The 72,089-nt window shown below is 41.1% G+C and overlaps 5 protein-coding genes across 6 annotated transcripts; 2 read left to right on the top strand and 3 right to left on the bottom strand.

The window, feature by feature from the left end:
- Positions 1-17,423: 17,423 nt before the first annotated feature.
- Positions 17,424-18,383, top strand: TAS2R39 (taste 2 receptor member 39). The gene has a single exon (XM_008153964.2). The coding sequence runs from the start codon at positions 17,424-17,426 to the stop codon at positions 18,381-18,383; it is 960 nt and encodes a 319-aa protein (XP_008152186.2).
- Positions 18,384-33,598: 15,215 nt separating this feature from the next.
- TAS2R40 (taste 2 receptor member 40) lies at positions 33,599-34,555 on the top strand. The gene has a single exon (XM_008153963.2). It carries the CDS (start codon positions 33,599-33,601, stop codon positions 34,553-34,555), a length of 957 nt encoding a protein of 318 aa, XP_008152185.2.
- Positions 34,556-43,685: 9,130 nt separating this feature from the next.
- Positions 43,686-44,615, bottom strand: LOC103297271 (olfactory receptor 2A2). Its single transcript, XM_008153962.2, has one exon. It carries the CDS (start codon positions 44,613-44,615, stop codon positions 43,686-43,688), a length of 930 nt encoding a protein of 309 aa, XP_008152184.1.
- Positions 44,616-56,358: 11,743 nt separating this feature from the next.
- Positions 56,359-58,011, bottom strand: LOC103297270 (olfactory receptor 2A12). 2 transcript variants are annotated; one of them, XM_054726283.1, is made up of 2 exons: positions 57,997-58,011; positions 56,359-57,291 (listed from the first exon to the last, which is right to left on the bottom strand). In XM_054726283.1, exons 1-2 carry the CDS (start codon positions 58,009-58,011, stop codon positions 56,359-56,361), a joined length of 948 nt encoding a protein of 315 aa, XP_054582258.1. The 2 variants fall into 2 exon arrangements, with proteins under 2 accessions (XP_054582258.1, XP_008152183.2); XM_008153961.3 differs by lacking the exon at positions 57,997-58,011 and having other exon boundaries at positions 56,359-57,461.
- Positions 58,012-68,003: 9,992 nt separating this feature from the next.
- Positions 68,004-68,936, bottom strand: LOC103297269 (olfactory receptor 13). Its single transcript, XM_008153959.2, has one exon. The coding sequence runs from the start codon at positions 68,934-68,936 to the stop codon at positions 68,004-68,006; it is 933 nt and encodes a 310-aa protein (XP_008152181.2).
- Between the last annotated feature and the right edge of the window lie 3,153 nt (positions 68,937-72,089).

The raw sequence follows: 72,089 nt of genomic DNA, 5'->3' as shown, positions 1-72,089 counted from the left end.
CCTCACTCTACCCCTAATTAAAATTCCAGCTGAATGTTGACTTTTCTCACAGAAAAACAAACAGGGTAGCAATGAGGAGTATCCCAAGGTATGATGATTTTGGCTTAGTGGACCTGTTCGTCTTGCTACACTAATGAAGACTGATCCTGGCCCCTGGATGCACAGTCTTCCTGGTGTCAAGATCTTCCAGCATGTGTGCTCTTCAGCTTCTATTCAAAGCTGGCCCTGCTATCCTACTTCTGGTTCTCTGCCTGAGACTGGGGACCAGCACAACTCAAAAAGCGATGTAAGTCACCTCTCTCCTCCCTACAGAAAATGTTCCAGGAAGGATACTTCTCCTAATCCAAAAATTCACATTCTGTGTTTCCTGCCCCAAAATAACCCACCCTGGGAGTCCTCACTATATGTGTCTCTTGGTCTCTTTCCCTATTTAGAACCCGTATGTGGAAATTATTGAATCCATGACCTACTGTTTCTTTGGGTTTTTACTCAGTTTCTATCCTGAGTTTATCACTTTCATCTTTTTCTCCTATAAAGAGAAGCATAGGCAGGGTTGTGGGTTTGGTCAATAACTGTGGGATAAGCTTTGAATTAGATATATGTGCTGCACAGGAGGGACCATAGCCCTGGTCACTACCCAGTACAAGGGGTTGTGATGATCTACCAACTCAGATGATCCCTGTGCCTTCATTGGCAGTAATGCTCTTCTTTTCATTAAGATCTGACCCATATTCTGGAGTTCAGAGTCTACAAGACCTGAGCATGTTTCTTCAAGCAAGGAAAGGTAGAACATGATCCTGAAACCTGACTTTTCATGGACCTATTCCTATATTCAATATCTATGATGTGAAAAGGCTGGTCTCCAGTTCTATAATTATCTGGCAAAAGTGGGGAAAAGAAATATCAGATTCCAATTCCTTATTGGGGGGAGAGGCATTGAAATGGGACTATGTCTTTATGAGAGGAAGCACTGAGTTAAAAAAAAAAAGTCATAGGAGATAATAACTATGAAGCCAACAAAATGTGGAAAAAAGAGTATCTAGCAGATGGGAATAGAGATGTGGAGATTCTGATGAAGAAGGGATACCTGGGGATTTCTCTAAGGAGAAGAGAGACTAAGAGGACGTGGGTGATGTATGGAGGGAGTCGGGAGTTAGTCTCATTAGGTTGACTTAGTAGAACTTGTATGTTCCCCTCTCATTAGGCTAGAGGAACAGTGAGTTAATGAACAAAGTTGAGCTAAGTTGATCATCATATTAAACCTTACTTCCTTGACATGATAAATATATCAGACCCTTAGAATTTCATGTCTTCCAAGAAGCTCTACTATCACAGAAAAATAAGCTTTCATGGGTCCCGAGATGACTACACATAAGAAATGGGATGGAAGGAAGAGCATCTCAGGCTAAAGTAGACCATGCAACCAAATCACTTCCTGCCCCAAACAGCATCATGGACATTCAGCAGGGAGTATGTGATGAAGGCAAAGCAGCTCTCTCAGCCAGTTCCCTGTCCTCATTAGTTGAAGAAGAATAGGATCTCTTTCACTCTGGCCTCTATTTATCTCTTCCTATCAAATGACACACAGAGCCCTCAGTGTGAGTCATGCAAAGGGGATTCTTATAATCACCTCTGTGCCTCCCCTACTCCTCGTATCCCATGGCTCTCTGCCCCTCCTGCTTTCATCCTACCTGCCAGGCCATCCCAGTATTGAACTTTTCTCTGACTTTGGGTTTCTGCCTTTTTCACCATATCTAGAGAGAATGTAATTTCAGCAAACCTGTGAATTCATCAGTTTGGAGACTTAGATTATTTGGTATAACAAGGTTAAATCTAATGTGCATCAACACATGGTGGTAAGTAAAGATTGGGTCTTAATTCATTGGGGAATGAAAGAGAAATAAAAATAATGTTGGTAGTCATCACTGACTTTATGTGAAATAAGACCTTAGGAATATTTTGCTTACCAATGCTTTTGTATTCATTAGCCATAAACTTCAGAGCAACCCTTTTAGGATTGTGGGTATTATTATTTTTATCTTAAAGATAAAAAATAAATGGTAATATGGAGAGGATAAAGGAGTGGAAGCTTTTAAGCATGGGTTCAGGACTCTTTACTTCATTAGGGGAGGAGAGGAGGGGGGAGGGGAGGGGATGGGAGGGAAAGGGAAGGAGGAGAGGAAGGGAGGAGAGGGAGGAGGAAGGGAAGGGAAGGAGATGGAAAGGGAGGAGAGGAGAGGAGAGGAGAGGAGAGGAGAGGAGAGGAGAGGAGAGGAGAGGAGAGGAGAGGAGAGGAGAGGAGAGGAGAGGAGAGGAGAGGAGAGGGCAATAACAATGGGCCTAAAAACAAATATGGATAAAAATTACTAACAATGATCAAGGAGCTCTGCTAAAATTGTGCCATCCTCCCCATCCCTGCCACCAGCCTACACAATAAGGCTGAGTCAGGGAGATACCACATAACAGGCATAGCAGATGTAAGAGAAGCTGCAATAATGTGGTCATTATGATCCCCCTCATAGATGGGAGATTTCCCATCAGATGGGAATTGGCTTTCCCAGTCACCTTTGCCTGCTTTCCTGATTGAGCCTTCAGAATCCATATACCCTCCTACTATCTTTGATATCAATCTCCCAATCCTTTGATGACTCCTTAGGATTTTTAGAAAACAGAAGAAAAGACGCAGATACCAAAACCCTGAGGAGGAATACAAATGCTGTAGTACCCAATATTTATTCAACTATATATGATGCTTAAAATGCTTTTGAGAAGTCCCCTTTCCACCGATCTTCACTGATGCTGTTTCAGGAAGCTCCTGATACTTTCCCTTCTCAGGTCTAGTCTCAGCAGATTTCATCTCCCATCTGAGAACCTCACAGTCACTACTTATATCTTCTCTCTGATTAAAAGATTGATAATTATATTGGCTGAGGAAAACAGGCATGATATACTAAGTTGGCTAAGTGCTTTCAGATTCTAAGTGTTTAGGAAGGGGCCGAGCCTTCCATTGGAGGGGCAGGGGTCCCCTTCCCAAGCCTAAAGCCTGGGGTGGAGGCTTTAGGTTTAGGAAGGGGCCAAGCCTGCGATCAGAGGGGTGGGGGTCCCCTTCCCAAGCCTAAACCTGGGGTGGAGGCTTTAGGTTTGGGGAGGTCCTGGGGGGAACCCCTTCCCAAGCCTAAACCTGGGCAGAGGCTTTGAGGTGCCAAGCCTGTGATTGGAGGTTCTGGGGGAGGGGACCCCTTCCCAAGCCTAAAGCCTGGGGTGGAGGCTTTAGGCTTTAGGCTTAGGAAGGGGCCAAGCCTACAATTGGAGGTGAGGGCGGGGGGGGAACCCCTTCCCAAGCCTAAAGCCTGGGTGGAGGCTTTAGGCTTGGGAAGCAGCCGAGCCTGCGATCAGAGGTGAGGTGGGAGTGGGGGCCCTTCCCAAGCCTAAACCTGGGGTGGAGGCTTTAACTTGGGAAGGGGCTGAGCTTGGGATCGGAGGGAAGGGGAAAATATCAATGGAAAGATATCCTCAGGTGAGGATAAAAATAAAAATAAAAAAAGAAATGTCATATCCTATGAAAGACACATCTTGAAAATGCTTAAAGAAAGTTGTCATTTTTTTCATGGTGAAGGGACTGGAGTTTGTGTTAATGAAATACCTTGGCAGCAGCAGGATGATGGGGCTGGCGCCTTCCCCTGATCAGTCCAGTTGCCTCAAGCAAAGGGTGGCCAGACTGCGGCTTAGGTCCGCTCCCAATGGGGTGCGGGCTTAAGCCATCTGTAGGACATCCCCTGAGGGCTCCCAGTATGTGAGAGGTGGCAGGCTGGACTGAGGGATCCCTCCCCAGTGCACGAATTTCATGCACTGGGCCCCTAGTACTGATATAAACAGACACAATCAGAGACCTGGGGGTATTGTTTTTAAATTTTCACCATGGAACAGACATAATAATGTAAAACAAACAAACAAAAACAGAACAACAACAAAAAAACACTATTTTATAACAGTTGGGATAAGTTAAGTGTATTTGTTCAGAAAGCTAAGGCTTTTACTCGTTTTAGAGAAGACTTTTAAGGTTTGCATTTGTCTTTTTTTTTTTTTTTTTGCATATTACTATTTTATTAGGTAGGATTATAGCCAAAGTAAGAAAAACTCAAATGTCCAGCTACTGATGAATGGATAAACAAAATGCAGTATGTCCTTAATACAGTGAAATATTATTTGGTCATAAATTGGAATGAAGTACAGATTCATACTATAGCATGGATGAGCCTTGAAAACATTATGCAGAGTGAAAGAAGCCAGGCACAAAAGACCACATATTGTGTTAATTCCATTTGTATCAAATTTCCCATAGAGACAGAAAGTAGATTTGTGGTTGCCAAGGATTAGGGGGAGAGGGTTGGAGGTGTAATTGCTAAGGGTCTGGGGATTAATAAGGTGGGGGGGGGGGTGTTTCGGGTTAGATAGTGGTGATGGTTGCACAACTTTGTGAATATGCTTAAAAACCCACTGAATTGTACTCTTTAAAAGGGTGAATTTTATGGTATGTGAACTATAACTCATTTTTTAAAGGAGAAAAAAATTAAAATTCTTACGTTGTAAAAATTCTTACAGTGTAATAAGACAAACAACCCAGTAAAAATGAGCAAAAGATTTAAAATGACACTTTACAGAAGATTTATGGATGCTAATAAGCACATAAAAAGATGCTAAACATCATTAGTCATTAGGGAAATGCAAATTAAAGTTATAATGAGAAGACTGGTCATAACAAGTTTGGGCAAGAAGATGGAGCAACTGGAACTCTTATATACTACTAGTGGGAATATAAAATGTTACAACCACTTTGGAAAACAGTTGGGTGGTTACTCAAAAACGTTTAAACATACACCTACCACATGACTCATCCATTCCACTTAAAAAAAAAAAACTTCAAAAACATATTCACACAAAGACTTGTACATAAATGTTTAGAGTAGCTCTACTTGTAATAGCCAAATCTAGAAATAATCCAACATGTCCCTCAATAGTGAATGAATAAACAAACTGATGTCTCTATTCAATAGATAATACTTAGCCATATAAAGGAATTAACTATTGATAATGCAACATGAACAAATCTCAGAATCATGTGCTGAATGAAAAAAAAGCCATAGAAAACATTTGGTATAGCCCTGGCCCAGTAGCTCGTTTGGTTAGAGTGTCATCCTGATACACCAAGGTTGCAGGTTTGATCCTTGGTCAGGGCACATACAAGAATCAACCAATAGGGAACATTTAAGATATTTTTAAAATATATTTTTTAATTGATTTCAGAGAGGAAGGGAGAGAGAGAGAAACATCAACGATGATAGTCATTGATCACCCGCCTCCCGCATGCCCCTTCTGGGGATCGAGCCCACAACCCGGGCATGCGCCCTGACTGCCTGGTTTATAGGGCAATGCTGCCCTACCTGGCTTGGCTCAGTGGATAGTGTCGGCCTGTGGACTGAAGGGTCCCAGGTTTGATTCGGTCAAAGGCACATGCCCGGGTTGCGGGCTAGACCCCCAGGAGGGAGCGTGCAGGAAGCAGCCCATCAATGATTTTCTCTCATCATCGATGTCTCTATCTCTCTCCCCCTCACCTCCTCCCCAAAACCAATTTTTTAAAATTTCTTTATTGATTAAGGTGTCACATATTTGTCCTCATCCCCCCATTCCCATCCCACACCCCTCCCCATGGATGCCCCAACCCCCTGTTGACCTTAACCATTGGTTAGGCTCATATGCATGCACACAAGTCCTTTGGTTGATCTCTCCCCCCTCCCCCCACCCTCCCCCACCCTCCCTCTGAGGCCCAATAGTCCGATCGATGCCTCCTTGTTTCTGGTTCTGTTCTTGTTCATCAGTCTATGTTGTTCATCATTTCCCCTAGATGAGCGAGATCATGTGTCACTAGAGATATACTTATAAGAACTGAATGTGAGACGAGCAATAATAGTTATGCTGACAGGCAGATGAATCAGTCTGTAGTGAGTTTCTTTCTGGACCAACAGTTCTTTTGAGACCCAACATCAATGTCCACCAGTTCCTTATGTGTACATGTCGGCACTGACCCCTCAGCTCTGGATGGTGGACAAATGGTGGTAATGCACATCCGACTCCCTCTGGTTTGGTCGCAGCTGGACCCAGGGGCACGGCTTCACCCGGGCTCAGGGGCGCGTGGCCTCACCTGGACCCAGGTGCGCACGGCCTCACCCGGACCCGGGACCCAGCCTCACCCAGATCCAGGGGCACACGGCCTCACCTGGACCTGGAATCTAGCTTCACCCGTACCCAGGGGCGCATGGTCTCACCCGGACTCAGGGGCGCATGGCCTCTCCCAGACCCAGGATCCAGCTTCACCCGGACCCAGGGGCACGCGGCCTCACCCGGACCCAGGATCCAGCTTCACCCGGACCCAGGGGCGCGTAGCCTCACCCGAACCCAGGGGCGCGCGGCCTCACCTGGACCCAGGGGGGTGGCCTCACCTGGACCCGGGACCCAGCCTCACCCGGATCCAGGGGCACATGGCCTCACCCAGACCCGGGATCCGGCTTCACCCGGACCCAGGGGCACGTGGCCTTGCATTTGTCTTTAACAAACAATTTTTAAGGAGCCTGTGGGGGTGGGAGGTGGCTGCTAAAGCACGAAAACCTTTCAGCCACTTGTGCTTTTAAAAAAGGCTCCCCTTTCCCAATTTTTTTTTCTTGGTTTGTTTAATCTAGGGCAGTTGTAGGCTGTGTTTACATTTCTGATTATCCAAGACAGGGCTTCAAGTGTTGCTAAGGAGGCTTAAAAAAATTCTATCAGGCTTTTAATTCTGCCAAATTTTTTCTCATAAAGTTTTTAAACTATTTGAAATATCTTGTCAGGTTTCAAGTGGGACAAATAGTAAGAACCTTTAAAGCATCTGCTCAAATGGACAGTTTCTTTTAGGATAATTTTAGAGCATTTTTAAAAATCATTTTGTCCCTTAGGAGCTTCTAAATATCAACCAAAGAATGCATTCAATTCTCCTGAAACGGTTTTGTTACAGGCAGCTAGTTAGATATTAAGGAAAGAGAAGGGAGCCAGACATCTAATTAAGGTGGATTAACTAGGAAGAGGCAGCTTCATAGTCACGCTAGGCATCCGAGTGGACAGGAAAGACTGGCTTTCCTATATCCCCATGAAACAACCAGCTCCTTTGGGGGAGGGGTAAAACAGTGAGGGGGGAATTCCGCTGCTGAGGCATGCAAAATAGAAGCCAGATGAGCTAGCTGAACTTTGAGGCATGCACAGTAGGAGTCAAAATGGCAACCATAAAAGGGAAGGAGTCTAGCTTGGGAAAATCATTGGATAGGATAAGGGCACGGAAATCCTGGAAGATCCAGGAAAGGAATTGGATAGGGGGAGGGCTCAGCATAAACTGCGAAGAATTAGAAAGAAGATTGGCTAGTTTGAAAGAAAGTTTACCCCTTCCCAAACCCAAGAAGATACAATGAAAGTTTAACAAAGACCCCAGGCACATCCCATGTATTCTCTCCATAGCAGCCACATGGATCTGGATGTAGCAGCCACAGTGGCCAATACATGATGGTGGCCCCAGCACAAGCTGGCCTTGGTAGCGGACGTACAGATGGGGAAATCAGACAGAGAGAAGTTGTGCATCTCTACGTCCTGGAACTCCTGGGCCTGGTGGGCATGGGTGCAGGCCTGCGGCCCAGAGGCTGGACCTCTTCCGCAGCAAGAGCCACCTGGTCATGGATGAGGCAGTTCGGCAGCCTCTTCAGGGGCAACTATGTCCTGCCATGCCCTTCCATTAGATCTTGTCACTATTGCTCAAATCCTCCTACAACCGTGAGTCCCTGAAATGCTTTTCCTGCAACTTTGAAAGTCTCTGTTTTCAGACTGGTCTGGCAGACCTGCCCTGGTCCTGGTCCATGCCCAGCAACAGTTTGGCATCCTCTCTATAAAGGGAGATGGGACTTGGGGTGGACTTTAAATAAAGGTTTTCCTCAATGACAAAATGAACATTAGTTTTTTTAAATTATTGTTGCTAAGTTGGTCAATTTTATTAAAAAGACACAAGAGGAGGAACATATTTTATGTTTGTACATATAACTAGCTTGGGTTCCCAAGAAAGGAATTTGGGGAAACTTTTAGAGGGTAAAGGTCCCACATTAAAGACAAATTCCCGGAGAGCTGTGACAGCCAGACAAAATGACAAAAGAGATGTTACTCAAAAGCCCCAGGTAGTTTGACAGGCAAATGCATGCAGATAAGTGCAGTTTTGAATGGCAAGGATCAAAAAGCAAACTCAGGATGAAAGAAAAACCTTAACATTAACAGCTTTAGCTAAGCCTTGAGTCTCCTGGAGCCAGACTAATACCAAAGGGGATCCATGACCGTTTTATCCTATCATGGTACCTATCTCTTTTAAACATGGAAAGCATCTCATTGACTCTTAAATGCTTGACGTGGGCCCACCAACTTGCTGCTTTGGCTCCCAAGATTCTCTTAGCAATAGCTTTTACCTCATGTGCATGTAACCCACAGTAAAGTTTGTTTAAATGGATGCCAGTCTGGTGAGATCCATAAGCTCCTCAGCTTGCAGGGTCAGGCCTTGAAAACAGATTCATAGGATTTATACCTGTGTCCTCCTCTACAATATCTTTCTTATTACAATAATGCAAAAGTCAGGAACAAGGAAAGAAAAACAAAGAGCGCACAGCAAAATAAGTACTCACCCACCCAGAAAAAATTCCCGGCAAGGTGCTCACTCCCCAGGGAATTTTTTTACAACCATGAGAACTGTGAAAAGTCCTTTCTGAGAACAAAAAAAAAATGTTCTTTCTCATGTGGTACACCAAGCTTCCAGTTGCTCACCACCACAGCTGGAGGACAGCTCCTCCTGAAGGGAAAAACCATCAGAAAAAATGGCGGCAGAGTAAGTGGATGCTGCATGGACATGCTCCCAGGAACAAACTGGTATTACAACTAAAATACAGAAAAACAACCTGAATAATCAACAGAAAACTCACAGGAGAGAACCCTGATATCTGAAGACCGAAAGTGGAGACCACATAGACTGATGGTGCCAAGTGGGTACTGGAAATATTGATAACACTTTGTAAAACACATGATTGTCTAACCATATGCTGTATACCAGAAACTAATGCAAAATAATATTGAATGTAAACTGTAATTTAAAATTAAAAAAAACAAACAAACATCAAACTCCTGTGGCAGCAGGTGCACGTGAGCACTGGGACATACATCCCTAGGGCAAGCTCCCTCTGAGGGAAAATCCCTCTTGGTCTTAAACAAAGGCACCTCAACCAAACAAAGGGAGGTCCAAACCCAAGAAGGCTTCACAGTCTGAAAGGCAGTCGATGGAAGTGATGAGATCAAAAAAGGCTCTGTAGATACCATACCCAGTTCCAGGGAACACCAGTCCATAAAGGTGAGGCCACATTAGACCCTGATACTAACACAAGATAATCTAAAAATAAATGGCCAAAGAGAGAGGCAAAAAGCATTTGAGATCCAAAAAGTAGCTACTCAGGAGTACTGATTCGGGCAGAAATCTCCAGTTAAGAGATGCAGGAAAGGAGCATTTATGAGAAAGGGAAAGGAAATAATTACATGAATAGAAGGAATTTCTATGGGTGTTAATAAGCTAAAGAATGAATTTCTATAGATTCAGTTAATCTAACGCAGTGATGCTAATTCTAAAGGATGTTTTTAATTTTCCATCTGGTGGTCATAATGTCTGCTTTTCTATTCGTTTTACAAACAGTGGTTGACAATACAACTCTGTTTTATGACCAGTCCAAATGTTATTTTGCTCAGTTTTAACATTCCTAGGGTTTGAGGAATAAAACATGTAAGGCAGTTCCTCTGGGATGGCAGCTCCAACTCCATTTTGTATTATTTTTCACAAGACAGAATCAAGTGTGATATCTAATGACACCTTCAAACCCAAGTTTTAAACTGCAGTCATTCACCATGTCAAAGAAAACACCTTCTTAACAATGCAGACTAAAGTTGAACATGGCAGATAGAAAGAATTCCAAAAAGAAGTTGACTAAAAACTAGAATGGTATTTGAAGAGTTAAGGGATGATAGTTTGGGGGGAATCCTGGTGCCCCCTCCCTGAGTGTCCTAAAAAGGTGTTTATTTTGCTTACTGGTCTACATCAGCCAAATCTACAGTTTCTCTGACCCTTCCACATCTTCTCCTCAGGTGAAACCACAATTCAGACAAGCCAAAGTGTCACTTTCCATTTAGATAATTTTCTTTACATGGCCTGTGTGTGTGATACAAGAAGATTCTACTGGGAAGTACAAACTTCAGGTGAGTGATCACACTTCCTGCCTGAGCATTAATGTCAGATAAGGGTTGGGATGTTAAGAAAGGTCAAAATAAAAGGGGGAAAGCAAGAAATGGCAGAAAGCAAAAGGAGGAAAGCATTGGAATAAGAATAAAATACAACACAGAGAACGTGTGGAGTGGGGACAAAGTTCAACGTGAAGGAAGGATGTTTGGCCAGGAACATCTCGTAACAAAGACCCCAGGCATTCTCTCCATAGCAGCCACATGGAGAAATGAGAGCTGAGTACCAGAGACAGTAAAGGGGAAAATGAGATGGTCTGTGGGTGGGGCCTGAGTGAGAAGACCAGATGTGAAGGGGTGTGGAGTCCCGTGGCCTGACATAGCTTTCCTTTCTTTCTCCAGAAAATGCGATCATACCAGGGATGGCTCAGGTTGTGTTAGATCAAAGTAGATGCCCTCCTGATGTGGAATTGTACCCCAAAATTGGTTACAAAGTCTCTGTTGTGGACCATATTACCCAATGACGCTGATCTGGGAAGTCAGCTACCCCAAGTGTGTGGACATATAGGGACTGTAAAATAAACTTCCCTCTGCTTCTCAGTGTCTTATCTGTGTCCTTTCCCCAGCACTGGTCTTTCAAGAAACTTTCTGGGGTATAATGACCAGTCACTCACTAGCAAATGAGGAGTGAGGACAGGAATAATTCTCACCACTTAACATACAAAGAGAAATGCTCAGAGAAGGCTTAAGCAATTGTTGGTAGCGCTAAAATTAAGGGTAGAACTGAGTGAGCAAAGATTCCAAGTTCCCCTCCTATTTTAACCCAATTACACCTAACCACCCTCCTCACTATCTGAAAGGTCAACTAATCTGAAGTCCCAAAATGATTATGCCTTGCTCCTCTTCATCTAGTGGCAAGGAAAAGACTCACAGAAGCTCAGCTGAACTCACATGAACTCCTAATCATGATGTCCCTGAAAGTGATGGCTCCCTGGCTTCCTAGGCCAACATAGTCAAGTTACCAAAGACAAGCACCACTGAATAGTCATTGTTTCAAAACATGTACACATCCTAAAGGACATTGCCATCAGCCTAGTGCAGGGGTCCTCAAACTTTTTAAACAGGGGGCCAGTTCACTGTCCCTCAGACCATTGGAGGGCCGGACTATAGTTTTAAAAAAACTATGAACAAATTCCTATGCACACTGCACATATCTTATTTTGAAGTAAAAAAACAAAATGGCAAAAACACCCGCATGTGGCCCGCGGGCCGTAGTTTGAAGATGCCTGGCCTAGTGGATGTGATCCCTAAGCTATCTCCTTAGCTGCTCATTGATGAGATGTTTTTCAGCATGCTTTGTGTAATTTTCTAATGATGTAGTTAACGGGAAATCAGTAGATTCCTTGATCATGTGCCCATTGTGACAACACTTTCATTAAAAAATAATAATTCTTTCAATCTAAGAGATATTAGATGAGAACCCATGTCTACAACTCAAATACTCTGTGAGCCCTCAGATAGTGGTGGCAGCCAAGACAGTGTAGGCAGGAAAGACACATCCATACCTGGAATATGCATCAATCCCACTTAAGACAACTACTTCCCCCTCAAGAGTCCAAAGCATCCAGGATAATCAGTTATCATCATTCTACCAAATGGTCTCTGAGAGATGGTACTCTACAAAGATCTCAGCATCAGTCTGTGTTGTTGAAAGGTAAACAGCTACAACATCTGAATCACTTATGGTGAGAACCACATACATAGTGTCAATCTCTACCCCATTAGCCACCACATGAGCATGGGAGTAGCTGAGGACAGAAGCTGTCTGACATCATTGAATTAGTCATCCTGTCCTCCTAATTGTTCAATGTTTCCTTTCTTATGAGCTCTAACATGAGACACAAAGAACCACACACTTTTTCTTCACATCAGTTGATTTATCCAGATGGCTCTTCTCCAGATCTCTTCTGTCAAATATTCTAATCTTGTTCCTACTGGGCCCCTGACCAACCAGCCAAGAGACTTGCTATTGCTCAACTGTTCATGTATATTACCTCAAGTCATTTTTCCTGCCATACAAAATTGATGATCAGGCATACTGCTTATAGCTCTGCCACTGAGCATTCTTTCCCCAAGATAAGTTTTCCTAGAGCTCTCCTGGGTGAAATTTTAGTGTGGCAATGGTTCACATTTAGCTCATAACAACAAATTAAGCCAACTCATCTATAAACCATACCTGGGTTTTTTCCTCCAAAACCTAGCCAAGGGGAATTTGTCCACCCATGAGGCTATAGGTTCAATTTGAAGGAGGGGTGTTAGTGCAGCAAAAGTAGTTGACTTGGGGTATGAACTACCTTTCTCTTTAACTTAAGCCCTCTAGACAGGTTAGGTCTGATCTTCTCTGTGCTAGTTCCATAGTATTATGGATTGCTGTTGTACCCACCCAAACATATCATCTGCAGGTCTGACAGTACCTAAATCTTGATGAGAAACTCTGATCCCATAGTCACTTGGTGTTTATGGCCAGGTTGGTACCTTATAGTACCCATGTATTCTTTTCTAAAAGTAGTTCTCTGGTGCAGATGGTATTGCCTTGCTCAAGAATCCTATTGGTCTAGTTTGCAACTCTCCTCATGGGATGCACTCAGAGTCCTTACAGAGACTACACTCAGAGTCCTTAATCTACCATAAATCTCTGCAGCACCATAGGGTCTACAAAGCAATATGGCAAAAATAAAGTACTTCTGTCAGTTCACACTGCCAAACAAAATACCAAAGCCCAGGTGACTTAACAGAAATTTATATTCTCATGTGCCCATCTAGAAGCCTCAGATGAGGGTGCCAGCAGAGCCAGGTTCTAGTGAGGGCTCTCTTCCTGGCTTGCATACAGCCACCTTCTTGCTGTGTCCTCACATGGTGAAAAGAGAATTATGATGTCTTTCCTCTTCTTATAAGGGCACCAGTTATACGGGATCAGAGTTCTACCCTTGTGACCTAATTTCACATGGATCACCTCTTTAAAGGTCCCATGTCCAATATAGTCAGTCACATGGGGCAGCAGGGGCAGAGGGTATCAACATGTGAGTTTGGAAGGGACACAATTTAGTCATAGCAAGGCTGCCCATGCCAAAGTTTGAACCTGATGCAGTAGCCCTTTTTTGCTCTGGATACCACTCAAAATTGTCATCTTTTTGAGTCACCCAATAAAGTGACTGAATATATCATTCCCAAGTATAGTAAATGCCATCTCCAAAGCCAAGGTCTTTCAAGCACTCCCTCTTTTTTAGTGATAAGTTAAGATAATCCACTAGGCCCCTCCCTGGCCACTAAACCCACTGAATAAATCTATTTTGTTAGTCTAACAATAAAAATTTTTCAGCCAATAAATTCATATCCAATTAATTGTATAAATTATTATAGCATCCTTCTTTACTCCAAAAAAATGTCTTATTTGCATGAAAAACTATATCATTACCCTACATACAATCCTATATAATAAACTAGAGGCCCAGTGCATGAAATTTGTGCACAGGGGGGCGGGTGTCCCTCAGCTCAGCCTTCACCCTCTCCAATCTGAGACCCCACCAGGATCAGGCCTAAAGGGCAGTCAGACATCCTTCTTACAATCCAGGACTGCTGGCTCCCAACCACTCGCCTGCCTGCCTGCCTGATTGCCCCTAACCGCTTCTGCCTGCCAGCCTGATCACCCCCTAACCACTCCCCTGTCACCCTGATTGATGTCTAGCTGCTCCCCTGCCAGCCCAATTGCCCCTAACTGCCTTCCCCTGCTGGCCTGGTAACCCCTAACTGCCCTCCCTTGCCAGCCTGAAGGTCACCCCTAACATCTTGTGTGTTGGAGTGATGGTCAATTTGAATATTACTATTTTATTATATAGGCTAGGTAATATGCATATTGACCCTCACAAGATGGCTGTCTACAACCAGGTCTGCAGGGGGGTTAGTAAGGGATGACCAAATGACTGAACAAGCCAGCTACGTGGGCAACCAGGCTGGCAGGGGGTTAGTGAGGGACGGCCAAATAACTGAACAAGCAGGCTGCGTGGGGTGACCAGGCCGGCAGGGGGTGCTGTTGAGGGTGACCAGGCCAGCAGGGGCGGCAGTTAGGGGCAACCAGGCTGGCAGAGGGGGGCAGTTGGGGGCAACCAGGCCAGCGGGGGGGACAGTAAGAGGCAACCAGGCCAGTGATGTGGGGGGGGGGGGCAGTTAGGGGTGACCAGACTGGCAGGTGGGGTGCAGTTGGGGGTGATTAGGCTGGCGGGGGGGGTGGCAGTGAGGGACGACTAGGCCGGCAGTGGGAGAAGTTGGGGGCAACCAGACTGGTGTGGGTAGGGGGTAGTTAGGGGCAACCAGGCTGGCGGGAGGGGGGGGCAGTTAGGGGCGACCAGGCAGTCAGGCAGGTGAGCGATTGGGAGCCTGCTGTCCAGGATTGTGAGAGGGATGTCTGACTGCCCGTTTAGGCCTGATCCCTGGGATCGGGCCTAAACCGGCAGTCAGACATCCCCCAAGGGGTCCCTGATTGGAGAGGGTGCAGGCTGGTCTGAGGGGACCCCCCCTCCTGTGCACAAATTTTGTGCACAGGGCCTCTAGTGTAGAATAAGAAGACAAAAACATTAAAAACTTGAGATAACAATAAAGAGAAACTGAATCTAATAAGAATTCCAGGTGAAGAGAATGGAGGAAAAGTCTGAGAGTATTTAAAGATATCGTTGTTGACAGTTTCCAAGTCTTAAGAAATATATAAAATATCAACACCAAAATAAATTCCTTCCTTCTATTCATGTGATTATTTACCTTCCCTTATAAAATCCTTTTACCTTCATCCCATAATGGAAACACACTTTGGGTTCTGCCTAAGTGAGTGTTTTCCAAACAGCTACTCTTTGATCTCAAATAAACGCTTATTGCCTCTCATTTTGACTTTTTATTTTTAAGGTAATAACAACTTGTCTAAAACAGTTAATCAGGCCAGAAAGCCTTCAACAAGATTTTGCCTTGTTTTAAAGGGAAAACCAAATACTATGATCATTTTTAGAGACATGACACCCACCAACTATATCATTATTAGAATTAGTTCATTATCATTAATTATGTACATTCATAAATTTTAATTTACTCTGAATGAAGAACTCCATTTGTCATCATGTGTCCTATGCTATGCTTACATTGTTAAATCAGAAACACCTCCCCCAAAATAAAAGTGACCTGTTTTTTTATCTCTTGATTTTTAATATTCCAAAATAGATTGGGTGACCTTTGAGTGTTGTTTTACCCTAATTCTGATCAGCCTACATTGGAAAAAAATAAGGGAACTTTCCCTACAGCCCTTATTTCCCTAGTGTTGTTGTTGGTGTTTTTTTTTAATGAAAGGAAAATATGTGTGTGATCATTTATATTTAACTAAAGAAATTTATTCTCTCTCAAGACTTTATTTTGCAAAGAAGGTCTGCCTCTTGAAAATTAGTATCTGCTTACTTTATTAATGTAATATTGTGATTTATAATATATATATTTGGTCTTCATCCTTGTTTCTGATGTAAGGCTCCTAAAATCCTTGGAATTTTCTAAGTGATGAATGATAAAAACTAGTTTTTGTTATGTTAATGAGATGACTTTTGAACTACACCAAAGGATGGGTCCTGGTTGTTAGAAGAACTGACTGTCTGATAAAAGGTTAGAACTTTCACTCCCACCCCCTCAACCCTTGCACCTCTGGGAAGGGCAGAGGGGCTGGAAATTGAATTCAACCATCAATGGCCAATGATTTTATCAAACATGCCTATGAAAGAAGCCTCCATGAAAACACAAAAGGACTGTTCCGAGAGCTTCCAGGATAGTGAACATAAGTTGAGGTGCTAGGAGAGTGGCACTCCCTGGAGAGGGATGGAAGCTCCACACCCCTTTCCACATACCTAGCCTACGTACCTCTTCCATCTGGATGTTCATCTGTATCCTTTATCATATCCTTCTATAATAAACCAGTAAATGTAAGTAAACTGTTTTCTTGACTTCTGTGAGCCACTCTATCAAGTTAATCAAACCTGAGGAGGGAGTTATGGGAATCTCTGATTTACAGTTGATGGGTTAGAAGCACAGGTGGCAACCTGGACTTGCAGTTGGCATCTGACATGGGTTTGGGGCAGTCCTGTGGGATTGAGCCCTTAACCTATGGTAGACAGTGTCAGAATTGAATTAAATTGTATGACACCCAGAATTGCCTGGTGTGGAGGGGGAAAACTCCACATATTTGGTGACCAGAAATACCAGAAGAGAAGTGTCCTATGTGAGTTGTAAAGGAAGTCTCACAGGTGAAAAACTTTTTTTTTTCAATTCAAGTATTGTCCCCTTAAACAATGAGGAAATCATAAAAGACCATCAGGAAAAAATAGAAGTCAAGTCAGCCCTGCATTTAATTTTTGGAACACACAAAAGGATCCACAGGTCTAAGTAGTATGACTTAGTGGGTAAGAACATGGTCTCTGGGACCAGCTGGCTTGGGTTTTAATTCCAGTTCTATCACACTCTAGGTCTACGACTTTGGCCACGTTTTTTAGTCTCAGTTTCCTCATCTGCAAAGTAGAAATAATGAAACTATATTCTTCAGAGGATTGTTGTGAAGCTTAAATGTGATTATATACATGGTGTTTAAACAGTGCTTAGCACATCCCTGGAACTATATTTGTCTTTAGAGTTATTATTTTCAAACAGTTCTCTAAAGTCACAAGTGAAACTGGTACACAGGTGTTCAAATTAACTGGAGCTAGTAAAGAACACAACTCTCAATACCATGTTAGTGGCTTATGAAAGAGTATCTCTTCAAGTCCTTCCCTGGGCCCCATGATTAAACTAATACCATCATGCCCAAAAGGACATGGGAGAGGATTAGAAACCAAATCTCTCATGATTTGCATCTCCAGATTTGGAGCTAAGAATTCTGAGACAAACAAATGGAGTGAAATGGAAATGCTGCACCAACTGCTTCCTCCTGTGAGATTAATAGTGGGAGCTACCAACGATCTGCCCATCAAATGCTAGGGAGACCTTCTCTAACAGACAGCAAAGAGGAGTAACGACTCAGGATGACCAACACCTGCAGTCCACCAGAGGATAATTTGTCACCATTTAATATCATCTTAATTTTCACAATAATGGGCATGGAATGCATCATTGGCATCGTTGTAAATGGGTTCATTGTGGCTATAAATGCAGCTGAGTGGATTCAGAATAAGACAATCTCCACAAGTGGCAGGATCCTGTGTTTCCTGAGCATATCCAGAATAGCTCTCCAAAGCTTGATGATACTAGAAATTACTTTCCACTCAACATCCCCACAATTTTATTATAAAGATGGTGTATATGATACCTTTAAAGTGGGTTTCATGTTCTTACATTATTGTAGCCTCTGGTTTTCTTCCTGGCTCAGTTTCTTCTACTTCGTGAAGATTGCTGATTTCTCCTACCACCTTTTCCTCAAGCTGAAGTGGAGAATTACTGGATTGATGCCCTGGCTTCTGTGGCTATCAGTGTTTTTTGCCTTGGGCTACAGTATGCTCTTTTCCTATGGCATATATACTGTTTATTGTAACAATACTTTTCCTATCCCCTCCTCCAACTCTACTAAGAAAATATACTTCGCTGAGACCAACATGGTCAACCTGGTTCTTCTCTATAACCTGGGGATCTTCATTCCCCTCATCATGTTCATCCTGGCGGCCACCCTGCTGATCATCTCTCTCAAGAGGCACACCCTACACATGAAAAGCAATGCCACTGGCTCCAGGGACCCCAGCATGGAGGCCCACTTGGGGGCCATCAGAGCTATCAGCTACTTTCTCATTCTCTACATTTTCAATGCAGTTGCTCTAATACTCTATATGTCCAACATCTTCAATGCCAACAGTTCCTGGGATATTTTGTGCAAAATTATCATGGCCGCCTATCCTGCTGGCCACTCCATTCTACTGATTCAGGAAAACTCTGGGTTGAAAAGAGCCTGGAAGCAGCTTCAGTCTCAAGTTCATCTTTACCTAAAAAAGTAAACTCTGTGACCAACACCACAAGAGTACCACAGCATCTGGCCCAGCCAGCTCTGCCTTTCCCTCACCCACACCTCTCTCTTCCCTTTTCTTTTCTTCCCCAAACCTGATCTGATCCTTCACCTACTATGGCTTTTTGTAAAGGTGCCTGATCTTCATTTCTCTCTTTTGCTTCATGGCACAATCTTGGTGATGTTTAACATATCCTTTACCTGAGCCTGCTATATCTGCCTTCCTTGCTCTGTATAAAGCAGTGATTATACACACTGGCTCCAGATTAGAAACTCTAGGGGAGATTTTTTTGGAAATTCCAATGTCCAGGCCTGGCTCTAGATCAATTAAGTCAAAATTTCTGGTGTTGGAACTTAGACAGTTTTTTTAAGATCTTAAGGTGCTGTCAGAGTTGACATAGCCACCAAAACAGAGGCAGGCTCTACAACCTGAGCTCCTGGCGACCCCTCTCCTTCCCCATCCACATGACTTTTAAACATTCAGATGACCCAGGAAGCTTTCTTTGCAATAGTTGGAAGTGCATTTTATCTCCATTCTCCAAAGATACAACCTGAATGATATCAAAATATCTATTACATTAACAGCATATAAAATACCCTTTAACCTGAAAATTACTAAGAATTTTTCCTATAGATAAAGTATGGTCAAATATATGCACATATGTGAGAATATATACAAGAAAATCTTCATTGTAGCATTTATTCATTAATGAGGAGACTCGTATATCCAAAATGGAATACTGTGTAAACATTTTCAGGGACAGATGCATGTATACTGAAATGAAAATATTTTCAAAATACTGTTGAGTACAAAAAGTAAGGAGATATTTTATAATTCCATTTATGTTCTTTTATGAAATATACATATATTTCTTGTGTATATGTGTGTGTCTATAAAGTTTCTGGAAGAATGTACCAAAAATGATTAATAGAAGACTGAGTATTTGGAGATAAATGAAACATTTACACCACATTTTCTACCTTTCTGCATTGTTTGAACTATCCAGAACATGTATGCATTAATTTCCATTTTTAAAAAAGTGTAGTTGGTATGCAATCTTATATTGGTTATATTAGTTTCAGGTGTACAATATAGCGATTTGACATGTTTATACCTTACGATGTGGTTTGTATTGATGTTTTTTACAAGACAGAGAACTAGGTAAGTAGGAAAGGTTTGAGGGACAGGCTGTGTAGCATAATTAGTTGACTGACCCTCTCACTATGTTTGTTTTAATAAAAAATGCAAATCTCCCAACTCATGGGTTAAAATTCTATCTCCTATTTTCCATTTTATTCCTTTGCTCCAGGGCTGCCATGAAAAGGTCATGGGCTTTCGATCTATAGACATATCTATATTCTGTTACCCTCTTTGCTTCCTTTCATACCCAGGTTGTATTACGAGTTAAGTATTGTGCCCAGACCCTTGAAAATACTTTGGGTAATTACAGGTGGCGTGAGATTATGTCTGAGATTTACTTTAAGATAATTTGGCACAGGGCAAAGGAATGAAGAGGAGAGAGGTTTAGAATAGTCATATGTTGATTGATGATTTCTGTCAAACAAAGTCTCAGGTGCATGGGGGTTCTTTGTACTAGTCTCACTATTTCAGGGTATGTTTGAAATTTCCCTAACAAAATTATATACAAATGAGTTATAAAATACTCCAATTTCCTGGCCCTCTCTCTCTTCATGCCCATATCTAGATGAACTCAACTATTTTTACCACTCCACATTTACCTCTAAACAGCCTAGTGTTACTTGAGAATATTTTATAACCAGATGAACTTGTGTTCCTAGATTCATGCTCTTCATCCTTAAATGAGTAACATCATTGGACATTTTTAGCCCATATTTTCCTGAGAAATCATTCACTTAAATACCCAAAATGACTATCTCCTATCTTTTCCTCAGTCCTGAAACCCCCAACCCCTCTTCTCCCTGCTTCATTTTTCACCGATGAAGTTGCCCTTATATTCTTTGATAAAAGTCATTAGGACATTCCCTCATCTTCCCATTAGCAAATCTATTAAACCACCAATTTTCTCCTACATTCCTAAATTTCAATAATTATTTTCTATGAAGAAAATAATTAGAAATACTATGATGATTTTTCTCCTCCCTCTATTATTTCTCCTTCCGACAAGTTCCATTTTTGTATGTGTTTTCGTTTTCTTTCTTTCATGATTGAGTCTTTTCTCAAATATCTGGTGGTCCTTGGATGTGAGCACTAGAAGCCGATTGCAGAATTTTGAAATTAATTTTTAAAGATTTTTAGAATATACAAACTATATTGAAACCCATAGGGGAGAAGTATCTCAAAAGTATTACATTCAGCCCAGCTGGCGTTGTTCAGTGGTTGAGTGAGCATCAACCTATGAACCAGGAGGTCACAGTTCAATTCCCAGTCAGGGCACATGCCCAGGGTTTCAGGCTCAATCCCCAGAGGGGTGTGTGCAGGAGGCAGCTAATCAATGATTCTCTCTCATCATTTATGTTTCTATCTCTTTCTCCCTCACCTTTCCTCTCTGAAATCAATAAAAATATATTTAACAACATCAAAAACTATCACATTCAAAGCTGGATTCTTAGTTTTTCTCCCCAAACATACTTCTCCTTCAGTTTTCTCCAACTTACTAATATTAAATAGCACTGCAATATTTCCTATTGATGAAGCTAGAATTCTGGGAACCATCTATAGGTCTGTTTTTTCTGCCTTCCCCTCCTCCATTCAATTAATCAGACATTTATTTTCCTTATGTGATGTATATAATTAGAGGATTGTTTCTGTATTAATTTAACCATTATTGGCTGAACACCAACTATATGACAGGCACTAGTCTATGGGCTAGGTATCCTGTATGGAGGAAAATAAACTGGGCTGCTGTCATCACAGATCTTCTATTCTAGTGGGAAAACACAGAAAATAAACAGACATGGTGGTTGTTGTGTTAGATCAATCTAGCCAGGAAGGGGCTGTGTAAGTTAAAACTTAAAGAAAAATACTTTTAAAAAGCATAAGCCCAAACAAAGAAATTAGAAGAAGAATTATGAAATAAATCTAAGAAAATAAGAAAAACACAATTCATTAAATATATTGATGTCATAAATTAAAGATCAGAAAAGGGAGAATTAAAATGAATATAAGAATTGGCTCATTGAAATAAATGAAATTAGTACTGTTTGCTTATATTATTGAGAAATACAAAAGGCATAAAAATACACAAAATAAAGAAAAAATTACCACAAACTGGGGATATAACAGTACTCATAAGAACTTATTTTGTTCAAATCTATTTTGGTGTTTGAAAACCTAGATAAGACAGCTGTCTCTAGAAAACAGCTTAGTATTAAAATATATGTCAATGTAATTTACCATATTGACAATACAAAGGAGAAAAATGATAATAATTTTCAGAAATGCTTTTTTTAAAATGAGGAAAATTTAACATCTATTCCTAATTATTTAAAAATTCTTAATAAAATAAGCATGGATGAATAATTTCTTGATGTGATCAAATACATCTATCTCAACCTAATAGGAGGAAACACTATTGTTTATACTAAATTCAGGAAAAAGAAAAAGATGTTTATTTTCATCCTATTAATTAATGTGGTCCCTAGATATTATCTAATGCAATTATAAAAGAGAAATAAAAATATTTTTTAAAAATAGGAAAGAAAAAGTTGAAAGATCATTATATGCAGACAATATGATGGCATAAATAAAACAATTAAAAGAAACAACTGAAAAGTATTACAAATAATAAGAGCATGAAATATGGAAAGGGAGAAAATCCTCAGGAGTGTAAAAAGATAAAATACTAACAATAAAGTTAACACAAAATAAGCAAGACCTATAAGAAGACTACTTAAAAATGCCTCAGAGGTACAAAACAACGATCTGAACAAGTAGATCTGAACCAGAGTAAAGAGTCAATGTCATTAGATAAAACATTTCCATAAATAAATCAATATTTAGTGTGATTTTGACACAAATGCCAAAAATGTTCTAAGCAAACTGACTATAAACTCTATTTGCGAAAGTAAAGCAACAGAAACCAATAACATTCTGAAAACTAAGAATGAGAGAGGATTAACCACATGGGAAAACAAGCATGTTAGGAAGCTAACATATCCAAAATGGTGTAATATTGGGCAATCAATAGCCAACAAAACTAAATACAGCATCCAGAAATATTTTATTTTAGTATATAATAAAAGTGGTACTGCAAATCAGTAAGAAAATAATGGATTAATCAACAAATGGTATTAGAATAACTAGACAACCATCTAGAAAAAGATAAATTTGGATACATCTCCCACATCTTATACCAGAACAAATTCCAAATGGATCAGAAGAAAGGAAAGAAATGTGCATTTATTTGGTTTAAAACTTAAAGTAAAAAACCTATACATAATTTTTTAAAATTATACAAGGACCTCTAAGTCTGTTTCACTCAGGCTTAATTTGGGGTCATAAAAATTGCCCCAAACTGATTTTCTACAGGAAATGGCTAAGGAAATTTTTGAACTGGGGATATATCCAAATAAACCTGAAACACTGATTCTATAGAATATATATACCCCTATGTTCATTGCAGTGTTATTTACAATAGCCAAGATTTGGAAGCAGCCCAAATGTCCATCAGTAGATGAGAGGATAAAAAAGCTGTGGTACATTTACACAATGCAGTACTACTCAGCCATAAAAAAAAGAAGGAAATCTTATTCTTTACAACAGTGTGGATGGACCTGGAGAGCATTATGCTAAGTGATATAAGTTAGTTGGAGAAAGACAAATACTATATGATTTCACTCATATATTAAATCTAATGAAAAAATAAACAAGCAAAACAGAAACAGACTCATAGATACAGAGAATAGACTAATAGCTGTGGGAGGGATGAGGGTGAGTGAAATAGGTGGAGGGATTAAGCAAAAAAACAAAAACATAACAACAAAACTTCATAGACACAGACAACAGCATGGTGATTACCAGAGGGAAAGGGGAGTAGGGGCAGGTAGAAGAGGGTAAAGGGGGGATAAATGGTAATTAAAGGAGACTTGACTGTGGGTAGTGAACACATAATACAATATACAGATGATATATTATAGAATTGTACACCTGAAACCTATTTAATTAACCAATGTAACCTGAATAAAGTATATATGAAAGCCGAATTTAGGCCACCCTCGCCAACTCTAACTTGTCTGTTAAGTAGCTAAGAAGACATGGTGGTCGACTCCCTGGGAAGACGTGCACCTGTGCCACAGTAGGGACATTACTCTAACCACCAAGTAATGAATGAGATTCCGTACAACAAAGAGCTGAGCACAAAGATGGAGCAGCGAGCACCAGGGGAGTGAGCCAGAGCAGGGCAGTCCAAAGGAGAAGACAGTCCAAAGGAGAACCCAGTCCAAAGGAGAAGACAGGGAGCCACGTGAAGGTAGGTGTCAAAGCGAGAGGGAGTGGCATTGCAGGCAGTGATTCTGCAGATGGGAAAGATGTGGCTGGTGACTGGACACCTGGCCTGGAGACCAGCCCAAACCACCTTCCTTCCACCTTTAACTAGCAGCCAGGCTCAAAGCAGGAGAGAATATCTTGAGTGGGATGAGTGTAACATGAAATGAGTGAGTTTACCCAGAATTATGTTTTCACCTATCAGGTGAATTGAGGGGACCCTATGCTGGTATTAAAGTAATTACTTTTAAATTTTTTTAAATTAAAATTTGGGGGTAAAATTAATAAATTGCTTTTTAAATGTAAGTTGCTTTTTCACTAACTCAATGTGCAAATTTAAAAATTCATTCCACTTTATGTGGGAGTTCATCTGAGATTTCAAAATATCCTTACAGAGTGTGCATCTATCTGCACACAAATCAATTCTAAACCTGGCCTAGAACTTGGAATAAAATCCTCTGCAGGCAAAGCCCAGACCAGTGAGAGACAAGAGACCCAGAAGTGATGAGAATAGTTGAGAAGTCACCACTTATATCGGAAATAGGGACAATTTATAAAGAGACGGACTTTGAAAGAAAACTGCAGAATGCTTAAAATGCCCAAGATAAGTCTCCCCCACTGCATGCTCTTTCAGAACAAATTCCTCCATTGGAGTTACTCAAGTCCCCCAAAGAGCCAGCAGCTGCCAAACCTGTGTCTGCCCCACATCTCACTCTTGATCCCCAAACCCTCTCTATCCCCAGAGTCCCTTCTCCTTATCTCCTTTTTGGTTCTAGAATTTTGCTATCCTCTGCCTTTCAAATGGAAGCTCTTTCAGTTTTAAGAAGTATGATGGACTGGCATTTATAGCCAAGATTAAAAATAATCCTCACCAGACTGCCTGTGAGATGTGGTTTCCTGAGAGCCCTGAGGCCTTGGGAATGCAAATCAGAAACCGATCCAATTGCCACTGACACTTACCAGAGAAAACTGACATTTGCATCTACACTCCAGATCCCGGATGGCTGCAAATAAATCAGTGGCTCATTCAAACCAGTTCCTGGGCACAGACTGGAAGCTTCAGTGGAGGAAAGGGAGGGAAAGGACAAAGCTCTGGAAATTGGGACTGAGTCCATTTCATGAGCCCTAAGCTGACTTCAAATTTCCTTTAGTTGAAAGAGTGTCATTTTCAGCTGCTAGCCCTTCCATCCCGCCCAAAGACAGCTTTCTATCCTTTCACTAACTACATCCTCTTTAGTAATATCATCATTGCCAGTGGCATATTTCCAGGCCTGGAGCAAACAAAGGTGATTGGTGCAAACATTTCAATATATTATGGCTATAATAGCCAACTGTGGGCACAGAGTAGAAACAAAGTCCAGTTTGATCTTGCTCAGGAAACAGATTTTCCCAAAGTCACCTCTAGTCACACATCTGAATGCAGTAATTCCTTTCCCATCAACCTTTACCTGGCTCCCTAAATACCATATCATATCATATTATATCATATATCATATCATACCATATCACATATCATGTCATATCATATCATATCATATCATATCATATCATAAATATCAGTTACAAACCTGTTTCCTTGAAGGTTCTAAATGCTATGTAAATGTTTTTAAACTAAAATTATACTAGTTGAGGTACCAGATTAAATTTATTTTCCTTTAAAAAGGAAGTCTGAAAGTTTTAATGGCTTAAGAAGCACATTCTTATTTCTTGCTTATCCAAAGCCCTCTGCAGGCCCAAGTGCTCCACAGGACCTCTCAGGGACCCAGGCTGCTTAGAGCCAGTGCTCCACCAGTTCAAATGAGGCCCCAGGAGTCACCTTAGCAGGTGAAGGCAGCTTGTGGACCAGTCACATTTGCTCTTCTGTACATTGGTGAGGATGTCACAAATCTCCTACTCCCAGTCCATTGGCCAGAGCTAATGACACAGCCCCACCTACCTATCAGGGGGTGGGACATACAGGGGCTTCCCTGCCAATATTAGAGCAGCCTTCCTGTTTCTGCTCCAGTGTCTCCTGGAGTTCCCATTTTCTGCTGGACTCAAAACCCTTTCACAAGACATGTAGAGAAGGAGGAAAGGGGGAAGAAAGGTACATATCTCACTTTATTCCCACATTTTCTTGTAATCAGCTTCCCAATGCTCCAATTTAGACTCCCTAACTGACGCCCACTCAAACAAAGCAGGTGGCATTGCCTTCTCTAGGGACTGTCGGAGTGTGCCACCCCCTTCAGAAACATAGTAGCTTACACTTGTCAAGATAGGTAACAACCCTCTTGATTGTGGGTGTCATAGACTCGGGGTCTTCACGTGGACACAGCATTGAGAACATAAAAGCAACTAGTAAAGACTATGGATTTAAGCATTTTTAAATCCCACAAGCCCTCTCTACACCTAGATCCTTTACCTTTAATATTCACAGCACCCCTTGTTTACATCCACCCAAGTTCCAGTGGACCAACAGACACAGTTGAGAGTCACAGCACAACACACAAGGTATTTGTGAAGGGAGAGCAAAAGCAATCTCTTCAACCTCCCCACAGACACAAATAAATAAATAAATAAATAAACAAGTACAGAGCACAAGGCCAAAAGTGTCAAACATATGGACAGTGGGGAAAGAGCCTCCTGCGGGAGGATGAAGAAAGTGATCTTAAGGCAGGGCAGCAATGAAGAAAGCACCAGCTAGTTGAGTTTACCAGGCAGCTTTTCAGAGAGAATCAGCATTACAGGACCTGTGAGCTCACTGGTAACTCAGCCCGTCTTCACGGGAACATTACTTATCTCACTCACAGAATAAGGACAATTCTAGTCCTCCCTCCACAAACCTTGAAGATCTGGCACCAAAGCAGCCCCCGCATTCTACGTCACAACCCAAACCGTGGTGTTCTCTTCACAGAGCATGCTCCTCCTTAGGCTCCTGTGCCACTTGAAGCAAATCCATGTGACAGAGCACCCGGCACCAGTAAAGGACATTGCCATTTCTTTCCTCGCCTTTTCCTCCCCCCTTTCTCTCCCTTCTCCTTCCTCCAATCCTCCTTCCTCCTTCCTTCCTTCCCACTTTCCCTTCTCCTACCTTTCCTCCTTCCTGCCTTTTCCCTTCCTTCAACAAATTACTTATTGAGAGCCTAATTGTGGCCAGGTACAATCTCATTAATTTCAAAAATAAGACTTAATTACATGCAATTCAAAGTAAAAAGCACCTATCCCCACGTAGAAACAGAATCCAGCTTCAGTTGGATACTTCTGCCCACCCACCTCAGGAAAACAAAATTACCCAGATACCCAGATTCTTCTGCCAGACAATCCCAGGTAAGATTTGGGGCATGGAGATAGCATGCACCCACAGATAAACATCAACAATACCCCACTTCCACTTGGCTTGTCAAGTTCATTCCTATTTAGAACCTAGGGAAAGGTGAACTCTGCTTAATGGCCCTCCCTGCTCCCTGCCCCTCCCCATGTCACTCTGGAGCCGGGTTCCTTTCTCACGACCTGGGGCTCTGTTGAGGACTGGGCCCTCTTCTCCTGCTCTGTATTTTTCGGGGCCCTATATTGAAGAGGAAGGCACAAAACATCCATCTGTTTCCTTGCATTATGCTCAGTACCTGCTGCACCTTATCTTGACTCACCCACTCTGTTCAAACACACATACCAACGTCTCACTTTCTGCACAAAACACACATCCATTTTTGGTGCTCCAAATTCTCCCTCCAAAAGTTTTTCCTCGCCCCAAACCATTAGGTCTGTCTTTGGAGAAGAACTGTTAATAGAACATGTTTGTCATTATTGTTACATGGACATTATAATTACACATCGCATGTAATAAAAACTGTAGGTAGTAATTTTGGTTTTGGCCTGATGATTGCCACTCACCGTTTTCAGGCTTGCGCAGGTCCTGCTCTCGGTGTTCCTGTCCCAGGAGTGAAGGAAGCAGGCTCGCCCAGCCATCGGGGAGAAACTTGGGTTTAGACGTCAGGAAGCCCATGAAAGTTTCCTGGTTACAGTCTGAGGGTTTTGGCAGGCCAGACATTCACATGATGGGAAGCATAGGAAGTGTGATTCAGAGCTTCTGAGACCCACTGAGCCTCCCTCCTGCCACGCACCCCACTCTTCCTGCCAGCACAGATTTGAAATGTTGTTCACCTGTTGATCCCGATGGGCGTATCCATAGTTATCAGTCCAGGCCTTTCCACCTTTTCCCACTCTCTTCTCTCCTTTCTCTACTTTTCCCCAAAAAATCTCTAAATGAGAGAAGAATCATCCAGTGTTCATAGGAAAGACATGGGCATCCTAGGCCCCCCAGCTCTTGGCCTCCTGGTGCAGTGGGCTCAACACTCAGCCACCTCACCCCCTCTAAGAAAAGGGTATTTCCAGTTTGTGCAGTGAATAGAATTTACTTGTACCAGGTTCATTCAATGAGTTTGATCCTATGAGGGACCACGTGGGATGGTCCAAATTCTCCCCAACATTGCCTTCAGTCTCCCTATTGAGGAGTTCCTTTCTCCCCAACATTGCCTTCAGTCTCCCTATTGAGGAGTGCCTTTCTCCAGCCATAAGCAACCCTCCAGGTAGAGTGTGGCTTTCCAAACGTGTTAGGAGTTAACACAGCATACTTTTCAGTTACTAGTAAAAAGAAAAAGTTCAGTCCTATTGTGATCAAAATCATTACCTACCATCTAATTTCAAGGTCTGTCCTCTCTCCAGCTGGAACTGAGCCCCTCAGCTCCACACCACTTGCAGCGATGGGGAAGGTTGGGTGGGTGAGCTCTGTTTTTCTCAGCCTCCTTTCCCACTTGCTCAGCTGCTTCCAGGTACTGGGAGGAGGCAGGGGGAGAAGGAAGTAGAAAGCACAGGCTATGACTTGACCAGTGCTGGTGCATCTGGCTGCTCGGTGCCCCCGGCATGGCATGTGCCTAGATACTGATTGTGGTGAGCCGAAGAATGTCCGAGGAGATGTCCTCATCCTAATGTGGGAAACCTGTGAACACATCACTTTCCAAGGTAAAAGGGACTTTGCACATGTGATGCAGTTTAGTTTTTCAATGGGAAGATGAGCCTGGATTATCCAAGTGGATTCAATGCAATCACAAGGGTCTGAAGGAGGCAGGAGGGTTGGAGGCAGAGGAGATGTGGTGATGGAAGTAAAGAGAGCCTGCAGAGAACTTTAATAGAAATCCCAAGCAAGTTAAAGGGACTATCCAAGATGCATTACTTGATGTTCCCATAATGGCCTCACAGGTGTGTGGCCTTAGGCAGCTAGCTCTCTGCAGTTCCCAAGGCCTTATTCACTCATCTGCGAATGGTGAGCTCTCAGGTCATCTGCGGTACTAGATAAGGTGACCAGATCATCCCATTTTTGGAAAGATTCTTTCCAAAAATAGGGACTTTTTTAAAACGCCGTGGGGCGCGGGACAAATTGTTAAAAATCGGGACTGTCCCGCCAAAAGCGGGATGATCTGGTCACCTTATTAGGATCCTATTATTCTGATGTTTCGGATTCTTTAGAAAAGGCTCTGTAGTCAAATCAAATTAGTCTATTTAAGTAATATAGTTTTTATTTGCAATTTATATTTCAAAAATAAATATTAACCTATCTGTTAATGATACTCTATCAAAAGAAAAAAAATTTTTCATGAAAACTGTCTGAAATGACTCTGACCATGAGTATGAAGATTCAGACCTCTCCCTAAAAGTGGGCAGGTAAAACTCTTAGCCAACTGCCTAAAATAGAGGCTTTCAAAGGTTTTCCCCAGGCTCATATTTAGAAAGAACAGGCATGCCCGCCCACTAGTGGACATTGAGTAATTGCTCGATTTGTTCAAGAAGGACTCAAGCGCCATCTGGTGGTGAAAACAATCAGCTAAGCTTTAATGCATGTCCACACAAGACATGACATGCATTAAAGAGATCATTGAAGAGGTCGTTGAAAAATAAAAACTCCAGGGTCTACAGAAGCCAGGGACACAAATGTCTATGGATTAATGTGGCAGGAAAACAAACCAAGTGCAGTAAAATAATCAAACTTTATTTTTCTGACCTTGTTTGCCATCACACTATATAATGCGTAGTGTGTATGATATTGGTGATTGTATCTTTACTTCAAAATTGGAAAAAATTAAAATATTTACTTTTAACATTTTCTTTTACAATTTTTAATTTTTTTTTTCTTGGAACCAGAAATCTGCACCTTTTTCTTTGGTACCAACACTGTTAACAAATATCATTGTTAAATCTTGTGTCAACAATGAAATGGTACTCAGCTATAAAATGGAAGAAAAATTTACCCTTTGCTATAGCATAGATGGACCTGAGAACATTATGCTAAGCAAAATAAGCCAGTTGGAGAAAGACAAGAACCATGTGATCTCACTTATATGTGGGATATAATGAGCAAACTGAACTAATAAGCAGAATAGAGACAGACTCATAGAAAGCAGGCAGACAGCCTTTTGGGGGCATGGGGGTGTTGGAGGAGATAGAGGGAGGGAGGAAAAAGAAACACAGAGAGAACTCTTGACAACAGTGTGGTGACTGCAGGGGGCGGGGAGTAGGGGTGGGAACGGGCATAGAGAGTATAAATGATGATGGGAACAATAAAATAACATAAAGAAAAATTTTTTTTAATCTTGTGGCAAGTTTGCTTGAACTCAGAATTCAGCCTTGACAGGTAGCCTTTGACTAGGAATGATATTTAGTTTTCCTTAGTTTAATCATGGAAAGTAGCTATTCAAAAGTATAGGCATTTTCAACACGATTTTTAAAGATTTTCAAAAGTCCTTGCACGACTCTCTGGCGTCCCAGTGTCTCTGCACTAAGTGTTCTGTCCTGAATCACACCGTGGACCACAGGTCACGCTCTAGGTAGGATTGATAAAGCAGCCCTGAGCAGTAGGAGGTTATCTTCACAGAGGTGGAAATCAATAAGCTGTTTGGGAAGTCAGTTTTCATTATCACACAATTTCCAACATGTTCGATTTCTAGAAACCAATTCTAAGCAGAAAGGAGGACCAAATAACCCCATGCTAGGTAACTTTCTCCATAACGTTTTATAACTACTTGTGGGCACCTTTTCAGGGAACTATCCAGTGTCAACTCAAAAGGCCAACTGCGTGGGTAACAATCTTTGCCGCTTTTGCGTAAGCAGAGAGCTTTTCCTCGGGTGATGTAAATGAGTTCCCTTCAACAGTTCAGCAGCTCTCCTTTGCTTTGTGCTGTGACTAAGCCCCGACCTGTGCGCCGTGAGCGAGTGCTTGTGTTGTATCCGGTTCATCAAACCGTCCCCAGAACGTTCGGCGGCCAAGCCCCAGGAGGAGAGCCAGCTTACAGGTGGTGACTCTGTGTCCAAGACGCGTTCCATTTTTAACGTCTAGCAGAAAAGCAATTCCTGCTGATGGCGCAGATGAGTGGATGTGAGGTCTGTGTCCTTACATAACTCGCCACGTGGAACTTCAGTTTTATCGCAAGTCCAATATTAGCACTATCTATCTCAGGAGCATCATTCCCTATTACATGGTCCAAACCTTTCCTCTATTACAAACGTTAATTTCGCAATTGCTTCCTGGTGTGTGCCTGTGGTGGGCACACTGCCTAAAATATTTTCAGCCATATAAAGATTCTCAAAGTCACAGTGACTATAGGGCTTACATCTAAATATTACTAAATCGTACCCTCATCAGCTGCCGTAGCAAATGTCGCAATGTTGAAAACTTTTCACACAATGTATCTTTCATTTCCTAGCCATATTTCCAGGACACCGAGCAACAGTATTTCTGGTCACACTTCTATTTGCACGTGTTTACCATATATCTTTCCAGGACACAATATCCCCTACATTCAATAGACACTCTTTTATGACTTGCGATGAATTGGACATCCCAGGCAGATTTTTTTCTCACTTAAATATGAAACCGTTTAGCCCTAGCCAGTTTTGCTCATCGAGTGTCAGCCCACGGACTAAAGGGTCTCAGGTTTGATTCTGGTCAAAGGCATGTACCTTGGTTGCAGGCTCAATCCCCAGCCCTGGTAGGGATGTGTGCAAGAGGCAACAAATCAATGTGTCTCTCATATCGATGTTTCTCTCATTGTCTCTCACCCTCCCTTCCACTCTCAAGAGACGAACCAAAGGACTTGTATGCATGCATATGAGCATAACCAATGGACACAGACAGTAGGGAGGTGAGGGCATGTGCTGAGGGGTGGGGCGGCTGGGGAGAGGTCAATGAGGGAAAGAGGAGACTTACATAATACTTTAAACAATAAAGAATTTTTAAAAATCAATGGGGAAATACCCTTGGGTGAAGATTAACAATAAATAAATAAATAATTTTATAGCGGCAGAAGTAAGAGAAGTTACCGAAGATGAGAACTGTCATCAAATGTCAAGTCTTTGGGTCCACATGAACTTTCCTTTCTCTATACAATGCTTTCTTGATTTTGCAATATATTTCTTTGTCTGGTGCTATTTTTATATAAGTATTATTGAATAATACCGGACAACTTTATAATAAAAATAAATCTGCATATGTAAAACTTTAGACAATAAGTAAAAAAATAAATAAATATGACTTCTTTGTTTGAAAGAAAATGAATGTGGGGTGGGGAAATCTATTTTTATCATCCTTCCATTTATGTTATAAAAAAACTATAATAGGGCACTCACACTGGCACGAGGCACAGGGGCAAGAAGACACAGGAATGTGCGGACACCGTGACAAACTGTAAAGTGCACGCGTACACGTCTGGGTTTAGATGGGCAGTCACCATTCCACTGCAACCCATTCACCATGCAGACCCCATGTGGCCAATTCTTCTCATTTCCAAGAGAAGACAGATTTTTTTCCTGCATATATGTAACCTCCTAAATTAAATACTGCCCAATAAAAATATAATACGCACTGGTGGACTAATGCTATCCAACATTTGACAGTAGAAGGTAAAACTTCACTGCAGAATAGGTGTGGCCAGGACTCATTGAACCCTAGCTGAGACTCGCTCTCAATCCTGGCTACGTAAAAATACAGCCTGCCTGGGCCCTGGCTCAGATTCTGATTTACTACCTCAGGAATGAGTCTTGGGTGCCTTTTTTTTTTTTTTTTTTTTTTTAAGCATCGAGTTCACCCTGTTTTATAGCCAGGGTAATGTAGGGAATCAAATTTCAAGTTACAGTATTTTGTCACATTTCCCAACTTTAACACCATGTTCAGAACACTCTGAAGCCTGCCCAGGCTGCCTCCACCTGATTCTGAGTTCAAATAGTGATGTGATGTGATGTGGATACTAGTAAATTATAATTAGTGATATACACACCAACAATGAAAATGTGACAAGAGTCTTTCTCGGCTCTAATGAACCCAAATGGCATCCAGTTTTGGCAGGTAATTAACAGGTCTTGTGAGACAAGTGAAAAGGCCAAGAGAGCACTAAGGCTCCTCACCTGGGACTCTTAGCCCTGTCAGGGGAACATGAGCAAAGTTCAAAGGTGCTGGGACAGAAGCCTGTCTCAGTCTTTCCAGTGAGGCCTGAAAGCCCAAGACAAATGGATCTTTATGAAAAATGGACACAGCCAGTAACCAGAGCCTCTCATCATTTGCATGTCAAGCCTCTAACCTGCAGTCATGTGACCAGCAAATGAAGAAAAATTAGAAAGAACCATTAACTGAGAAAAAAATTACAATAACATTGATTGAGGGTCAGAAGATTGTGGAGCAGGTACTTGGCAAGGAAACCTGAAAGTCAGGGCCAAAGAGAATGATGACGGTGAACAGCGATTACACGGATAAAGACATATCCAGGTTTAAAGTAGTCTTCATCTTGGTGGTCTCCGGAATCGAGTGCCTCGCTGGCATCGCTGGGAACGGCTTCATCACGGCCATCCACGGGGCCGAGTGGGCCAGACACAAAAGCCTCCCCGTGGGGGACTGCATTGTGCTGATGCTGAGCTTCTCCAGGCTCTTGCTGCAGATTTGGATGATGCTGGAGAATGTGTTCAGCCTACTATTCTGGGCCACTTACAACCAAAACACAGTGTACACACCTTTCAAAGTCATCGTCCTGTTTCTGAACTACTCCAACCTCTGGCTCGCCGCCTGGCTCACCATGCTCTACTGTCTTAAAATTGCAAACTTTACGCACCCTTTGTTCGTCAAGATGAAGAGGAAAATCACAGTGCTGATGCCCTGGCTTCTGAGACTGTCGCTGCTCATCTCCTTGGGCTTCAGCTTCCCCTTATCTAAAGACATCTTCAATGTGTATGTGAATAGTTCCATTCCTACCCCCTCCTGCAACACCACGGAGAAGACGTACTTCGCTGAGACCAACGTGGTCAACCTGGTTCTTCTCTATAACCTGGGGATCTTCATTCCCCTCATCATGTTCATCCTGGCGGCCACCCTGCTGATCATCTCTCTCAAGAGGCACACCCTACACATGAAAAGCAATGCCACTGGCTCCAGGGACCCCAGCATGGAGGCCCACTTGGGGGCCATCAGAGCTATCAGCTACTTTCTCATTCTCTACATTTTCAATGCAGTTGCTCTATTTCTTTCTATGTCCAATGTCTTCAATGCCTACAGTTTCTGGGATATTTTATGCAAATTCATCACGGCCGCCTACCCTGCTGGCCACTCGCTGCTGCTGATCTTGGGCAATCCTGGGCTGAGAAGAGCCTGGAAGCGGCTTCAGCGCCGAGTTCACCTTCACCTGTAAGGACAGACTCTGTGACTGGAACCCACAGGACCGGCTCCAACCAGCTCTGCCCTTTCCTCACCTAGACCGCTCTTCCTCACCCTTTTTTTTCTTCCCTAATCCTGCTCTGACACTCCTCCTAGGTAGATGAATGCTCTCATATGTGTGAAGCTCAGTTTTTAACTCTGGATTCTCAGAAGTGGCTACACAACTCTAAGACAGATTTGTGAAAGCTCCTTGATCTGCGCTCCTTCGGATCCTGCCCTGAGTTCCTCTCCGCTTCCTCCTCCATTGAGCCTTAAGAAGAGGGTGACTGCACATCTCCATTTGCCTGGGATGATCTTTGTTTGTGCCTATTATCACTGAGCACCCTCTAATTCTCAAGGCTATATTGGTCTGGTCACCCTGCTTGAGGCACTTTACTAACCCACAGTTAAGAAAGAGGAGGGCAGGTGACAAGCATAGTATGCCATCGAAGAGGAAATCAGAATACCTCCAGAGAAAGAGGTTCAGGGAAGAAAGGCTGGCCAAAACTACCAAGTGCTATAGAAGTTTCGAGGACAATGAAGAGTGAAGTAAAAGACTTGGGACTTGACTAAAAGGAGGCCACGTGTACTATTAGGAGAGTGATAAGTGACATTCAGATTACAGGAGTTTCCAGTAAAGGTGATGAAAATAATCTCAAGCGGCTTTTTAGAGATAAAGGTGAAATACAGGGTGGCAGGTGGATAAGTGGGTGGTCAAACCAATGCTTTATTTTTCCAGATAATAGGGGACAAAGTGAGGAGAGAGGAAAGGAAGAATGAAGAAAAAAGGGTGAAGTGTACGGGAAGCAGAAAGAACATAGAAAGAGGCCAGAGTTAAGGAAGGTCTATTTTGCTTTGCTCCTGACTCTGTGACACACAGGTGACACCCGTGCCTCTGGCTTTACCGGTTCTGGGTCAACTTAAGTAGCTGGTGGGGCAAGGGCAGGTTCCCTGGGAGTGGCTCTCTGCGAACAGGACTCTTCACTGTCAGCCTTTAGCATGGCCTCCAAGGACTGTTCACAAAATAAGACACCCCACCCCCAGGTACCTTGCAATTAGAAGGGTAGGATTTGGGGGTTTCTTGTATTTGGCTGTTTTTAAAATCAGAACTACTGACAAAAACGTAAAAAGAATGCTACTGATTGTGCCAAGCTTAAGTAGCTCCCAAATGAAAATGTAATGTCATTGGCACAGACTAACACCCGAAATCCTACTCTTAAATATATATTTCAGAGAGTCTTGGGACTTATTTAACTGGAAAGGAAAATATTTATGAAAACACACTATTTTGGTAGCTTTCCTGCGTGATATTAATTTATGTGACTAAAGTTGGTAGACTTGTTATAGTAAGACAAATTAGATTTTGAGGTTTCATTCCAATTCCTAAAAATAGATTTTTTCCAAATAATACATGCATACATGCTCACCAAGTGTGCTCTAATGCATCGCAGAGAAAAACAGAAGATTGATTTAAAAGTCACCACATCTTTAATATGAGCCATGCCAAGATAAATACTGCATAATTCCTCTACATGCTTATTGTGAAGAAATATTCCCTCATTGTTTGCAAGAGCCAAAGGCGGCAGAGAGCTAACGAGAGCTTCAAGGATGTGACATCTTATCAATGCTTTATGTTGCACTACCTTCAACAAAATGAAGTTCTCTCCAATCCTTCCTTCTTTCCTTCGTTCATTCCTTCTTTCATTCCTTTCATCTTTTCTTCCTTCCTTCCTTTCTTCCTTCCTTCCTTCCTTCCTTCCTTCCTTCCTTCCTTCCTTCCTTCTTTCCTTCCTTGCTTGTTTTCTCCCTCCCTCCTTCCTCCCCTCCTTTCCCTCTGTTTTTCTTCCTTCCTTCTTCTCTCTCTGTAAAACCCACCTAAACTTCAGGAGCAAGCCAGTATACCCTGCCTTCAAATTGACTGGCTTTAGACAGAAATCTGAAGTCCTAAAGGATCCATCTTGCAAACTCTACGTGACACCCCATCCTGAGAAAGGTTGAAAGTTATGGTGTGGCTTAAACCGGTTTGGCTCAGTGGATAGAGCGTCAGCCTGCGGACTGAAGGGTCCCAGGTTCTATTCCGGTCAAGGGCCCATACCTTGGTTGCGGGCACATCCCCAGTGGGGGGCGTGCAGGAGGCAGCTGGTCGATGTTTCTCTCTCATCAATGTTTCTAACTCTTTATCACTCTCCCTTTCTCTCTGTAAAAAAATCAATAAAATACATTTTTTTAAAAAAAAGGAAGTTATGGTGTGAAGGATTCCTTCACTGTACACTCTGGACATGTGTACAGCTAAGGGGATTTGGTTGCCATGGGATCCCAACCTGGAAGGCCCAGTACAAGGCTGGAGCCTCAAACCTGGTGACGTCCTCAACAATGAAGACAAGTCCAGTGGCCAAGGCAGAGCTAAGGACTGGGATTGGAGGGCCACCAGATTGTCCCACAGCCCAACACAATCTTCCCCTTCTAATAATTCAGTGCCTGCTAAATTCTACCCTGGCTCCTGCTTTTCTGCAGGAATTCTTTTCTTAGTCTCAGAAATCTTTGTTTTGAGGTCCTATGACAAAAATGTCTACTGAAGAAGGGAAAAGCAACTATAAGTTCAATCAACCAAGACTTGAGTTGGGGGAGGACAACAGAAAGCAGAAGCAATCATGGCAGGAAGGGAAGGGAGAGATGCTGGAGAGGGAGCCTCCCATCCCACTCCCGTTTCCCTCCTCCCTCTGGAGAGAAGTGGAATCCTTAGAGGAGACAGGGAAGGAGTGGAAATTTCTGACATACTCAGAAAGGCTGGTTTGTTGGAGAAGCAGGAAGGATTAACCAGCTGGGGAACCAACCTCACTGTTTGAAGGATCAGGGAGCCCTCTGGACCCCTTCTCAAGACAAGATGGGCGTTGCCTATGTAGGAGAGGTAGAAAATGGAAGAAAATGTTCATCCCCAGGGTCTTCTGGCAGGAGGTAACATGTTACCTGATTAGAAGTTACTGTTGGGGGAAGGAGGATGGGAGCATTTTGGAGCCTGGAATGTGGCCCAGCAGGTCCAGGTAGGAAATGGCAGCATTCCAAACAGAAGCTGTGGGGTGCCAGGCCACACCAGGAGGGACTGGAATGGAAAGTGGGAAGGTGCTGAGGGCTGAAGACAAACTTGGCCAGGCTTGGGTGGGAGAAGTACTGCACAGAGGCTCCTGCCAGGCCTTGGGATCGTCCCTGCAAGCAGCTAAACAGTCTCCCCAAGCTTTCTAAGGATCTGTTCTGGGGGACCCTTCACCATGCAGGGTGCCACATGGCAGAGTGCCCTGTGTCTGCAAAGCTAGCATTGAGAAGTGGTTAACTTTTATTTACAGACACTGAAACGTGAACTTCATATAATTTTACATGTCATGAAATATTCTTTTGACTTTTTCAGCCATTTAAACATGCATAAAACATTCTTAGCTTATGCGCTCTCTAAAAATAGGCATTTGCCAACCCTGCACTCAGTAAACTCTCCAGCCCAAGGAGGCCCTAAGACCCACCACCAAACCCACGTTACCTTAGCTGTGAACTAGAGACACTTCAGGACAACTTTGCCATGTTTTGAACATTGCAACTTCCCAAATATTTTTGCCACTCTCAATTTCTCCAGCTTTCATTTATCCCTTTGCAATCCCTAAACCAGGACCCTTTAGTTCTTTGTAACAAAACAAACAAAACAACTAGTGCCCTATTCCCCTCTGCCCCACTGCGAACTATGAAGGGCAGACACGGGGCACTAAATGTGTTTTTATATAAAGCTTTAAAAGATACCACCCTGAAACTAGTTGATAAGAAGGAGTAAAAATTGGTGAACAAGGTCCTTGGGAATGTTCTGAAGGCGATGTCTCCGGGCCTGAAATGCACACGCTCCTCCAAACCCCCGCTGTGGGACTGAACACCAGGCAGCTTCTCTTCCTGGGTCGGTCCAGTGGGGCGATGTTTATGACTTCCGGCTCTTTCAGGTGGCTAACTGGCTGGTATGTTATGGGGTGATGGGAAACGCCTAGCGTCAATGTGCTGCATGGGAAGAACCAGACTTTGGTGTCGAAGATCTAGAGTTGAGTCCCTACTCTGGAAAGTTGCTAACCCTCTCTCAGCCTCAGTTTCCCCATCTGGAAAACAGAGATGATTATAATATGGGGCTGTTTTTAGAGCCAAAGGAAAACATATGTGTGTGCACAAAGATGAGTGTGTTGTTGATTCATTCAACAAAGGTGTACTGAGCGTATGGGCTACGCACTGTATCAGATGCTGAGAACTCAGAGGTTAACACAGCAAAAATGTCACCCTCCAAGAGTGCAGACCTGGGGAGGAGCAACTCAATGTGGGAAATATTTCATTGGAAGTCAATGTACTGTGGGGTCAGGGATGTTCCTCAAATGTTCACAATTAAAACTCCTCTCCAAAAAAAATCCTGACCTGGCCCGTGTGGATCAGTTGGTTGAGTGTCGTACCATGCACCAAAAGGTCGCCAGTTCAATTCCCAGTCAGGGCACATTCCTGGGTTGTGGGCTGGATCCCCAGCCAAGGCATGAAGCCAATTGATGATTCTCATATTGATGTTTCTCTCCATCTCCTTCCCTCTCTCTCTAAAATCAATAAGATAAAATTAAAAAATATTTGTTTTTAATCCTGATGTTCTTGCTTTATCTCCTTCTAGTAGGAGAGGGGGGAATTCAGGACGGAATCCTTTCTCTCAATATCACTGGACCAGTGAGGAGACTGAGAGGAGAGATGTTCCACTGGGCATCCTTAGAGATCCCCATCAGAACCTGAGGATGCAAAAGAGAAGGGGTCCCATTACAGCCAGTCCTACCTAGGGAAAGCTGCTGTTTGCATCTCCTGCCTAGAGCCTTCAGAGACTGAAAATAAATCTGTGGTTTATTCAAACCAGATGCTGGATAATAAATTATTTCTGGTGACCCTGCATGCAGCTGGAGCCATGAGTAACAGAAACGCTTAGTAGGGAAGGGTGGCAATTCAACTCTGAGAAGACTGAACACCCCATGTGACCCCAGTGTGGTTTCTTGTCTCATCTCACTGCTTAGTAAACATAACATTTACAGTTCTACTCATAAATGCAGTGAGAAAAATTTGCTTGCCTTTGATTCCAAAACCCAAGGAAATGCCTCGGAAAAATTCAGACTAGCCACTTGCAGGTCGTGTCTCTACAGGACCCTGCAGCCTCCTTCCAACATCTCCTCCTCTCTCAACCCAGCTCCCCGAGGAACAATGGAAGATTCCATTGGGGCAGGGATGAGAGAAGCAGAATTTTGTATCTGGTATTTTTCTTTTTTTAAAAAAATAGCTTTATTGAGGTATGAGACATATAAAAAAGCTGTACATATTTAAGGTATACCACATGAGGAATCTGAAAATAAATATCCACTCATAAAAACATCACCATAATCTCCATCACCTCAAAAGTTCTTTTGGAGAAGGTCTTTTTCTACTGTAGGCAATTAGAACGGTTTAACATGAGGAGGTCTTTTAATCACCGTACTACATACATAGTAATTAAGAAGAATTAAATGTCTAAGCTTGGATAATAGTAACACTATCAAGATCTATGTAATCCACGAGATACACTCAAAGATGAGGTGGGGTTTGATACCAATTGTCACTTATTCTAACTGAGATAACTCCTTTAACTGACTAAAATAGTCCTGTGAGTAGGTAATATGTTATATACATGTCTTATGTCTTTTATGAAACAGGAACATGACAAGTGTTTGTTAAATGGAAGAAATTGATTTGTAATTCATTCTCTCTCCCTCTCTCCCCCTCCTTCTCACAGGTCACATACTGCATTACACTGTATCCATGAAAGTTTTTAAAATATCTCAAGGGTCATAAACTTGAAAGAGATATAAAAAATTCTTAACATGATTCAAGTTTTATGAATTCATGCTTCTCTATATATAAAGCATCTTCTATCATCAGTTACCATCCAATGAATTCTACTGTACTAGAAAAAAGAAAGTTCACAGAATTTAATCACTTGAAAATTTCCATGAATTCAAAATGCCATGAATAATTCATATAATTTGAATACAGTGTTTCTATAGGCTATGCTTGGATAAGATTGAAATATGAACCATATTATAACTGTAGAGAGAATGTCAACACCTAAATAAATTATACCTGCCTTGCAGTGATTTTTATAAGAAATTTTCAGAAAGACTGTATTATTGAAAAGTTAGTATACAAGAAAATAAAGTAACCTGAGATGGAAATGTGAAGACACAGGTGAGAGCACTTTAAACTTCTGCAAGTATGGACCTCAGGGAAGCATCAGTGATGAAGGCAGTGACCCTGTGGGAACAATGGCGCAGACAGAACTGAGAGACAGTCCTGAATTCCTGGATTTCTACAAATCTGATTGCATTTGAAAGGGCTTCCATAACTGTGCATCTCTGCCCATAGCATTCACTGTCCAGGGCAACCAGCCTCTTAATAATCTCCGATCTGCCAGGCCTTACAGAGAACAGATCAGGTCTCTTCGCCACATCTGAGGCTCTGAGGAAACCCTCCTTCACTTAGCGCATTCTTCCTTGGGATAACTTAGCTTCATTCTTTGTCTGATAGCACAGATACTGAGGTACTATGTTGTGGGGGTAAAGCACAAAAGGCTCTGGAGCCAGGCTGATGAGGTAAGAATCTGTCTTTCTGGTGTGTACATATATAAAATAGACCGATAATGGGACTTCCTTTATGTCTTTGTTATTATGACTGAGCTGTTCCATGTAAAGTACTATCAATACAGAGTGCATAGCACTGGGTGATTAATCAAAATGTTAGCTATTATACAAGCTCATTATATTATTACTAGAGGCCCGGTGCATGAAAATTCATGCACTGGAGCAGGGGTTCCATCAGCCCGGCCTGCCCCCTCTCACAGTCCGGGAGTCCTCATGGGCAGGAGGCGACCCGGCGACCAGGGAAAGGCGATGCCCCCATCACACCTCTGCTGCTGCCACTGCCAGCAATGCAAGCCTTGGCTGGCCCTGGTTACCTGAGATGGAAAGGGAGAGGGCGGCCCTTGGCGGCTGGGCAGCCGTCATCCGAGGCTTGCCTGTGCCTCATGCTGGCTCTGGGCAGCTGGGGGCTGAAGGGACTGGGGGACTTCAGAGGCAGGTGCACAGCAAGGCTGGGCCCACATGTCTGCCGCCCCGGTGGGGCTGAGGGGACTGGGCACCACCATCTTGTGGCTGTGGGTGCCGCCATCTTTGAGAGTGTGGCAGTCAATTAGCATATTCCCTCCTTATTGGCTGTGGGCACTGCCATCTTTGCGACAACATGAGGGTCAATTAGCATATTCCCTCTTTATTAGATAAGATATTCAGTAAGCTCTGCTGCCTACATACACAGTAATTAAGAAGAATTAACACCTATCCTCCTCAAACTTTCTGAAAAATTCAAGAGGAGGGTAGATTATTTGGTTACCAGGCTGAAAAACCCTGTTAATCTTATTCTTGTTCTACCTGCTACCTGAGTTATCTACCCTCTAATTTGAAGGAATTCACACAATTTCATGTGACATTAGTTTGTGTTTCTTACTCTGCAGGTTCTATATGGTTCCATGTGAAAGAAACCATCCTGATGCCACTATTCAGAATTCCTTCCTAGACAGTTTACATCCACATTATTAAGAACAGAGATACAGATTTCTCATGTAGTGTCTAATCTAGTGTTTTCTTCTCAATTCCATTTTCTGGATTGAGAGGAATTCCTGTTTTCTAGGTGAATGGCATGTATAATCCTATATAATAAAGAGGTAATATGCAAATTGACCATCACTCCAACACACAAGATGGCTGCCCCATTTGGTCAAAGATGGCCGCCACAAGATGGCCGCAGGGGAGGGCAGTTGTAGGCAATCAGGCCAGCAGGGGAGGGCAGTTGGGGGGGACAAGGCCTGCAGGGGAGGACAGTTGGGGGGGGGGGGGACAAGGCCTGCAGGGGAGGGCAGTTGGGGAGGACCAGGCCTGCAGGGGAGGGCAATTAGGGGCAACCAGGCTGTCAAGGGAGGGCAGTTGGGGATGACCAGGCCAGCAGGGGAGGGCAGTTAGGGGCAATTGGGCCAGCAGGGGAGCAGTTAGGTGTCAATCAGGCTGGCAGGGGAGAGGTTAGGGGGTGATAAGGCTAGCAGGCAGAAGTGATTAAGGGCAATCAGGCAGTCAGGCAGGTGAGCGGTTGGGAGCAAGCAGTCCTGGATTGTGAGATGTCCGACTGCCTGTTTAGGCCTGATCCCACCAGGAAGTCAGACATCCCTCGAGGGGTCCCAGATTGGAGAGGGTGCAGGCTGGACTGAGAGATACACACTCCCCCCCTCCCACCCCGTGCATGAATTTCGTGCATCGGGCCTCTAGTTATATAATAAAAGGGGAAGGTTTCTACCTATGCAGGAAATACAAGCTAAACAATATTTTTATACAAAAAATACCATATCACTTAAACATGTTGCATAAATATAATGCCATTGTATCACACATACCTTACAACAAGGTTTCAACAGAACAGATAATGCATTCCCAGATAATTGTGAATTAAATCTCCCAAGATAATGGATGTAATTTTAATTCATACATTTTTTAATGCTTATAAGTATTTGATGAATTCAGTAATTTTAAAACTGCTGGGAATTACTGCCTATGCCCTTTAAAGACTATAAGGCTTAGGTTAATGTAAATTCTCAAACTGGTATATACTAAGAAATACTAATGAGTCATTCAAAAATACTAGTGTGCACATTTCCCCAACCCTTTGTTCTAATGAAGTGACAAGAGGTCACATATGTATAAATACATAAGCCAAAGAAATGTATTGATAAAACTTTCTCACATTTAATTTGTTCTCCATATAATATTCCTGGCCTTAAAAAAATGAAGAGAATTTATTATTTTTTTAAAGAAAGACCAGATATTCTGATAATTTAGTTGTCCCATTTCAACCTTAGAAGATACGCTCTTCTGTGGAATTTTATCCTACTTTTAGAGCTAAAATTTGAATAATTACTATTTTAATATCAAACTTCTAATTGGGAAATTTTTCCGAGTGTTTCCTTCACCAAACCACATATTTCATAAGGCACTTGAACATCTATCTACCCTTCACATGGACCTCATCTGCAGTGCTCTATACAAGGCATCCTTCACCTGAGTGTTCCTCAGGCTGTAGATGAGGGGGTTTAGCATTGGGTTAAAGAGACTGTGAAACAAGGACAGTATTTTCTCCTTCTCCTCTCGTTGACTGGATTCTGGGACCATATAAACCACCATGGCTATGCCAAAGAAGAGTCCAACCACACAGAGGTGGGAGGAGCAGGTGGAGAAGGCTTTTTTGCGTCCCTCCTTTGACTGGATATTTAGGATGGCCCAGAGGATGCGTATATAGGAAACTAGCATTAAGCAGAAGGGCCCAACTAAGACAAAGACAGAAGCTGAGAAGATGACCACTTTGTTGATCCATGTATCAACACAAGCCAGCTTGAGGACAGACAGGATCTCACAGAAGAGGTGGTTTATTTCCAGGGGCCCACAGAAGAGCAACCTTACAAGGAGAATCGCATGGATCAGAGCCAGGACAAATCCACATGACCAGGAAGTGATGACCAGGGCTGTGCAAGCTCTCCAGCTCATAATGACAGTGTACTGGAGGGGGTGGCAAATGGCCACAAACCGATCATAGGACATCGCCACCAAAATCAGGCATTCTGTAGCAGCAAGACCCAAATACAAAAATGTCTGCACAATGCATGGGACAAAGGAGATGGTTCTCTTCTGGTTCACTAAGTTTGCCAGCATCTTGGGGACATTGTTGGAAGCATAGGACATATCAATGATGGCCAAGTGTGAGAGAAAGAAGTACATGGGAGTGTGTAGTCTCTGGTCCAGACAGATGAGTACAAAGATCATGCCATTTGCCAACAGACTGAAGGTATAGAACAGGAAGAAGATCCAGAAGAGGAACATTTCCACCTCTGCACTGAGCTGGAATCCCACCAGGATGAACTCTGTGACCCAGGACTGGTTGTCCCCCATTCCTTAATGACAGCTGTTCAAGGATTTAGATGTGATAGAAGGTCAAAGCTGGATAATCAACAAAAATTGGAGTTATTTATCTCAAAATGAACTCAGAGAAAAGTTATATACTTGTCCCTATTAAAAAGCTTCTCCTACTCTCCAAAATTGGTTATCTATTTTTAACTTTTAATATGAAATAAATTTAAACTTACAGAAAAGGATCAAGAATTATGCAAAGAACTCCAAATATATGCAGATACCCAGATTCAACAAAGAACTCCACTATACCCAGATACCCAGATTCAACAAATTTTAATATTTCTTTAATATTTGCTTTATCATTCTCTTTTTCTCTATATTATTACATATGGTTATTACTTTGTTTGAACCAGTTGAGATTAAAGTGTAGGGATAATGCCCATTACCCTAAATTCCTCATTTTTTCACCAAGAACAAAGACATTCACAAATATAACCACAATATAATTATCAAAATCAGACAATGTAATGTTGATGTGAATCATTAAACTACAATATTCTCTCTCTACTCCCCCATCCAGGACCCAATCCAAAATTACATATTATACTTAATGTCATTTATCTTGAGTTTCCTTTCATCTGAAATACTAGTTAGTCTGTCTTTGCCATTCATGACCACTGAATTTTGGAAGAATATAGAGAAGTTATTTAGTAGGATGTTCCCCAAATTGAAATTGTATGAAGCTCCTCATTTTTATTCAGATTATTCACTTTCTGCAGGAAAAATAAGCATTCTCCATTGTATTCCATGAGTAAGTGCTTGATGTTCATTTGTTCCATTATTGGTGATGCTAACTTGCATCACTTGGTGAAGATGGTGCCTCCCAAATATCTCCATTACAAAATCATAATCTTTTTTCACTGATGTAATTTCTGGAGCACCCATTAAAATTACTAAAAAATATTCTGTTCTTCATAAACCTTTCTAATCACTAATTTCAATGCCTGTTGATTATCTTGCCTGGCTCAGTTATTAGTAATGATTATTGCAAATATGGTGTTCTTACTCCATTATTGTTGTTATATTTATTGGTTGTCAATTTCCCTTTAAGGAAAGGCTCTATCATCTATCTACCTATCTATCAATTATCTATATACCTTTATGCATCTGTATCTGTCATCTTTCTATCAGTATGGACTTATGAATTTGTATCAAGGGATTGTAATTATTATTATTTATTCATGCTTAATTATTCTAGATATAAACCCTCCAAGCCTGCCCTTTTGTTCTGTTAACATGTTTCCATAATTTTGAGTACTCCCTTACTTCTGATATGATGGTTTACACTTTTCTTATACATTCCCTTCCTCAGCCTCGGACCCAGCCATTTCTCTAAAGAGAGATCTTCAGTAAAAAATCTGATTACTTCACTGAAGAGTCATATTTATAAAACAATATCTAGATTTTAATCATTTATACTTTTATCATGATTTCTGCCATATTTCTGGTGTCCTCTTTTAAAAGAACAATCATATAATTTGACAAGGAATACAAGTTGCTATTGGGATAACAGATTCTTATATTTATAAAAATTAAAAACAGCTTAACTGACTTCCCTTTAATGAAGTCCAATTTATTTCTCTACATTAACATTATTAGCATTAAAGAAAATAATCTTAATTTTATTTAGTAGTTTATTTTTAGGCAAAATATATATTTGTAACTAACACATTAATTATCAAGGTTATATTATTCTTTTGTTTAATTTATATTTAGAAAATTAGCCTCTTGGACATTTTAACTTTAGAGATTAAAGTTGTAAAAATGTGGTTCATTGTGTGAATAAGGTGGTTCTTACCTGGTGTGAGGGTTTGACATCAACTTTCAAAAGCTTCTTAGGAAAACATTATGAAACCCTATTGAAGACTAAAAAGATAATACCCTGAAAAAAGTCAAAAGTGATCATTTTTAATAATTTGTAATACAGTTATACCTTTTTACTGTGCATTTATTTTCATATATATCATGAATTCAAATATATGCATATCAAACAGTATTTATCTACTTCTTTCATTTAGAAACACACCAGGAACTATTTCCCATGTCAAAATATTTCTATGAAGCATGCTTTGAATAACTGCACACTATTGTATTTTTGTTTTTTATTTTTTCATGAATCCTTATAGTAAATTCTGAGATTTGAAAATGCTCAATCAAATCAGTCATAGAATGTATGTATCTCTCTATCTTCAGTCATCTAACAAAATCCCAGATGTATAATCCCAGCTCTGTCAGAAAGCACCCAGTGGAAGGATGTCTAATTTAACAGTTATTTTTCCCTAAATCCTAAACTCACCTTCCTATGTGGTTGTCCCACTTTTATGGCTGTTCCTACCATGCTGGCTGCCAAAGGAGCGTTGATCCTCTTTTAATGCTTAGGTGAAAGCCTGCTTATTATCAACCTTTGGTTCATTCTTATCTCAGATTGATGCCAAAAACTGAAAAATAGGAAAAAATGCTAAGTGGAAATTAATACTCCACAACGCTTAAGTACAACCTGACTTATAATGTATGTAGCTATTTGGTTACCAGGCTGAAAATCCCTCTTATTCTTATTCTTATTCTTATTCTTATTCTTATTCTTATTCTTCCTGCTACCTGAGCTATCTACCCTCTAATTTGAAGGAAATGGCACAATTTTACTAGTATGTGACATTAGTTTGTGTCTCTTATTCCCCAGGTTCCATATGGGTCCATGTGAAAGAAATTATCCTAATCCCAGTAGTCAAGTTTACATCCACATTATTATAAACAGAGATACAGATTTCTCATGTAGTGTCTAATCTAGTATTTTCTCCTCGATTCCAATTTCTGGCTTGAGAGGAACTCCTGTTTTCTAGGTGAATGGCATCTGTAATTATATGACTCTTCACTATATATTAATAAGAGGGGCAGGTTTCTGCCTATGCAGGAATTACAAGTTAAACAATATTTTTATATAAAGAATACCATATCACTTAAACATGTTGCATAAATAGAGAAGAAAATACCATGGGAGGCCTAAAACTCCACCTTCCCATTAGAGTGAATAAAACACTTGAAGCTCAAATAACAAAAGGTTTTTGTGATCAGTATGAACAGTTCCTCATCTGGGCAGTCCTATAACTCCGAGTGTTTTCTTGATCTGTGGAGCTTTATTCTATTGCTCCAACTCTTGTCAGGAGTCTGGGCACTCAACCTATCTTCTTTTATGATAGGAAAGATCTATATATATATATATAAAAGCCTAATATGCTAAGTGTCTGACCATCTGCTCGACTGTTCGACCAGTCGCTATGACACGCACTGACCATCATGGGCAGGCACTCCAACCAGTAGGTTAGCTTGCTGCTGGGGTTTGGCTGATCAGGACTGGGCGAGAGGGGCCGGACAGTCCTGGATCCTCCTGCAGTCCATCCCGCTGCCCCTCCCCAGCCCCAATTGTGCACCGGTGGGGTCCCTTGCAATCCAGAACCCCTCAGGGGGTGTTGGAGAGCCATTTTTGGCCCAATCCCCACAGGCCAGACCGAGGGACCCCACTGGTGCACGAATTTATTTACATAAAATACTGTGGCTTCCAATCTGATAATCATCCTGATACGCTGATAACATGGGAAGGTCAGGAAAGGCAATACTAGGTTGCAAACTTATACCTTATACTGTTTCAGCAAAGAAATGACTTACTGAAACCCTTACTAGGATATTCTTTTCCACTGAGAGAACTTTCCCTGGACATCACCACCATCATTAGCCGAGGTAATATGCAACATCATTAATCTGGCTATGTCAGAGCCTCACTCAGAGACAATGCCTGGATACACAGCCTCTCACTGAGACTCTGTGCTGGCTCTGACCAACACCACACAGGCACATCAGGAGGTCAAAGCCCCTGCCCACAGCACAGTAGGCAGAAGTTCCCTAAGATGAGGAAGGAAGAAATCTAGTAGTTCCCTAAGATGAGGAAGGAAGCCTATTATACAGTATCTACCTGCAAGGCACAATACGAGTCAGGAGGAAAGATCATCCAGCAATGTCATTCCTGTCCACACAGCCAGGTGGCTGTCCTGGCCTACACCAGCTGCCTGCACTGAAACCTGCATCCCAGCATGAATTCCCCACTTCTGCACAAGGAGATCCTAGCACTGGGTTTTCTCACAAGCATCTCTCTGACCTGGAATAAACCCCCAGAGCTGAGATGTACCTCTAAACTGGGTGTAGTATCCTGCTGCCTCAGAAGCTTGTGGGGGTTTAAATCCAGGTACAGGAGGATCCACGGGTCTTGGTGAAGGTTTCTCAGAGGAGCCCAAGAGCACAGCTTTTACTTTAGAATTAGATGAATTAAAAACATTCTTTAGTTTCTATTGAGAGTTCAAATTCCCAGAAGGATCATAAGTTATCCTACCTAGTTATCTTCTCTCTGAGGGAAAAAAGAAAATCTCTGAATTTTCTCTCTGGAGGAGAGCAGAGATTGGGTCTCATTGTCCTCAGAGGAAAAATACTAGGGAAACAAAAATACTAGGAAAAGTACTAGCAGCTTACTGTTTCTACATAAACTTTCAGATATCTCAAGGTTTTAAACCTGAGACAGGTACCACAAATTACAGTATCCAAACTCTTATAATCATTAGCTTTATGAATGCATGCTTCTCTACATTCCCCATAAAGGTACACGAGAGGCTGGGACTATTAGGTGGTTGAATCACGGGTTCCCATGAAACTTGTTAGGGCAACCCTAAGAGAGAACAGTTTCCCCAAAGCAGGACTATCTCTCACTGCAGTCAGGGTTGACAGATACAAAGGAGGAAGGATTATAATATCCATCAGCAACAATGATTAAGTCCTTCTTATGTTTCAGAAAAGGTGCTAAATACCATATATTGACAGCATAGTTCCATCTGATTATAATATTCACTTTACAGATGTGGAGATCAAAGCTTAAGCACACTGTTATGAATTCTTTGAATGTGTTCCAGGGACAACTGGGAATCTCTGAGAACCTTTCAAAGGGTCTATGAGGTCAAAGCTACTTTCACAATAACATTTAGACACTTTCTGCCTTTTTCATCCTCACTCTCTCCTGAGTGCACAGTGGAGCTCAGAGCAACATGACATGAGATGTTGCATCAGACAGAATGCAGAAGAATAAAAGCCAAATGTCCTTTGTTAAACCAAATACTGGAAAATTTTAGATAAAACTCCGGGTCTTCGTACCTTCCTCACATCTCTTCTGGAGCTTTTTATTTTTAACTGCTTGATTACTTATTTGTTGGTTTACTAATAGTCTGGGTTATTTTAGTGGCATGTATTCTCCCCTGCACTGTACTTCAGTGATAACATCAGAGGGTGCTGCTTCTCATGAAGTGCAATCATGGGTACACCTACATTCATCCTGGGATGAGGGTGGTTTTGACAGGTTCTCTTTGCCTAGTCACTGACCATGTCCAGCTGTTAAACTCCACACTAACTGTGGGCTGATCAGTCTATTGTTTTCAGTAATGACCCAGGACATATACTGCAAAAGAGAAAGGTCAAATCAAATTTGGGATCCACTGGTTAGTTAGTATTTGAGATTCCTTCTGACCCCTAGAGGGTCCCTCTCAGCTACGTCTTTCTCTAGCTCTTGCCTGCAAATTAGCTAGCCAACAGTTTAGCCTGTACAGTATCTCCAATCCTACATAATAAAAGGCTAATATGCAAATGACCAAATGGTGGAAAGACAGGTCACTATGATGCACGCTGACCACCAGGGGGCAAACACTCAACGCAGGAGCTGCCCCCTGGTGGTCAGTGCACTCCCACAGGGGGAGCGACGCTCAGCCAGAAGCCGGGCTCGTGGCTGGCGAGCACAGCGGCAGTGGTGGGAGCCTCTCCCACCTCCATGGCAATGCTAAGGATGCTCGACTGACAGCGTAGACCCACTAAGCCATCAGTCAGACATCCCCCCAGGGCTCCCAGACTGTGAGAGGGCACTGGCCAGGCTGAGGGACAAACCCCCCCCCAAGTGCACGAATTTTGTGCACCAGGCCTCTAGTGGTTCTATAAGTCTTTTCCCAGCTATCTTTCACCAGAACTTCTGGCTGTTTTTGAGAGAGCCCTTAGGCTTAAATTTCTCCAAACTGTTGCAAATGATGTCAGCTCCTGTAGGAGAGATTACCATCTATTTGAAGACAGGCTACTTTACCTCCAGTCAAGTTCTCTGAGCCACTGTTTTTAGCTAGGTATGGGGACCATGGTAAACTGCTCCCTGAGTGGCATCTCCATTGTAGGAACTGGGCTCTCTGCAAGGAGTGGGGGTGCCAGGCACTAGCCTCAGATCTTCTTGACTAGCCTTTCTGGTGTGAGACCACCACATTAGAGTGGTTTTGTGCCCAAGGAAGTGTCTCTGTCCTAGGAGTGGGGACTGGGCAGAAGGGCTGTGATTTCTTGATCTCTCAAGCTAGGAGCCCCATGGACCCTGTTAAGACATCATCTCAGAGAAATTGTTACCTCCCAATGGAGAAAATGTGGTTGCCAAATAATCACTGCACATTCCTCACATGTATTTTTGACTTGGCAGTTTAGATATACTCTCCCTAATTTTCTTTAGTTTGCCCTCCATTTCAAACATTCCAGATTTCTGAGCCACATTTTTATTTATCCTGAGTTAAAAGCCCACAGTTAAAATGAAAAATGAATCTCTCTCTCTCTGTTTGATGATTGTAAAGTCCTGCCCTTTCTAATTTCCTAAGTGTATCTTAGTTGAATTCTCTAAAAAATCTTACTTCTTAAACTGTGGTGGAAGGAACACTTCAAAATTAGAGCAATCATTTTATCTACTGGAGAACAGAAAAAAATATATTTAAGAGGAGGCAAATTGGGGTTCTTTTCTTAAAATAATCTTACTCTTCTTACTTTCTTATTACTCTCCAGCACACACTCTCTACTTCATTCAACTCCTACTCCCACTCATGAAATTCTCATTCTTGTAAGATATGTACATATATAATACCTTAATAAAAGAAAATAAATAAATAAAATAAATTATCATTCTTTGTTTTAAGTCAGTTTTATCCTTGTGTCACCCATTTGACTTCAGACATAATACCTATTCTCAAAGCACTCATAGAGCCCTCTTCAGCCCTTTCAACCAAAATTGGACTCCCTTCTCTGGTAGACTAAATGCATTTATTAAAACACCCTTCAAGGTGGTGCTTAAATAATTTCTCTTTACTTTTAATATTCTTATAGTGTTCATCTTTCCTATATTTTACAAGCAAAACAAAATTATTATAAAAAAATAAATTTCACTTATCAATACCCAGAGAGAGCTAAGGATAATAATTTGGTGCATGTTCATTCAGATATGCATAATTACCACTTTTATTTCTTTTGATGAGGACAATATAATATCATTTAACACAGCTTATGGTGGATACAAAGAGGTGTCATGAGTCATCTCTATTTTTTGTTTCTAATCTTTGAAACACTAGAGCAAAAACATTTACTCTCAAAAGTATTAGACTTCTTGTGAGTATTAATATTTATTTGATTACTATTTTATATTTTAGTAATAATAAATATTACAAAGCATACTTGGCTCCATCATTGGTGATGGACCTTTAGGGATAAAAATGTTTGCAGATCACAATTAGGTGCAATAACCTTTAGCTGCACTTAAATATAGTTTTAATATTTTGCCATCTCTGAGACAGAAATTCCTCCTTCACAGGGCTTGAGTCTATTATTATTTTTTTAAGTCCACTTAGCACAAAGAATTTCAATGGGATAGTTGAGAAAGATAAAATAATGTTAGCAATGATGAGAAATTAGAAGTGTTCATGACTGTTTTCATCATAACTTGTCATGACATATCTTTTTTAAATGTATGATGCTATTATAGGATGCGCTCCACCAAAACAAGGGAGTAAGACAAAAAAGAAGAAGACATTACATGAATGAACTAAGGAGTCCAACTTAGGATAAAGGCAGATGGAATTGCTAGAAAGTAACCAGTCTAGATAAAGAATGGAAATCTCCTGAGAAATGGATATGTTATCCGAGATGACCAAGGCTGGTGGGGGGGCGGGGTGGGGAAGGGAGGGGCCTGAAAGGTACAGAAAGCTTAAGCAACAGGTCCAAAGAATCCAAACCAGAAAATAACAGGGAAATTAGTTACCTTCATTACTTGCAGCTATAAGTATTCAATCTATACACTCTTGCAGCTTAGAAAGTCAGGTGAGAGAAAACATTGGCCTATTATAGTTTCCTTGTCAAATTTGTTGCCACTGCTGATCAAGCACCCTGTGGGAACCATTATGATTAAAGGCTCAATATCCCAGAGATTTCTGGATGGATATATATATATATATATATATATATATATATATTCAAGGCTAATAGGACAGATGGATGAATAATTTCACATTTGGTTAGTGGAATCACACATATCTCTGTGCACTTAGAAAAATATGAGAAAAGTATAAACACATGATAAATATTTTATATACTAGTAAATTGGTTCATATTCATGCTATTTTTAATCACATTTATTTTTTTAATATATTTTATTGATTTTACAGAGAGGAAGTGAGAGGGATAGAGAGTTAGAAACATCGATGAGAGAGAAACATCAGATCAGCTGCCTTCTGCACGCCCCCTACTGGGAATGTGCCCACAACCAAGGTACATGCCCTTGACCGGAATTGAACCTGGGACCCTTCAGTCTGCAGGCCAATGCTCTATCCACTGAGCCAAACTGGTTAGGGCTAAGCACATTTATTTTTAATGTAATAGCAAAAAAAACTATCTACTACATAACTAAAGTACTTATTCTATTTCAGAGTCCTTTTTTTAAATGGTATAAGATGAGAGTCTTAAAACAACCTCCTTGGTAAAAGAATAATTTCTCATTTTACTTAGAGGTTGTGTCCATTAGGTTTTTAAAGACTAAGTCTTATCTTGAGAGAGTATCAATTAGGTGCTTAAAACTGAAATATGAGGAAATTAACACACTTCAATTTCTGACTTCTCAAGAGGTAAGAAGGCTTGCTTCAGAACTTAAACATTTAGTAGATACTGCTATTTGTCTGCCCTGGGCCATTGCTCCCCTCCTTGCTGACCTAGCACTGCTGATTTTCTTTCCATATGAGGAAGTAAAATTATCAGAGGATGAGGGCCTCACTTTGAGCCACAGGGGAGTAAGCCATGATTGATCTAAGCCAAGCTCCAATTTCATCCTTTTTGTCAGTCACCGGTTTAGAGATGGTCATTTGACCCAATTTTGGTCACTGGCAGAAAAGGGAAATCTGCTCAGAGGAAAAGCTTCTGGAAAAGACTGTCCTTCCTGTAAACAGAGGAAAGACAGACAAAAGAATTTATTGTGCTTCTTTTTTAAATTAATTTTAAATATTATGTTAGCATGTTTTACCACAGAACATCTGAAAATGGTTCATCCATCATATGGTCAGGAAAAAAATCTCTATTCTGCTTTCATTCTTAAAGTGTGTTTATTTTGTAAAGTGATTTGGGTAAAAAGATAAACTGGAGTAATGTGGTAGAAAGTCACCTCGTCGTGACAAGTGGAATTCTGAAATATGCTGGTCTTGGAGGAAGGAATACTTGAGACCTAATAAATTAGAAGGTCTGGTAGAAGAGGATTCTATGTCTTGCCTTTTCACCCTTTTTATGCTCTTTATTGAATAATACACATTCTTAATTTCAATTTAGTCAAATTTATCAATGTTTTCTTTTGTGACTAATCATTTGCATATTATTTTTTAAATCCTTCCCTTCGTATATTCTAAAACCTTTATAGTTTTGCCTCTGATACTTGGGTCTTGAATACACTAGGACTTGTGTTTCCCACGTGTGAGTACGTATGTGGCTACTCAATTGTGCCAGCACCATTTCCAGCAAAGCCCTTCCTTGCCCTGCCACACCCCTCATCTAGCAAGTGGTCATGAAGACATGAATCTACTGCTATGCTTCATATTCTGTTCAGTTTGTTTGTTGGTCAATCCCTAGATGATTACCATACTTCCCTTGTTTGGCACCTTATAGTACATCTTGTTACCTGGGGAAGCAAATCCTTCCACCTTATATTTTATCTTTTTTAACAGTGTTTGGGCTAGCCTTGGCCCTTTCAAGTTCTGCGCAAACCCACACATTCTGCTGCGATATTGTTGGAAATTTATTAAGATTACATTAAGTTTATCAATCAATTTGAGGAGACTGTTTTTGTAATATTGTGTTTCCAAAGTAAAAAATCTAGCATATCTCACATTGAATATCTGTGTACTTAGTTACCATGGTGACTCAATACATTTTTCTAATTGTTTCTTTACAGTATTTTATACATCCTTTGTTATATTTACTCATAAGCATTGAAAAATTAAGTCCTGCTGTTTATGGCTGCATTTTATAAATTTTCATTTTTAATTATTTGTTATTGTTTATATGAAAATATTACCTATGTTCATATTGATTTTGTAATAAATTACCTTGTTAAACTTCCTTACAATTACAATAATATATCAAAAGATTCCTTTGATTTCTAACATACATTTTCATGTCATTTGCATATAACCACAATGTGTTTATTCTTTCTCAAATGTGTGTGTGTGCACATGCACGTGCCTGTATTTCTTCTTTTTATCTAACTGTATTAGTTAGGATCTCTAGTAAACATTGAAAACAAAGCAATGTTGTACATCTTTATCTCATTCTTTTTTTCTTTTCTTTTTTTTTTCTTTTTGTTGTTGTTGTTGTTGTTGTTGTTGTTAATCCTCACCCAAGGATATTTTTCCATTGATTTTTAGAGAGAGAGGGAGGAGGAGAGACAGAAAAAGAGAAATATCGATGTAAGATAGACACATCAATTAGTTGCCTCTTGTACCCGCCCTGACCAGGGCCAGGGCAAGGGATCAAGCCTGCAAGCAAGGTACAAACACGGGACCCTTCAGTCCACTGACTGACGCTCTATCCACTGACCCAAATCGGCTAGGGCTTATCTCATTCTTTATCTTAAAGGGAAGGATATTAGCATTTCATCATTAAGTATGATGTCTGCTGTGTGAGTTTTCTTTTTTTTCTTTTTCTTGATAGGTCCTCTTTAAAAATACTTATTGTTATATTAGCTTGTAAAGAGTGTTATCAGCCCTAGCTGATCTTGCTCAGTGGATAAAGCACTGACCAGCCAATTCCAGTTAAGCTGCAGGTTCCTCACCAATAGTTGGGGTGCGTATCTCTCTCACATCGATGTCTCTCTATCTCTGTCTCTCCCCTCCCTTCCACTCTCTCTAAAAATCAATGGAAAAGTATCCTCGGGTGAGGATTAACAACAACAAAAAAGAGACTTATCATAATTAAAGTTAATTTTTGTCAAAAACTTTCTTAGACCTACTGACATGCATCCTTTAATTTATTAATGTGACAAGTTATTTTCCTAATGTTTGTTTTTATGTTAAATAATTCTTGCATTTGGGGGCCTAAAAACTGTATCAAAATGCAAAGTTATTTTATTTTACTAAGACTTTAAAATATTTGCATCTATTTCATGAATAGGATTAGACTGTGATTTTCTGTTTCACACTTTATCTCAGGTTTGGTATCAATGGCTTAAATAAGAAGAGTATTTATTTTCTCATTTTATAAGAAGCCCAAAAACAAAGAGTTCTGGGTTGATTAAATTAAAAGACTCAAAAGAGCATTCAAGGTCCCAGAATCAGGAGGATGAGCTCACAACCTCACAACACCTAGCCATCCCTCACAGTGATCTCTTCTTCCCCAGTCTCCTCAGGGCTCCCTTCACCTCTGCGTTCCTCAGGCTGTAGATCAGGGGATTCAGCAACGGGTTGAAAAGGCTGTAAAACAATGATAGAATCTTCCTTTGTTCTTGAGAGTGGCTGGATTTGGGGGCCAGGTACATGATGATGGCACTGCCAAAGAAGAGCCCGACCACGCAGAGGTGGGAGGAGCAGGTGGAGAAGGCCTTTCGGCGGCCCTCCCCAGACTGGATCCTCAGGATGGCAAAGAGGATGCGTGTGTAGGACACCAGCACCAAGCCCAGAGGCCCCACTAAGACAAACACAGAGCCCACAAACAGGACAATCTGATTGAGCCTAATGTCAGCACAGGCCAATTTGAGGACTGACATGATTTGACAGAAAAAGTGGTTGATTTTTTGTGGCCCACAAAAGGGCAGCCTCAGGATGAGAGTAATGTGGACTAGAGCCAAGAGGAAGCTGAATATCCAGGAAGCGGCAGCCAGGACTATGCACACTCTCCAGCTCATGATGACAGAATAATGGAGGGGGTGGCAGATGGCCACGTACCGATCATAGGACATCACCACCAAACTCATACACTCTGTGACCGCAAATGCCAAGTACAGGAAGGTCTGAAGAATGCATGGAGCAAAGGAGATGGTTTTCTTCTGCATCACAAGATTTGCCAGCATCTTGGGAACAGTGCTTGAGGCATAGGACATGTCAATGATGGCCAGGTTTGAGAGGAAGAAGTACATGGGGGTGTGCAGTCTGGAGTCCAAGCAGATGAGCCCCAGGATCACCCCATTTCCCATCAGGGTGAGGCTGTAGAAGAGCAAAAAGAACCCAAAGAGGAAAACTTCAAGTTCTGGGTCAACTTGGAAGCCCAGCAGGATAACTTCTGTGATCCATGTCTGGTTGCTCCCCATGTTCTTCTGACAGGTAAATACAATGCTGCACTTAGGAACAGAAACTTCAGAGCTGAGGAGCAGAAAAGGGAAAACATGATATCCTCATACAGAGAGAATCTATGCCAGAAGCCACAAATCAGTAATCCATGGATTCAATCCAGCCCACAGTCCTGTGATGCTCATCTGCAAATGTGGCATTTAGAGATATTTAAAAACTTTAGATATTGACCAATATTAAAAATTGGGAGAGTTCACATAAAAAGTAGGGTCTCAGATTTCCTTTAAAAAATAAAAGCTTTGATACTCCTTGAAAAGTATTATAAGCAATAATCACCTGAATTTTATGAAGAGACAGAGACAGATCATTTAACACTAATCTCTGTTTTCTCCCAGAAATTGAAGCTTAGTGGCACTTAATTTTATCATTGCACTGACACTATTGGTTGTATATTTAGTTTAAAGTAAAGAGCTATGCTCAAGATGAGTTCTTTAGTTCTCTTCTACTTGAAATATATGAAAATTACAGATCAAAATATAAACTGCAAACCCGAATAGACAGCCAGAATTTGAAATGAGACAATTCTTCCACATACCAGAAATAAATCAGAAATATGATAACATGTTCCCAGGATGAAAGCATAGAGTCATACCTGGAACTCAGTTTGGATGGAGTCAAAGCAAGTTTTGGGAGGCGGGGTACAAATATGGTTCCTTAAAACTAAGCACTTGGGCTGGGGCCATAGAAGGAGGTATAGAACAGCTACTGGGCTTCTGGATAAGAGGACTATAAAAAAGTCAGTATGCTTGCTGCTCTCTCATTAAATCACCAAAGCCTGAGACACTGTCATAGGACCTGATTCTACGCTAGAGGGTGCGGAGCCAAGTGAGGAGCAACAAAAACTCAAATCACAAGACAAGGAAAGAGAAAAGGCTGAAAAAGCAAATTAAAATCAAGTAAAAGAAAATTTGAAAACACACAAATTTCATGTTAAAGAGGAAAAACAAAGTAAACAATTAGAAACTTGAATTTATTCAAGATGCAATTAAATGCATAAAATATAGGATGTTTCAATAGATTTTAAAAGGCATATTGTCTAAAATGCTTATTACATTAAGAAAAAATAAACAATGTAGCCATGAAAACATAAACAGTGTATAAAAACAGATTAACTACAAACCGTTGAAATTAAAATATAGCCACAAAATTTTTTTTAATCAATAAAGGGAATAATTTCTACATCTAACATTAAAGAGAGAGGTAATATACTGGAAAGTCACATTTAAGTCCACCCAGATTTTAATACAGGCAGACAAAGGAATACACTTTTCAAAGTGTAATTTAGAGACACAAATAATAGACTGAGAGGCTAAACTTAGATATTATAAAATTTCTAAAGCAAAAGAATAATAGTAAAGAAACATTATTTGAAGAGACTTATCCAAAAATATTCCAAAATTAAAAATAGACCTAAGTCCTTAACTTGCAAAAAACAATTCCACTTAATGAGTGCAATAAAAAAGATAAAAGTACCCTCAAGCCAAGTGTACTATAGTTATGTTAGACATTAGGGAAGCTAGGTGAAGGGTGTATGAAAACTGTGTACAATCATTGTAACTTTCCTGTAAATCTAAAATTATTCCAAAAGAAAAGATTTATAATGTAAAAAAAAAAAAAAAAAGTACCCTCAAGCAAAATGAAGAATTTTTATAACTAAAAAGGACATAAATCCTATCTAATAATAGAGTAACATGTAAATTACCATCACTCTGCTACGCCCACAATTGGGCAGCGGGAGGCTGGGGGGCGGGACTCGGGGTGGCCTATCTGGCCATTGAGAGGCACGGATCCGCTGCCACTGAGGGGGGCTACCCTGCTGTTGAGAGGCACAGGGGGTGGGAGTCCTGCCCCCTGCGCCTCTCAACAGCAGGGTAGCCCCCCTCAGCGGCCGTGGACCATCAAAAGCGTGGGAGCTGGGTGCCTGTCTGCTCTGGCACCAGGCCCTTCAGAGGCCTCCGCTGAGCCGGAGGCCCCTGAAAGGCCTGGTGCACCAGCGGACAGGCACCTAGCTCCCCCGTGAAAAGCGAAAGCGTGTAGGGGACCCTACACGTGCATGATTCAATCATGCACTGGGCCTCTAGTTTTTAAATAAAAATATATACTATGAGAATAGAATCTATAATAATAAAAGCATAATATGCTAATTAGACCAGATGACCTTCCGGATGAAGCCAGGGCTACGAGGGAAGCCCAGGTCCCAGAGGGAAGCTGGTGCCAGCAACCGGGTAAAGGAAGTCCTACTCTTGCACTAATTTCGTGCATCCAGTCTCTGGTAGTATAAATAAAAAATAAATTCTCAATGAATGTAAATTCTATTGTATGTTTTTTATTGACATGTTTATGGGGTGACATTGATTAATAAGGTTATATAGGCTTCAGGTATACAATTCTATATACATTATCTGTATATTGTACTGTGTGTTCACCACCTCAGTTCCCCTCCATCACCATTTATCCACCCTATCTCTTTGACTATTGTCTTTCTTCCATTCTCTAAATTTCACTGTGTCTACACTTTCTGGAATGCCTATTCAAACAATGATGCAGTCAGTCAACCTATCTTATGTCTCTTAATTAATTACCCTTTTGGATATTTTTCTCTTTTGCTGTCTTCACACTGTTCTAGACATTTCATAACTATATTCTAATTGTACACTTCTTCTATGACTGACAACAGGTTGAAATTTATCCTATCTGCCTCATTTTTTTAAAAAATTTAATGACTTTTTTTTTTTTTTGCTTTTCAAGATTTTTAAGTGGATTCTTTCTACATCCATTCTTTTCTTTGCTTCTTTATAGTTCCTTTATTATTTCATCAGGTTTATGATACTTGATAGGAGCTATAATTTCATTTGACTCTTAAACAGTCTTTGTTCAACTATTTTATATAATTTACTTTTTCCAGTATTAAGAGGAAATAGTAGCCAGGCCTGCATGGCTAAGTGGTTGAGCACCAACTTATGAACCAAGAGGTCACGGTTCAATTCCTGGTCAGGACACCTACCCAGGGTTTCAAGCTCAATCCCTAGTGTGGGGCGTGTAAGAGGGAGCCAATCAATGATTCTCTCTCATCCTTGATGTTTCTGTCTCTCTCTCCCTCTCCCTTCCTCTCTGAAATCAATAAAAATATATATTTTTTTAATTTTGCAAAAAAAAGAGGAAATAATAAAAGTTATCAAAGGTAAAATACAATTATATTTACAAGAACAACAATTCAACTGAAAGTGACTTCTCAACAGCAGGAAAGGGACTGAAGACAATAAGCTACTATCTTTAATGTGCTAAGAGGAGTAGAATGATGTTCTAAATTTTTATGTTGTTGAGAATAATCCTGAATGATTAGGGCAAAGTACAGCTTTATTAAATATGCAAATAAGAAGGTACTGAAGACCTAGAGATCCCCAGTGTAATAATAAAGTATATTCTTCAATAAGAATAAAAATGAACCCACAGTAAGTCAATATATGAAAACAATATAAAAACATAATTTGAAAAATATTTGGCAAATCTTATACATATGAGCTATAACATAATTACTATGGTATTTTAAAAGGATAAAATTAAGCCTTTTGAAAATAATAAGTAAATAGAGGAAGGGATGTTTGAGCAGTAAAAAGAATAAGATTATTTTTTTAAGTATTTTTAATATGTTTTTATTATTTTAGAGAGAGAGAAAGGAAGAGGGAGAGAGAGAAACATCGTTGCTTACCGCATTCACCCAACCACGAGGAATCAAACCTGCAACCTCTGCATGTGCTCTGATCACGAATCTCTCTCTCTCTCTCTCTCTCTCTCTCTCTCTCTCTCTCTCTCACACACACACACACACACACACACACACACACACACACAGGTTAAAGGTGAAATTTAAAAAACCAAACAAACATGAGTGACAATGGTAGCCGCTTGATCCCATTCTAGGATTTGACACAGGGTCTCCCTGGAATCAGGCCAACCATCCCTGGGCATTATACCTGGAATACTGAATCAGGAAAAGCTAATCTGACTCCTCTACCAGCTTCACTGAAACAAGACAAAAACAATGGAATTTTTATCACATCCCTGTAGGATTGCTTCCTGCCCTGCCCTAACTCCTCCATAGTGGGCAGCAAAGAAAAGAAGCCCTCGTGTTCTCCCTTTCCTGGCTGGGGGATATTTCTAGGAGGTGAGAGAAAATGATTCTTAGCATAGGAAGAAAAGAAAGAAAATTGTGTAACACCTCTGGCTTCACCTTCAATTGTAAAAGGGGGCAACAGTATTAGGTGGCTTTTGTGCCCCTTTCAGGCTGATACCATGAGACAGGGACAGCTAGTGGAAGCAGTCCCTCCCTCTAAATGTGACCAGAGAGGGGTTCTAAGAGGAGTGAGAAGGCTGTTTGACAGCCTGGGTATCAGATGTTACTCTGAGCCCCCAGCACAGTGCAAGGAAAGGGTCTTCAGAAAGATGGCTTTTTCTTCTTCCTAAACCTGAGGATGTCTGCCAGCCTTATGTCCTGCTCTTCTGTAAATCATTAAGCAGCTTACATACAATAAGGAGGATAGTCTTTATCGTATTTCCCTTGAATTGGGTTTGAAAGTACAGGAAGACTCAGAGAGAAAAAAGGCTGGAGCTGAAGTGCCTACTGCCTGAAGCCGGTCCAGTGACTACTCCCTTTCTGTCCTGACCATGAGAACAGGATGCAAGGGTGCATCACCCAGAGCCAACCCATTCCCCACACATATACCTGTGGAGTCCAGGGAACAAATTACAACGTTTCTTCCCACCATTCCAGGTCTTCCCAGAGTAGGACAAACTTGCCCCGCTGCTCTTGATTTACAGCTCTGTATCTGAGTGTGAATGAGTGTTAGTGTGAATGAGTGTGTGTGTGTGTGTGTGTGTGTGTGGTGTTTATGCAGAAAAGCGAGAACTCAGGAAAAATGGCAGGTTACCCAACTCAGAAGGATCTTGTCATGAAAATTTAACAGGTTTAAGTAATATGTTATAGGTTATACCACAGTACAATCACCGTATATTTGGACTTCTGAATGGTTGATCTTGAGGCTGTGTCTGCCTCCATGCCCCCTTGAGAATGGTTTAAAAGTTTCATGATGTGATGTGTATGGCCCCTATGGAGCTTGTTAAGGCAAGCACCTCAAAGGACTGTGTTCTCCCTAGGCAGTAAACAGTCTTTGTCTGCTGAAAAGTGTTATTGTGAAATAAATTCTCAAAATTTTCCATTACAAATATTTACTTTTACTTGGAAACTCATAGAGATTGAAGCTTATCCTATACTAGAGGCCCGGTGCATAAAATTCGTGCACAGGAGGGGGGGGATTGTCCCTCAGCCCAGCCTGTACCCTCTCCAATCTGGGACCCCTCGAGGGATGTCCGAATGCCCAGTGGAATCGGGCCTTAATGGGCAGTCGGACATCCCTCTCACAATCCAGAACTGCTGGCTCCCAACTGCTCGCCTGCCTGCCTTCCTGATTGCCCATAACCGCTTCTGCCTGCCAGCCTGATCACCCCATAACCACTCCCCTGCCAGCCTGATTGATGCCTAACTGCTCCGCTGCCAGCCTGTTTGCCCCTAACTGCCCTCCCCTGCAGGCCTGGTCACCCCTAACTGCCCTCCCCTGCAGGCCCGGTCACCCCCAACTTCCCTCCTCTGCCGGCCTGGTCCCTCACAATTGCCCTCCCTTGCTGGCCTGATCACCCACAACTGCCCTCCCTTGCAGGCCTGGTCCCTCCCTACTGCCCTCCCCTGCTGGCCATCTTGTGGTGGCCATCTTGTGTCCACATGGGGGCAGGATCTTTGACCACATGGGGCAGCCATCTTGTGTGTTGAAGAGATGGTCAATCTGCATATTACTCTTTTATTAGATAGGATAGAGGCCTGGTGCATGGGTGGGGGCCAGCTGGTTTGCCCTGAAGGGTGTCCCGGATCAGTGTGGGGATTCCCTTGGGGCATGGGGTGGCCTGGGCGAGGGGCCTGTGGTGGTTTGCAGGTCATCCACACCCCCCAGCAACCCAAGCGGTGGCCCTGGTATCTGGGATTTATTTATCTTCTACAATTGAAACTTTGTAGCCTGGAGCGGAGCCAAGCCTCCTGCTCGCTCTGTGGCTGCAGCCATTTCTGTTGGAATTTATTTATCTTCTATAATTGAAACTTTGTAGCCTTGAGTGGAGACCAAGGCAGGCCAGGGCTGCAGAAACTTGGTTTCCTCCATCGCCGGGGGCAACCCTAGCCTCCTGCTCTCTGCAGCTCCATGGCTGCCGCCATTTCTGTTTGGATTTATGTATCTTCTATCATTGAAACTTTGAAGCCTTGAGTGGAGGCCTAGGCCAGCAAGAGCAGGCAGAAAGCTTGGCTTCCTCCATTGCCAGGGAAACCCAAGCCTCATTCCTGCTCTCTGTGGCCATAGCCATCTTGGTTGGGTTAATTTGCATATTACTCTTTTATTAGATAGGATAATAAAAGGCTAATATGCAAATTGACCAAACGGCAGAACGACCAGACTCTATGACGCGCACTGACCACTAGGGGGCAGACACTCAATGCAGGAGCTGCCCCCTGGTGGTCAGTGAGCTCCCATGGGGGAGCACCACTCAGCCAGAAGCCCTGAGCCGGGCTCACGGCTGGCGAGCAGGCCTAAGTCATCAGTTGGACATTCCCTGAGGACTCCTGGACTGCGAGAGGGCGCAGGCCAGGCTGAGGGACTCCCCCACAGTGCACAAATGTCGTGCACCAGGCCTCTAGTTCTCTTATAATTGGAGCCTTTTAAGTAATTTCAAGGACACTGAGTTTGCTGTATTGAGATCTGAAGTTAGTGGGCACTGCTGTTTCACATTGATGGCAGTAGTAAACATTTACCTGGAATACTGCATTTTGGGAAGAAGCCTGGCATGATACTAATTTATGTACTATCAGCATATAAAATGTTTTTAAATCTTTAGAACTGATGAGGTTCTGTTTAAAGTGCTTGTTCAGGAGAAATGCACAAAACCTTCATAATCTTTATCTAAGTATAACACAGGAGTCAACAGCAGAAGTCCCAGATATAACACAAGTAATGGAAGTTACAAATAAGGGCTTCAAATAAGTATGATTTATGTTAAGAAAGGGAAACAAAGATATAAAGAATGAAAAAATGTAATATTTCAGTGAAGTATTACAAAACATCAAATTATTCATTCTGAAATAGCAAGATATAATATCTTATATTAAGAAAAGATCAGATAAATATAACAGATGACCCCCAACAGAGAGCAAGACCAATGAACTTTAATGAAGATTAATAGAAAACTATCAAAAAAGTCATAAAATGAAACACGCAGTTGAGTCAGAATGATATCTTGGAAAGTGCTAAGAAATGTTCTAGCATATACTCGAGAAGAAAAATAAAATGGAGACAAAGCAAATTTTGAAGAAATTATTTCTGAAAATTTCCCAATTATGATGAAGGATACGCTCTCATAAATACAGAAATCTCAGCATATAGCAAGTAGGATAAGTTGGTATAAAATGATACTTGCTCATATTATAGTGACATTTCTGAAAACCAAAGATAAGTATTTTTAAAACTCGGAGAAAAAATTTATTACCCATTACCAACAAGAGTCATTCCTTTAGCTGGAAAAAGATTCATCCTTTGTATCTTGCAGTATAGACCTGCTGTCAAGGAAGATTCAGGTTTGGTTTGGTTGGTTTGTTTGCTTACTTGTTTTATTTTTTATTTTTGTTTCTGTCTGGGAAGATGTACATTTCATCTTAATTTTAGAAGCATATTTTTCTGTATATAAAATTCTTGATTGAGTTAGTTTTTCAACACTTTACAGATATTACTCATTATCCTCTGACCTCCATAATTCCAACTGAGAAATCAGTCATTTTTATTATTACTGTACTAGAGGCCTGGTGCCTGGGACCCCTCACTCCTGCAGCGGAGGCCGTAAAAAGCAGAATTTGGAATGATTGAAGAAATTTGCCTCAAGCTGGTCAATTTTTTTTTTTTAATAGAATGTACTTGGCTATTTAACTATGATATTAAAATGACTCATTATAAGCTATATTAATTAATTTATCAACTTTAGAACTTTTTAGAGGAATTGATGTTCACTTTTCAAATCAGTTGCAAAAACACACAAAGTCAAGAGAAGGTGATCACACAAAGGTGTGAATAGGAGGGGTCATCTGAAAGGTTGACTACTATGGAACTCACTTTCCCTACCCTTTTGTCTCACTCCTCTTTTTCCTCATTTGTAATTAAATGTTGGTACATAAGCTTTTACATCAGGTTTTATTGGAAGAACCCAGGCTACTGAAACTACTGAAGTTGCCAAAAGCAAGTAGTAGAGAGAACTCAGCCTAAGAAGTAAGAGCATTTATTATCTGCCATTCTGGAAAAGTAAAAAAATTCTGTCAATTAACATGTTTTATGTTATATGTATTATATACTATACTCTTACAATAAAATAAGCAAAAGAAGAATGTTATTAAGAAAATCATGAAGAGAAAACACTTTACAGTACTTATTGAAAAAAATCTACATAACAGTGGACCCATGTAGCTCAAACCCCTGTTGTTCAAGGGTCAACTGTATTTGGCTCACCATTGTCTTACCATCATTATCTCAGTGTGAGGAACAAAGTAAATGATAACAATAATGATATCGGCAGCCTATCAGATGTTCAATCCAAAGCAGATCCAAGTCTAGGGCATTCATAACCCAGAACTTTCCTGAGAACATGTCCAACAGAAATGATTACATCTGTTCCCCAAAACCTATGTGCAATAATATTCATGGACTATTTATTATAGCCAAAATCGTAGAGAACTAGAAATACACTACCAGAAATGCAATAGATAAATTGTGATAGGTTTATACAACGTAATGCTATGAAACAATTAAAATTAATGAAATAAAGCCACATGTAACAACCTGAATGAATCTTACATAGCAATGAGTGAAAAAAAGGAAAATAAAAAAGAATGCACGTTTTGTGTGTATAACATACATATATATATATATATATAGCAATTTTGACTGTATTTATCCATATACTTTTAAATATTATTTCTTTAGAGAATTGATATTGCAAATGAACAATTCTTTGAGTCATTTACTTCATAAATTACTTGAAATATTGGCAATTTGTATAACATAAAAGGCTCTTTTTTTGTAATAGTCCTGCCTTTGTCTAGTATAGTAGCAAATCTCATTTTATATTGTCTCACTTATGTCACAATCCTTGTTCTTTAAAAATGAGGAATGTATATAGAGGATAATATGAATAAATACCATGTATTGAGCTCCTATTGTAACTCGTGAATTCTGCTAAGCATTTTGCAGAGTATTTCCTCTTCACAACAAACTGTGAGCTTAGTATTAGTGAATTTATTTTACACATAATAAATCTAAATTACAAAGAATTTAAGTATATTGTAAAAGTTTGTATGTCTAGCAAATAGCAGAACTCTGTAAAAATAAAAATAAAAATAAAACAGCTTTATCTGAATTCAAAATCATGGGTTTTAACCATTGCTTGATCATAGAGTAATGTCTACACAACAGACTTCCTTATAAAAGGAGTGCTTTGTATGAAAGAAATCCATATATTTTCCTCTTTAAAAATACTTTTCACAAAACACCATTATTTTGAAAGTTAAATATTCCCCTTTGATACAGTTTAAGAATTCAGAAGGCTTGAGTCTCTTTATATATCCTCTTCCACTACTTCTTTCCTGTGTTCTATCACTTCAAAATTAAGTGTTGGAGTTTCACGTGTGATTAAAATGGTTGTTTAACTTACCTCAAATCTCTTAATTAAAAAAGCAAATCATTTCTGATCATTTTAGCATTGGTCAACTAGTCATCCCAACAATTACAGTCTATTCTTATTTGCCAGAATGTTTTTTCTAAGTGTTGGTCATTTCCCATAAGACAATTGACCAAACCAATGAGAAGAGATGTATAATTCTTCCAAGGACTCTCAGCTACTTCCATTCTTCTCTCTGCTTCTCATCTCCATGATCTATGGGTCTCCACCTACACTCCAGAAGCAGAGAAAGACAGCCACTGAGAAAACTCCAATATGTCTGTATATTTTTAGCATGACATCCCTTGGGGTTTTGTTCAAGTTCCATCCCAGTCACATCCTTAATCTTCTTTTCCTTAAAGTCATGGCTCACGCTCTTCCTAATTTAAGTTGATAATAGCTTAGAAAACATCACTAACTGGCATAGAAATATGCAGGAACATAACCAAATATTTTAAATGTAGATCAATTTTTGAAGATGACAGTTGCCAAATTTAAAATATTTAAATAACTACTAGGTAATCGATCTCTCTCAATGCCTATGTTTTAAATATTCTGCTGAAATCTTGTTTTATTCTACATTTTTGTCTACAAGTCCTGATTATGGAATATATAAATGTATTCCCTCATCTGAAAATATTTCACATACCATATTAAAAGTGTGTGCAACATGCAAACATGCAGATAGTTGGGAGAGGTTTTTACTTTCTGTGCAGCACTGAGAGAGGAAAGCAGAACGGCTTTCTTGGGGGGGAGTCACAGGGAAATGTGAAGATGAAAAGGATGCCCTAGAGCATGTCTGTGTATCTTGTGTAGATACTGGGTGACATGAGTCCTCAGGTCCCTTTAAGCTCACTTGTTTCCTGATTCTATAAGGCTTTCATGAAGTTCTCTCCTTTTCAAGCACCCTCTTCAGAGCAGCTTTGACATCTCTGTTCCTCAGACTGTAGATCAGGGGATTAAGCATGGGATTGAAAAGGCTGTGAAAGAGGAGGAGATATTTCTTCTGCTCCGTGGGGTCCTCATGTGGGGGCCCGACATACATGATAATGGCTGTGCCATAAAAGAGTCCGACCACGCAGAGGTGGGAGGAGCAGGTGGAGAAGGCTTTCCGGCGGCCCTCCCCTGACTGGATCTTCAGGATGGCGCGTAGAATCTGAATGTAGGATATCACAATGGAGGAGAGTGGTCCCACCAGCACAAATACTGCCCCAGCCAAAACAATAATCTCATTCATGTGGGTGTCTGCACAGGCAAGTTTGAGAACCGCTAGAATTTCACAGAAAAAGTGATTCACTTTCTGGGGTCCACAGAAGGGCAATGGTAAGAGTAGGCCTATATATACTAGGGCCAGGAGGGCTCCTAAAGTCCAGGAAGTCACTGCCAGGATGGTGCAGACTCTCCAGCTCACGAGGACAGAATATTGGAGGGGGTGGCAGATGGCCACATACCGATCATAGGACATTGCCACCAGGAGAAGACATTCGGTGCTAGCAAAGGTCAAGAAGAGGAAGGTCTGCGTCATGCAGCCAGCAAAGGAGATGGGCTTGGCTGGACTCAGGAGGTTTACCAGCATCTGGGGCACTGTGTTGCAGGCATAGGACATGTCAACGACGGCCAGGTGTGAGAGAAAGAAGTACATGGGAGTGCGCAGTCGGGAGTCCAGCCAGATGAGGCCCAGGATGACCCCATTGCCCAGCAGGGTGAAGGTGTAGAACAGGGAGAAGAGCCCAAAGAGGAGCATCTGAGTCCTGGGGCTGAGAGGAAATCCCAGCAGGAGGAACTCTGTGACTGAAGTCTGGTTTCCCCCCATTTCCCTGGGAAAAAGATAAGGGTGCTCACATCTGAATGCCCGGGGGGAGGGGGGTTTATAGTGACTAACTTGGGGGATATGTGCATTGTTTCTTTCCTCAGAAAATGTCTCCAAGGATATCTTTGTCCTGTTAGTCACTTACTACGTGAATACTATGCATTGCAAATGACATAGAAGGAAATTTTTATTCACTGTGATAAACTAAATGCTAGTATTCTCTTGCAGGGGTCCTCAAACTTTTTAAACAGGGGGCCAGTTCACTGTCCCTCAGACCGTTGGAGGGCCGGACTATAGTTTAAAAAAAAACTATGAACAAATTCCTATGCACACTGCACATATCTTATTTTGAAGTAAAAAAACAAAACGGCAAAAACACCCGCATGTGGCCTGCGGGCCGTAGTTTGAGGACGCCTGTCTTACAGTGTTCAGTAAATCTTACCTGTATTTTCAAGCTTTCACCACTGTTCACAATATGGTATCACTGCAACTGCCTTCACAGCCGTGGACACTTTCCCGGTCAGTGTGATCCCATCAGAGGTTTGCCCGTGTGTGTTCCCACATCGCAGTGCACACAGAGCCACACTGAGAATCTGGTCTGTGGTCTTGTACTGGTATCTCTATCTGCACATGAGAATGGGAAGATGGACCAGAAGCATGTCCCAGACCCTCCTATGAGGTGATCTCATAAATCTATGCCTTCATTATATGAATTTCTTGTTAGCTTTATAATTTTTACTAACAGCATAATCTTGAGTTAGAGAATGGCAAGCAGACTGTCACACCTTGATCTGGATTTACTAGTAAAAGAGAGAACTTTGTCTTTTGACTTTTGTACCTAGATGGTCTATTCTGATCATGTTGTTTCATGATCAGATGTTGCCTGTCACCTTCTTATCCTCCATATGGATATTTGTATCCTATATCTGTATGTGTGTGCATGATGTATATGTTACATATAGAGTTATATATATGCATACATGTACTTGAATCCTTATTATGGGAAAGTGTGCAAGGTACATGGTATTTTCTACATTATTTTCTACTCTATTTCACCAGTATAAATGCTGGTTGAATACCTTGATAGGTCATAGCCCAGGATTTTAAAAAATCCTGGTCAATATCCTAGACCAGTGGTCGGCAAACTCATTAGTCAACAGAGCCAAATATCAACAGTACAATGATTGAAATTTCTTTTGAGAGCCAAATTTTTTAAACTTAAACTATATAGGTAGGAACATTGTTATTAACTTAATTAGGGTACTCCTAAGCTGGCCTTTGCTAAAAACGTCCTCAATCTGATTGAGGCATGTGGCTCGCGAGCCGCGATTTGCCAACTACTGTCCTAGACTAAAGTTAAAGCTCTAACTATATACTCATATTCATAGAACCTTCAACATATTGTATAGCTTAACCCTAACAGAAAGATATTATTTATCATGAATCTTTACTTTTTTATGGCTTATCAATTTTTTTAAAAGTATTTCTACCACTTTTAAAAGAGTGGGTATTCTGAAGTTTGACTTGTAACTATTAAACCATTGCTTCTGTTTTCTTGTCTGTCTGACTCTATATCCTTCTAGAATCCAGAATCCATCTGAATTTCACTAAAACAAAAATCCCAGAAAAATTCATAACTGAGTTCTTATCTATCAGTTCCCCATTCAAATTTTCTGAGAAGTTAATATTTGCTATGTTTTATAAGCAAAAGTGTGAAGGTTTTATCCTGCTTCAACAGAAGAATCAGAATTCACAGTAGAAATATTGGGAGATGATTTTATCATAGACCAAGAAATAACTTCATAACAATTGGAATACCCTCTTTGAAGAAAACTGTTTCATTAGGACTGACCTTCATGTCAGTGAATGTTTTAAATCAGAGACTGATTGACCATCTATTTAAGATGGAATTTCCATGTTATATGAGAAATTGAACAAGAAGAATGCTGAGGTCTCTTCCAACTATAGGATTCACTGGCCCTAAATGTATAGAAAAGTGTTCACCATTTTCATTTCAACTTTCTTACAACATTTGAGGCAAATGAAAACAGCAGTGCTATTTCTAAAATGTCATGGATGAAGGCACACAATAAACTAAATTAGAAGGACCAATGAGTGGCATCTCATCTTCCTTCTATCTGCCAGCAGCTAAAACACAAACATAAAATCCACAGATAGTTACTAAACATATTGAATGTCCTACCACAGGTCTTGGTTGAGGACATACAACACAATTACTATCTGCTGGTGTATATAACCTGCTTAAAATGGCCAGACTGTTAAAAGGACTCAAAAGATGATAATGCTCCTATTTAAATAACTCATCAAATGGCAGTTCACTTTCAAAAATAAACCTTCAGGGCACTCTTGTGTGACAAACTCATTTTGTGGTCAATTAGGTCATTATTTTATGAAAACATGACTTAATTTCATGAAACAATGGAAAGATTTTCAAGCAAATCTCTCAAACAGCTATCTTATTTTATAATTTAAACATGAAATTCAACACTGAATGCATCAAAGTAAATGATCCATAATAGGTGTATCTAAAAGAGACAGTAACTTTTAATTTATCCTATTTATAAGTAAATCTATAAATAGCAGACATCTGGCATTGACAGACAATAACAATTCCTTTGTGATTTTTCATTAGAGCCTATCTGAAACTGTACAGTGAACAAAATCTTGATAATATATATTAAAAAAAAACTTACCACAGACTTACTGCTAAAAACGAGAAGATGAGGTGAATGTGAGTTGGGGTAAGCAAAAAATACACCAATAAAGTGAATAGCATCTGTGCATTAGTATTGAAATCCTGTCTCACAAGGATCTATCTCTTAGGAGAAAAGGTGCCCCAACAGAAACAACGGATTCCGCTCAGAAGATAAGACTTATTATTCTCTGCTTAACTCCACCACCTCTCAGTAGACTGAGTGTTTGGTGTAGGGGAGGGAGAAAGACCCACCAGGCACACTGCCATCTGCTTCCTTCCAGGGAAAATGGGCTCTCCAAGGACTTGTCTCTGGTTTTCTCCAGAGGAACATTTAGGACAAGAAGAAGATGTTGATGATTGCTTCAATCTGGAGCTCCATGATCATCAATTTAGAAGCACTAGAATGATTTCTGGGACTCCTTCATACATTACAATTACCA

Source organism: Eptesicus fuscus, chromosome 14 (assembly GCF_027574615.1).
Source record: "Eptesicus fuscus isolate TK198812 chromosome 14, DD_ASM_mEF_20220401, whole genome shotgun sequence".
NCBI lineage: Eukaryota > Metazoa > Chordata > Mammalia > Chiroptera > Vespertilionidae > Eptesicus > Eptesicus fuscus.
This window is presented reverse-complemented; position numbering and strand designations above follow the sequence as displayed.

Coding starts and splice junctions, on each gene's coding strand:
- LOC103297269 (XM_008153959.2), bottom strand. CDS start 68,936: ATGGGGGGAAACCAGACTTCAGTCACAGAGTTCCTCCTGCTGGGATTT.
- TAS2R39 (XM_008153964.2), top strand. CDS start 17,424: ATGACCAACACCTGCAGTCCACCAGAGGATAATTTGTCACCATTTAAT.
- TAS2R40 (XM_008153963.2), top strand. CDS start 33,599: ATGATGACGGTGAACAGCGATTACACGGATAAAGACATATCCAGGTTT.
- LOC103297271 (XM_008153962.2), bottom strand. CDS start 44,615: ATGGGGGACAACCAGTCCTGGGTCACAGAGTTCATCCTGGTGGGATTC.